Raw genomic sequence first — 72,089 nt, 5'->3', positions numbered from 1 at the left:
TCATAGCCAAGCTGTGGATGTTGAAGTAGAAAAATATTTACAGAATATTTTGATGGCAAGAATGAGGTCTGTTCTTGCTTTGAAGACTTGGTTCATTTTATTCCAATGTAAAACAATCAAAACAAAACTGGAAATGAATAAAATATCAACTTTTAAATTTTAACTTTAGAAAAAACTTAACCAGCCAGGCGGTGGTGGCGCACGCCTTTAATCCCAGCACTCGGGAGGCAGAGGCAGGCAGATCTCTGGGAGTTCTAGGCCAGCCTGGCCTACAAGAGCTAGTTCAGGGACAGGCACCAAAGCTACAGAGAAACCCTGTCTCGAAAAACCAAAAAAAGAAAAAAACTTAAACTTTGACAGAATATCCAGATTTTCTGTTTGGCTCAGTATAAACAACTGACAGAAGATGATTTTTCTCGGCTTGCCACTTAAGCTTCCAAATGTTTTCATCTTCCTTGTAGACTTTTGTTTTGTTTGGTTTTTGTTTTCCTTGCCCTTTATCTTTCAAAATGAGCTAATAATCTTTTTGATCGAATGACTGCTTTTCTGATTTATTGTTAATTTGTTTTCTTTGTGTGTGGCCATGGACATGTGAGTGTGTATGCCAAAGTATGGGTGTGAATATCAGAGGACGACTTATAGAACTAGTTTTCTTCTTTCCTAATATGGGTCCTGGTATAGTATTCCTTCACTATCTCCCCAAACACACACACACACACACACACACACACACACACACACACACACACACACCACACTCTTCCTTGCTTTTTCTTACTTAGTTTTACCCTCATTGGCATTGATACCCAGTTTCTGACGCCTCTTATAGAAAGTCATTACTGTAGATTGAACAGATAAATTCCCTCAATCTCCTAAACTTGAATCTCTCACCCAGAAATTATCAGTTGAATATGGCAATGTATTCTGACCGATCTATTTATTTCCCATTATATCAACCAGGCCACTTTGCAAGCCTTACTAGGTATTTTGCAAGCATGCCTGGAATCACTTCACTTCTCTCATCAAAGTGTTTATTTCTGTGTCACTGGCGAGTTTATACACAATATAGAGTAAGTGAAAATAGTTAATAACATTTAGTAAAGTTTACATTGTATTTGAAAACACCATTTTAAAGATATTTGGGACTCCATGGTAAACACAGGTAGTAACGTGCTCACGAAGACAATAGACGGTAATTACCACACTGAGACTGAATCTAATAAGAAGAATTGACACAGAGCCTTTGCTCATAGGACAGATGCAAATGCTTTCGTGTATGATCCAAATCCCCTAGAGATACAAACTTCTTCCTATCCATCTACATGTTCCCTGTGAATCACCTGAGACTACTTTCCCCTGCCTGAAAATGTGCAGTTGCAGTCTTTCTTTGTTCTTAGGGTTTACCTCTGTCTGGAACACTTTCCCTCCCTTTCCTCCGTTTGAGATCCCACTCATCTTTGAAGGTGGATTCAAAGCCCTTCCTTTATCCACTGAATCAGAATGGATTGCTCCATCTCCTGCACTCCTGCAGCATATCAAGTTTTAATTTGTATAGTGACTTACTTATCAGTCACTTCCACCAGTGGCATCAAATGGGAGGGTAGACACTGAGGTGTCCTGCCAGCACAGCAGGCCACGAAGAGCACAAAATTAAATCCTGTTTCTTGAATAGATGAAAAACATAATTTCAACTTTTTTCTTGACTTGCAGACAAAATAGCAGTTGGGGATGATATTTTATCTTCATTTTCTTAACCCATTGCTCTAGAGGCCAACACATGAGGAAAAGATAGCTTTTTCCCCAGTACAAATTAATGTGAAGAACTGAGGTCTCAAAACCATGTTCTTTCTCAATTATCCATTAATCAAAATTACAAGGGATAACTATTTCTGAGTTTGGAGTAATTATATGGGTAACACTTCTTAATAAATTTAAATTGAATATAAATTTATCTCTTAATAGATCATACTGGCGAATTAACTGCGTTTTGTTTCTCTGTGATATTTTGGTCACCGGGGCTCACAATTTCAGCCTCGTAACTGACGATTCAGTAGTCCATCATTTTTTAGGAATCCCAGGAGCTTTGTCACTCAAACTTCTGTAGTAAAAAAATCAATGGGAAGTAACTGCAATTTGTGAGGAGAAATTATAATAGGTAAAAGTCTTATAATGTTGCAAAATGATGAAATAGCTAAGCCTGCAGCTTAATTTACATTTTATTAAGGGAAATAGTACAATTTGAAACTCCATTACTGTACTGAATTCTTTCCCTCTTATGCCAGCTATGAGCACAGCTGTTTCTATGTAAAATGGTTCCACTCATAGCCTGTCTTCAGAAAACTGCTGAGCATGCTGGCAACCCATGAAGAGGAAGCTGATAAAGACAGAAAACCTAAACTCGATTGGGGAGCAAAATGCTGTAAACGAACAGGAAGAATAGTTAGTTATACGTGTTGAACCATTCGTGGACTTGGAGTATCTGAATGTTAATGTTAAGACAAAGAAAATTCCTGACTAGAGCAAAATCCTCGAGGCACATTAAAGACCAGAAGTCTACTACTGGGAATTCCTGCTATGAGATTGCTAGGGCTGTCTTGACCTATTCATGACCACCCACTCCTAATGTATGAGGACTTTTAAATGTTCTCTAGTGGGAAGAAGCATTGTTTTTAGGTTTAAGGTTCTGAGTTTTATCAGATGCATCAACAACATCACCGCCAAGTTACAGACTATCCCCATCATGCTCGGGCAGTTCCTTATTTAATTACTAGCCTGGTCTCTTTTCCACAGGGATTGTCTATGTTTTCAAAATTTTTAAGCAAATAAGACAAAAAAGTTAAACCAAAATGTATACACACCACAGTCCCTTTTATCTACATTTAATCTACCATATATCACATTTATCTATAATTAACCATTCATCTACAATTTTAGGAACCAAAAGTTTTCACTCTTTGAGTTTTGGCATGATGACACTAGTAAATAGAATGGATCTTTTTGAGTAAAGCTTCAAGGACATTGGTTATAGTAAGTTTAATTATGGGATATATATATATATGCATATTTATTAATTTCTAGTTACCACTTTCAATTTTCTATATAAGTTATACACAAATAAAACCTTTAACACTTCCTTCCTTGGGAAGCAATACTCGTAGAAAATTCTTTAATGGCCTTAAGTAAAATTATAAATTCTTAAAATAAGCTGGAAGCTCTATGACCCTTTGCTGTTTCCTCTTTGCCACTTGTTTCTTGTTGCACTGGCCTCCTTGGTATTCCAAGACTACCCAGTGTATTTTTTAACCTCAGGCCTTTGTAGCATTTGTTATATTTTTTGAAACACATTAAGATGTGCAAGTGGTATCTTCTATTCAGGATTTTTTCAAAAGTATTGTCAATAAGTTATATCCTGATCACTCAGGTTTTTATACAGCAACCTGTCTTCACTTTATTACTAAAGTGAAAGAAAACATAGATCTAGCAATGTTTTCAGTTTTTAACATAATTTTGTCTTTTGTTTTGAACCAGTAGGGACATTTGAGTAATCAGTTACTTTTACAAAGTAGAAATCAAGATAAAGCAATCAAAGTATATATAATTTGGAAAATACTGTTTATTTATCTGTCGTGATGTCTCACAATATAGCACAGTATATCTTTGCATTAGGATAAGCTATCCTTTTGCTTCAAACTCCTCATTGTTGGTATTACTCCTCATTGGTGGGATTCCAGCTCTGAACCACTGTACTAAGTGTATAAAGATATTTAAATCCTTGGCTTCATGAGGCTATTGAGAATTATGCGCATGATAAAAATACATCAAAGGACTGTACAACAATGCTAAATGACTTTCAGAAGCTATAGGGGAAAAATGAAACAACAAAGTTGGATGAGGAATGAGAATGTCATGTCTGTGATAATGAAGAAAAAACAAAGTACCAAAAGAATAAAATATAGGGACTACAGTGATAAGATATGCTGGATATAGCTTAAACATAGTGAGATCATATAAATCTGTTGTTCACATGCTTTTAAAAGCAAAAACAGCCCCCGTATTAGGTGATAGTTTTAAAATAGAACCCTTGAGAAATCATAACCTATATAAGTAAAGTAAAACGAGGATGGGTAATGCACCTAAGATTAGCAAAGTCGAGAATAACCTGACTGTGTGGTTAAATGCACCTAGGATAGTTGAGGAAGTCTAATGGACACTGACTTTGCAGCTATCTGCAGTCTTTAAAAATGACTATTTCAAAATAAAATCTTTGTAAATATAATTAAAGCCCATGATTATGTAGGATTAGTGGGTGACTTAATAAGTTTTTAGAGAAAGTCTTGGCTATGTAGTTAAGACTATCTTTAAACTCACTTTGTAGCTCAAGCAGGACACCATTCCTCAGGCTCCTGTATCCTGAACATGGAGATGTGTACTACCTGGATTGGCGGTAACAGGGCTTTGAGCACAACTGCAATGGCAGTTTATAAAGAGGAAAGAGGACAGAAGAAAGTGTAAAAAAGGGAGATCAGATTTAGAGTTGTGTTGTCGCAAGTCATACAAAGCTCACAGCCATCAAATGCTATGTGACACAAGAAAAGACTTTCCCCTCAGAACTTGAGAGCGAGGATGACCCTTCAGATAAGTTAGTTTCAGATTCCTGAGCTTAAGAATTCTGTTGTTTTAAATTACCCAGTGTTTTGGTAGTTGATAATGGCTTCCGTTGAAAACTAATAGATGGTGGAAAATAATATGAAAAACAGACATAATAAAAAAATAACTAAGGGAAATTTAGAGTGGTCTAAAAGTAAAATATCATTCTAGTTGTCTGACAAATCTGATGAATAAGTTTATTTTTTCTATTTTTTGTTTTTGATCTTGTTTTTCAAGACAGGGTTTCTCTGTAGCTTTGGTGCCTGTCCTAGAACAAGCTCTTGTTGACAAGACTGGCCTCAAACTTACAAAGATCTGCCTGCCTCTGCCTCTTGAGTGTTATTTTTTTTTTATTTTAACATGTCTCATAATAATGTCTCTGTTTTAAAATGTTTCTACAAAGAGACACTACTAGGTAAAATGAAATTAGGAAAAATATTTAGATGAAACAAATTCTATTTTATTTATCTGGGGTAAAGCAAACACCATTCTGCAAATGTTTATTTTAATTTTTGCTGCATTTGTATTCTCAATTGTTGTTCTCAACGTAGATCGACAGTCATGGTTCAGAAACTGGAGAGACTACGGTAAATACCTAACAACCATGAGAACAGTGATGCATACAACCTTTGTAAAGTAATTTTGAAGAAAATTAAATTTACATCTGATTAAATAAATCAAAGTTATATCTGATGGATGATAACCACTTTTTAAAAATATTGTCCTATCATCTATCTATCTATCTATCTATCTATCTATCTATCTATCTATCTATCTACCTACCTACCTATCTATCGAGTCTCATTTTGTAGAATTCTAAGAATAACTACATAGAATTGCATTGCAGATGATTTTGCATTTTTGGAAAGAATGCCAAATAGATAGAGGGTCACCTCTAACAAATATGCCAGTTGCAGTTTGTCCTCAGTGAGGGATTCTTAGATTCCTCCTGCTGTTTTTATAAGCCACACTTTCAACTTCTGAGTAAATTTGTTATAGGGACCTATGATCCATTCCTTCTTTAGGATGTGGTCCTTTGGCTTTGAAAATTATTTTATTCCCTAAGGGCCCCCTAAGCTGCATGTACAGACTGATGAATGCTCAGTCCCTTATTTGTATCAATAAACCCAGATCTATACTAATGCAAATCTCTATATCATATTGCTCTTTAAATATAAACAAACATTTATAAACAATGATTTAAAGAATTTGGGCATAGTACTCTCCAAACTACTTCCAGCAAAATTTCAGTGCATCTGTCTCCAGCTCCTCTTTGATTCAGGCTTCTTCCTCCAAGCATGCAATTTACTTTCTCCACCTAGCTCTGTTCTACCCTATTAGATCAAAACAGTTTTCTTTATTCATTAATGGTAAACACAGCATACAGAGGGGAATCACATATCATTTACTAATTACTTTTTTGATTTATCATACAAATACCTCCATGGCAAGCCTATTCATATGAATCTTCTTCATGTTATGGTCTAAATCTTGGCACTCCAGATCAAGGCAAGCTATAGTTACCTACAATACAGAAAAAAAGAACTCCTGAATAAGTTCTCTATTTCTAGTATGTAATATGATATTGACTTTTAAAAATAAACAGCTGTGACTCAATTACAGAGGTTAACAGAGGAAAAGATGTATCAAATCAATCCACCATCTAATACTTGAAATTTATAAATGTTTAACACTTTTATTTATAAATAGGATTTAAGGATATTTTTTTCATGTTAATTTCAGTACCAAAATGTTGGTTTGGAAAGTAAGCAATGGAATATAAAATATATGTTTAATGTTTCTGTATTATCTATATTTTAATACGTTAGTTAGTAGTATTTATATAAATTAGTTTAATTATAATTTAGCAATTAATTATTTGATAGTTAAATTATTAAAATAGAAAACTACAGTTCAGATGTTGATATGACTTGGACTCTAAGTAAGCGTACATTTATATCAGTTCTATGAAGTATATGAATTAACAAATAGAATCAGATATAGTTTTATTTTCTTCAGATTTATTTATTTCTATTTTATTTAATTGAGTGTTAACCTATATGTATTTGTTTGCACTAGATGCATGTCTCACTTGCACAAAGACTAGAAGAAGGTATCAGATCCTCTGAAATTGTAAATGCCAATGATTGTGAGCCAATGATGGTACCTTGGAATAAAACCTGGGTCCTCTGCAAGAGCAACAAGTGCTCTTAACCACAGAGATACCTCTCTAGTCTGTCAATTAAATACAGCTTTGTTTTATTATCTTGCTTCTTTTTTTGCCATAATCCTCTTTTTAAATTAAAAATAGCCTTTTTATTACAATATATTCTGATTATGGCTCCTCTCTACCAACTCATCTGAGAGTCTCCTCACTACCTGACTGACCCAAATATACATCATTTCTTGTTCTCTCTCATTAGAAAACAAACAGCATCTAAAAGAAAAAAAATTAAAAAGAATAAAGAAAACTAAATTAAAATGAAAACAAACCTGAATAGGACAAAACAAACAAACATGGGGGCAAGAGCTGAAAGAAAAACATGAGAAACATACATGAATGCATAAACACACATATTTGAACACACAGAAATCCCATAAACATACAAAATAAAAACCATGGTATATATGCAAAAGACCTTTTAACTCATGCAGCATGAATGTGGTGAGAAGGGAGGGCTGTAATGATTATAAAGTATTCTTTGTCTTAAAATTTCACATTAATACTACATTTGGGTAGTGAATACAATTTACTTGGTCTGCAATGTTTCTAACTTTCAGACAATAAATTTAAGCTCAAACTATGAATGGCTTATAGTTTTCATTCAATGGAGCTTTAACAATATCTATTACTTCTGCCTTACTCTAACATGCTAATTTAGTAGGAAAAATAGCGCAATGGTGTGCTACTGGTTAATCTAATACTCTGGAAAGGAACTCAAATTACTATTAGCTGTGATGCTTTTTCATTGTATTATAAATTAATGCATTGTGCAAGAAGAGTGACTTTTTAAGATATCTCCATACAGTTCTAGTAAGATGAGCATCCAAACTGCCTAGGCTCCTACAAAGCCAGTACGTGCAGTAGGATCAGAATCCCATTGCCATTGTTATTGAGTTCTCAGTAGTCCTCATTGTCCGCTATGTTCAGCGAGTCCAGTTTTGTCCCAGGCTTTTTCAGACCCAGGCCAGCTGGCCTTGGTGAGTTCCCAATAGAACATCCCCATTGTCTCAATGTGTGGGTGCACCCCTTGCAGTCCTGAGTTCCTTGCTCGTGCTCTCTCTCCTTCTGCTCCTGATTTGGACCTTGAGATTTCAGTCCGGTGCTCTAATGTGGGTCTCTGTCTCTGTCTCCTTTCATTGCCTGATGAAGGTTAATATTCAGGAGGATGCCTATACGTTTTTCTTTGGGTTCTTCTTATTTAGCTTCTCTAGGATCACTAACTATAGGCTCAATGTCCTTTGTTTATGGCTAGAAACCAAATATGAGTGAGTACATCCCATGTTGCTCTTTTTGGGTCTGGCTTACCTCACTCAGGATAGTGTTTTCTATTTCCATCCATTTGCATGCAAAATTCAAGAAGTCCTTGTTTTTTACTGCTGAGTAGAACTCTAATATGTATATATTCCATATTCTTCATCCATTCTTCTATTGAAGGGCATCTAGGTTGTTTCCAGGTTCTGGCTATTACAAACAATGCTGCTATGAACATAGTAGAGCATATATTTTTGTTGTATGATAAGGCCTCTCTTGGGTATATTCCCAAGAGTGGTATTGCTGGGTCCAGGGGTAGGTTGATCCTGAATTTCCTGAGAAACCACCACACTGCTTTCCAAAGTGTTCTTATGTACAATACTCATCACCTATGACTAGAGGATGGGTATGAACTCGACTCTAGCATACTGTAACAGCATTTGAAAAAAATCTCATGGGGTGTCCACCTTTTTCCTAGCATGAAAGAAAGTTGGAATGATGCAAACAGAAGTGCATTGTGATGGGGAAAACTGGGTTCTTTGGTAGCAATACTGCAGTAATCTGTAGAAAATTGTTCTTTTGTTCCTTTGTAGAGTTTTTATGTGGGAGACTCACAAGTCTCTCATTATGACTGGCTGAAGACAGAATGCCAGAACTAAATCGGGTTTTAAAATCTCATTTCATCAGGCCTCTTTCCTTTATGTCATAAAGATTCAGAGATCATAGCCTGTATACTTTATAAGCTAAAAATCAAGTGAATGGGGAAAAATCATTTTTGTCATGCCAGCATAAAATGTGTTGCCATGAGAGTGAAGATAATTTGAAAAGAAGAAAAACATTTTGTGTAATGGGAACTTGACTTTGATAGGTATATTATGAAATGATCCAGCACTTCTTCAATAAAACAAATGCTAAGACCTGAAGAAAAATGTGCTGCAATGATTCATTATCATCCATTTTTGACCCCTAACTGAAACCAAGGGCAACAGACAGTTAATGAGAATATCAGAGTTGAAACCTATAAGCCTGTCATTTCCATATTGTATAATAATCAAGTTGTATGGTGTGTGTGAACACTTTTGCATATCAGAATTGTAATAAAGTTGAAATTGATCCTATAGTTGGTGCCAGCTTCTTGACAGGAAAAGTCAAAAGACTGTCTTGGCTCACAAAATAGAAAGGATGAACAGATTAGCATAGCAACTACCTTGATAAATATTAGCAGCATTTGATGTATGTGTTGTGTATGGGAGAATGAGTGTATGTGTACTTGAGTATACAGGTCAGTCCTAGGCATTGTTTCTTAGTAGCCATTTACCTTGCTCATTGAGACTGGGTGTCTCAATGGATTCTGGTGCTTACCAATTAGTTCAGACTGACTGGTAAAAGAATCCCAGGGTGACTCCTGTCTCTGGTTCCCCAGAACTGCAATTCCAAACATTCATATTGAGACAAGTCAGTCCCACAGTGCTATGGGACAATAGTTTTACCCTGTAAAGATTTGTTTCTTGTACTTGTTTAATAAAAAGCTGATTGGCCAGTAGTGAGGCAGGAAGTACAGGTTGGGCGACCAGGTAGGAAGAAGAGGCAGGGCAAGGAGAACATAATTCTGGGAAAAGAAAAGAGTCAGTCAGCATCCATCACTCAGAAACAGAGGAAGAAAGATGAGAATGCCTCACTGATGAAAGGTACCCACCCATGTGGCTAACACAGACAAGAATTATGGATTAAGATGGAAGATATGAGTTAATAAGAAGCCTGAGCTAATAGGTCAACCAGTTTATAATTAATGTAGTAGACCTCTGTGTATTTCTTTGGGATGAACGGCTGAGGGACTGGGCAGGACAGAAACCTCAGTCAACAAAAGGGCACCCACATGGACAACTACATCCACATAAAGCTTGACAGAGCTTGGGTAGTAATTCTAGACAGAAAAGAATAGTGTTAAGCATGGCTTATTGATACCAGCACTTTCTCGGGTAGGCTCTCTTTATTAGACACAAAAGAATCTCATTTAAGAGAGGCTTCCTGACCCAGTTTTAGCTGCAGAACCTTGCAGCTCTTCTAAAAGGCTCTGCCACCAAACACTTAAATGGTTTTTAGGAATAGCCAACAATATTCTTCTTGATGGTGGCAGGGACCTTAAAACACCATAGAGTTATGGCAACAAATATGACTTCAGCCAGGACCTCTGCAATGAGGCTAGACTCTCAGAAAGCTAAGGAATGGGCTGGATCCAGCCATCAAAGCCACGGCTTTAATTCTAGCCATATTATTTAGCAAATTAAAGACTCAGGTGGTCAGAAAAAGAGAGATATACAATAAAGATAGATTCATATGAAGAAAACCTCTAAACTATTTACAGTATGTTTAAAAATATTTGTAGAGGGGCTGGAGAGATGGCTCAGAGGTTAAGAGCATTGCCTGCTCTTCCAAAGGTCCTGAGTTCAATTCCCAGCAACCACATGGTGGCTCACAACCATCTGTAATGAGGGCTGGTGCCCTCTTCTGGCCTGCAGACATATACACAGACAGAATATTGTATACACAATAAATATAAATAAATATTTAAAAAAATATTTGTAGACCTGCAAGAGAAAATAAAAAGAATAAAGTCCTTTAAATAAAAAAAGAAAGAGAGTAGTTGGGTATGGTGGCACACACTTTTAATCCCAACACTTTAGAGGCAGAAGCATGCACATCTCTGTGAATTCAAAGTGTGGTGGCATACACCTTTAATCCCAACACCTGGGAAGCAGACATAGGCAGATTTCTGTGAACTCAAGAACTACCTGGTCCATAGAGTGAATGCAGGGACAGCCAAAGATACACAGAGAAACCTAGTCTCAAAAAAAAAATTTAAAAATAAAAAAATAGAGTTTAAAATGTAGCTACACAAAGATGGAAAATACACAGAGTCTAAATACTGTATGTTCTAATGTTGTCTTTGATTTGTTTGATGGCTGAGGAAGGAATAATAGCTGCTAAAAGATATTTGATTATAAATGCTGCTGAATTAACCCAACAGATATATTTTGAAAATGCCTTGACTTCAAAATTGCAGTCAAAATATATGTTGCTTTCGAGAAGAGGTTTTACTTTTGTTTCCACAGGAAATGAGGGACTATGAATTCATTCTGGGTTAAGAAAAATCAGTTTTCATCAAGAAAGACCCCCTGAACAATCTACAATGGGAACAGATGGCCCAGATGATTCAACATTTCAGAGGACCACTGTTGGAGTTTATTCTGACACATCCAGAACAGCCTCAAGACTGCTGGCTGAGATGATCAAAACTTATAAAATATTCCAGTCAGGAATTGACCATAATTCAAAATTTTCTTTAGGTCCCCATAAAATTATCAGCACCCCTAATCAGCAGAAAGTAGGCTAGAAACTATACCCACATTCCTTCAAAACGGATTATGAATATTTATCTTTGTTTATAGTGTTGGTTATAAGTTGTTATGGATAATGGTCAGGAAAAAAGCTAAACAAAGAAGATTAGATTGTTTTGAAAAAGAAAGGGAGAGAAGTGCTGTGGGACTTGTTTTGTATTAATAAAATGCTGATTGGCCAGTAGCTGGGCAGGAAGTAGAGGCAAGGCAACCAGAACAGGAGAATTCTGGAAAGAGGTAATGGTGTGTAGAAGTAGCTGTCATTCAGACACAGAGGAAGTAAGATGAGAATGCCTAGCTGAAAAAGGTACCAAGCCACATGGCTAACAAGAATTATGGGCTAATAGAGTTAATAAGAAGCCTGAGATAATAAGCCAACCAGTTTATGATTAATGTAGACCTCTGTGTGTTTCTTTGGGACAAAATGGCTGTCAGACCAGGCAAGACAGAAACCTTGATAAACACTACAGATCCATTCTAAATATCCACCAGCAATGTGTCAACAGACTTCTACCTAATCAGGTAGACAATACTATTTTTTCCAGTCTTACAAATAGAGTAGTGATACATGGGTGAAAATTGTGACAATGAAGTCCAAGTCAGAACATACAAAAACACTTACATACAGTCTTATGAATTAAATGCCTCTTGACTTCACATGAAAAAGCCACAAGAATTAGATTTACCAGAACCTTTATAAATTAAGAAATCTGGCAAATCTTGATTTTAAGAAAGAAAGTAGGAAGCCTATCACAGAAATAAAAATATAGACTTCTTTTCACAATACCTATGCAGTGTGCACTCAGAATTTGTGTTTATAATAGTTAGAGTCACTTAACATACCCAAATTAAGGATGAATTTGTTTTGCACAATGAGATCCTTATTCCTTTCTTCCTAAATTACAATAATAAATACAGAATAAAATTAAAAAATGGAAAAGCAAGATTCTCTCCAGGACCATAGATATGTATTGTGCTTAAGAAAGTACCCTTCCTATTTTGAGAATATTAAATATTCTCCAGTGACTATTGATATCTAAATTATTCTGTAGAACCATTGATTTAATGATCATGTATGCTATTATAATGCAAAATTGGGTAGAAAAGAACATTCAGGAAACCATAAGGTCATTTCTGCCTTTGGTTTTAGATGTTTAAGAAAATATATGTGTCTATGTCCCTCTGTGTGTTCTGTGTGTCCCGTTGCTTCGGGAAACATGAACACATGTCTACTCACTCTGCATAGGCAATCAACAAAGGTAAGGATGCCATCAAAGTCCAACTTAGAGAAGCAATGTGATTTCTTTAGTTTGGTTTTTGTATTGCTTTTATTGAAATTACTTACAGGAATATAGGTAAGGGGTTAGTTACAGAAGCAGAAATAATTTAAGACAGATGCATCAGCGGAAGTCCACCCCACCATTGGTGAGCAGCTCATGAAAGCTGGGGATCTCATTGTTTGCCTTGCAGTCAGGTCAACAGATTACAAACTGTTTTGTTTCACTGTTGGTCTGAGTGTCTTTAAGCAGCTTTGCTCCTTTTTCCCTCTCTTCCAAATCTGTAGTTCTAGACAGCTTCTTTGCTCAGAGAATATCTCTCAGTGGTCCTCCTAGTTTATATAAACTTGATAAGGGAGGAGCCTATTGAATCTGGTCAGTTTCAGGAACTTCCGGAGGCTTCCTGAGTTGTTTTCTTACTAGTTTTAATGAGTTTCCCTAAAAGAATAGAATGTTTCACTTGCCTTTAAAACATCCTTCATTCCACTGAACCCTGCAAACACCGAAAGCTTAATCTCAGAAGAAACTGCTACAAAAGTGTGTGTCACTAAGAAGCACCTTAAGAAGATAGCCCTGGTGAGTTTAAGTGTGACATACACAGCCAGAGATGCTTGAGAAGTGGCAGATCTAAGTAAGGGGTAATTTGACACGTCTGCTAATTTGTGCCAAGATCAAAGTCACTATGGATTTGAGCAGTGCCTTTCTTAACACCAAATCTCAGCTCATTTCCGAATAATCATTGGACATCTGACTGTGCACACTTTTTATGTTGATGCAAAACTAACATCAGCTATGCCTACGACAGATTTTGTTTTCTGTTCCTTATAGAACACTAAGATTCACCTAAATTCTACACATGTAAAGAAAGAAACAATGACCTGAAGGACTGGAAAACATGAAGGGCACAGAAAAGCTGAAGGCCAACACCCCAGTCCCTAGGATAAGCTGAAGGCTGCAGGACCCCTCTTTAGAGGAAGCATTAGTTAATGGAGAAACTTAAGTTACTCAAAGTTGCTGACTGCAGCCCATTCCCCCACCCATAGTCATAAAGAGAATGTTTACCACCCAACTTTCCCTATCAGTTGGGTAATATTTCAAACAGCCTCTGCAGTTAGCAAAGGGTCAGCATATGTCTGGAGGATGTAACCAGAGAAGCTGTTGCTATACCCCTTAGATAATAATAGCCTATCAGAAACTAACAGCTGATATTTGCCTAACCTTTAGCCAATTATGATATAGGATAAGCCATTTTGTACTTTGAAACTAAAATCTTGTGACTGCGTTGTGGTTTTTGTCTTTATAAACCCCTTAAGATGGTAGACAGGGTCCTTCTCCCTCTGTCTGCTGTGTCAGACTATGAGGCAGAGAACCCCGTGCTAGCCCATACTTAATAAATGAAACCTTGCTTTAGCATTCAGAAATGGGACTGCGTGTTAGTCTTCTTGGGAGGTCCCAAGATTCAGGCACAAAACACCCAGATGCAATTTAGGTATGTTCAATGTTAGAAAATCAACAACTATCTGCATGATAGAAGACATTCTTTTTAATTTCAAGGAGATATTGCTTTTGAACAGGGTTGTTTGTAAGTAAACATATAAATTGAAAAGAAAACTTCTTGGCCTGCAGCCGCAAAGTTCTTTCTGGTGAAATGTCTTGACTGGAAGGCAGAGTCCCTGGATGTGTCTAAACTACCTAATTCCACAGAGTTTCTTTAATTTCTCTGTGAGATTTAATTTGTAGTAACTTAATAAAAGAAATAGAATCTGCAGGAAGAAGCCCTGCTTAATGCTCAAAGACAGAAGCACTTCATCCCAGGAAAGTGGTTAAGCATGGAGCAGCAATGTTCTGGAGCTTTGTGACAGCATGTCCAAGTGCTTTAGTACAGGTGAGGGAGTCCAACAGATGCTCCCCACAGCACCGGCTGTCTGTATGTTGACTATTATTTTGTTTCTGTTGCTTATTTCTATCCCATTGTATTTGTAAAATCCTGTTAGGGTCATGCATGACGTTTTTTTCTGAGACAGCATTGTTTGGCTATGTGACAGGTGGTCAGAACTCTGATGTTTCCACAATGACAAAAACAAAACACTTAAAAGAGCAAATGGACTGTAAATCATACAAGACATGAAATGCTTGAAAAATGACTTATTTCTGTCTGTCAATTCCCAAAGGGAGAAAATAAATAACTATATAAGAAACATGAACAACTCGGGGTTTAATTTTTTGGGTAAATGTTTGAATTTTTCACGTTGTTGCAAACCTGTTGTCTTTATCCATTTCATAGAAAAGCCCATTCACTATATTTTGATTTGATCAATCTAAGAAATGTAGTTTATCCTTACAATCTATAGAAATTAACATTGAAGAATAAAGTTTCATTTATATTATGTTATTTATGTGTGTGTGTGTCTGTCTGTACGTGTATACATGTCAGGACATATGTGTAGAGATAGGAGGAACATTCAGGGCCTGGTTCTCTCATTCTGCCATGTGACTCCTGGGGATCCTTCATGGGGTCATTAATGGTATCAATCACCTCTACAGTGTGAGCCATTTTACTGGCCCAAGCACAGTGCTTCGTTCTACAGATGTCCACCTAAAATCCTATGGCAATTGGGAAACACCAGGAAATGAGGGATCAAGGCTGTCAACCCCTTTTGTTGTTGTTGTTGTTTCCTTTGGGGGAAATAGTGATTCAGGAAAATCCCAAACCACTTAACCATAATGTCACAAATGATTTTTTAAATTAGATAGCTTTGTCAAATGAGTTTAAAACTGAAATTTGAGCATTTTAATAAAAAGTAAACATTCAACCATTATAGAATATTAGAATTAAGAGAGATACTGAACTTTATAGTGTCTCCCCAACAGGAGTCCTGGGTTTTCACTGATCTACAACTTGTTAACCAAAATATTTAAGTACAGAAATTAAATGAACAAATAGCAACAGCTATCTGTGTGACTATGCTTTGACATCCAAATGTGTCATCATTCACCTTAAAATTAATTTCACTTTATAATTTATGGAGCTATATATTACTGGAATTATTTTTATCAATCAAAATAAAAATGAAAGAAGACTGGCAAGTGCAAATGAAAATGCAGAACAAGGTCTATCTTAGAGTTTCTATTTCTGTGAAGAGACACCAGGACCAAGCCAACGTTTTTTTATTGATTATTTTATTGAGCTCTACATTTTCTCTACTCTCCTCCCTGCCTCTATCCCCTCCCCCTTCAGCCCTCCCCACAAGGTCCCCATGCTCCCAATTTACTCAGGAGATCTTGTCTTTTTCTATTTCCCATATAGATTAGATCTATGTAAGTCTCTCTTAGTGTACTCATTGTTGTTTAAGTTCTCTGAGATTGTGGTTTGTGAGCTGGTTTTCTTAAGTATATTTCATGCATTTTAGATTCCTCTGTTGACAGTTCTCTGTTTAGGTCTGTATTCCATTTTATTTTTATTGGATTTTGTGTTCTTTTGTTGACCAATTTCTTGGGTTTTTTTGTGTATTTTGGAGATCAGACATTTGTTTGATGTGGGGTTAGTGAAGATCTTTTCCCATTCTGTAGGCTGTTGCAGCTCTTCTAAAGAAAAACATTTAAATGGTGCTGGCTTACAGTTTTACAGGTTTAATCTATTATCATCATGGTGGGGAGGATGGTTGTGTGGTGCTAGGGAAGGTGCTGAGAGAACTACATCTGACTAGGCAAAAAGGAAGAAGAGAAAATGTCACACTGGGCCTGGCTTGAGCTTCTGAAACCTCAAAGTCTGTCCCCAGTGGCACACTTCCTTCAACAACACCACATCTAATAGTGCCACTCCCTATCAGCCAATGGAGACTGTTTGCTTTCAAACCTCCACAGGGTCCAAACCGAGTGATAAGATGGTAGCAAGGACTTTCCTTTAGAAGAACACAGAGGAATGGCTGTGAGACAGCGCAATGAATCCATCCTGTTTCCTAACTGGAAATCTTTATTGGAATGTGTAAACATGGGCACATTTCAGACTCTTTCAGCCACCTCTCCAAATCCTTAATGAATTTCATGCTGGGGAATCCATGAAGCTCCATCCCGGGCTATAACAACTAAGATTTGTGTCTTCCGAGTTTCAAACAATTATTTTTATTTCATGTTTTTGTTTGTTTGTTTCTCTGGGTTTTTGTTTTATTTTGGTTTGGTTTGCTTTTACAGAAAGGCTCTCTTTGTATCCCTGGCTGTCCTGGTACTCATTTTAGACCAAGCTGGCCTCAAACCCACAAAGATCTTCTTTCCTGTGCATCTCTAGTGCTAGGATTAAAGGCACGATCACCACACCCAAACTTGCTTTTTTCTTTTCAATCAAGGATCTCATGAGGCACTCAAGGGAATGCAGAAGAATGACACAGAGCAATGACCGACCACTCAGACTTCTGCTGTCATTTGTCCCCCACACTTACAAAAGCTTTAGTACTATTTTCTATATTTCTAGAGCGTTCCCCTGTTTCTATGAGCAGCATATGTTTCAGTAAATACCACCAGAAACCAATGCTTTGCTTTATCCGCAAGGCTACTACACATCGACCATAATGAGCAAGATGTCTGTCTTCCTTCTCCAATTAAGGGGGACTGTGACTTCTACGTGTAAGTCCCTACAATTCTATGAAGAAAAATCACGTACTGTCTTCAGTCAAATTGTTTTGCAATAGTGTAAACAAAAAGATTTTAGGATTATAGGTTTGAGTTTGAGCACAGAAGAAAGCTATATATGAGTCTCTTAGTGTTTCCATGCTATTTTTTAAAGAAAGAATTGGAATTGACCAAAAATTGTCCTATGATGATCCATTTTACTTTATAAGAGGCAGTTTGTTCAAAAGACAGAGCTGGAAACCTGAAGCAGGATCTGATCTTCAATCTCAAATTTATAGTCAAATTATACCACTTATCAAACTACTGTTTTTTGATTTTTCATTAAAAATCCAGAAACACAGGGGTTTTTGTTTCATTTTGTTCTATGTTTCATAAAATTGGGCTCTAAGTAGTTATTTCTCAAGTTTGTAATGAGGCTCACCTGAGAGGACATCAATAATAATTTATTTTTTGTTTATTTAATTTTAGTCACAATCAAAAGTCAAAACTTGGGTTAATTTTTTACTTTTGCAATTGCAAACATTTGTTGGCTAAAACATAGCTTATTGAGTAATACATTTACAGCATATATGTGTGTCATGTGTGTATACAATATAGTATACCTTTGCTTTCTTAGTTCACAGACAAATATTCCTTCAGCAGCGGGTAGGGATAGGTGAGTTAAAAGAAACAGCTGTTTGTTATTGGAAATATGTTTGTCCACTGATGACACAAAGAGATTTCTACATGATACATAGGAATGATAAATACAACAAGTAAATAGAAGACTTTTCCAGTAGGACATATAACCAACAGCATAAACTTCATGATTTCTAGGTGACTGGCTGAAAGCCTTCACAAGAGACAACCACGGGAGTCCTCAGGAACTCCCCACTTCAGTAAATGAATAGGTCATAAGGATCTTTCAGCAGAATTCATCTAGTAATGCTCAAATTTCAAGTTTATGAACCTTGCAGGAAAGCCTGTGTGTTTAGAGGAGATGAGCAGGGCAGGAATCTGAGCTTTTGAACCTTGGTCATGCATAGTGCAAGTCTCTCTGGTGGAACAAAGCAGTATTTATAGGGATATCCCTTTTTAGGGTTCTCTAGTCTAAAATAACTGGCTAAGAAGTATTAAATTCTGTTTAGAAAAAGACCAGTGCATCTACCCAAACCTCAGTAAGCAAGTATATATCAGTGCCAATTGCTTCTTAGTTAAAAATGACTACTTGATATAAAAATAACAGAATGAGCCTTTTCCATTCCCAGCTATAACTTTTTAGTAAAATTCATAATGTACTTTAGAAAAGGTTTATTTTTTTGTCTTAAGCCACTGTGATAAGCTCTTTTCCCCATGATAAACAAAACCACTAATCAATGATTAGTTGCCTACATAAAGAAATAGTAACCTTCAAAATTACTTCTGTGTATATGAACATGCAGACCCTGAGGCGAGCAAGTATTACATTGCCTCTATCGTTGAAAGATGCTCATAAAAAAATACACAGAAAGGTGAGGTACATCTCTACTTTATTGTTTCGAGTTATTTAATATCTGTCTACTCATTTCTAAGTCCATGAGTCTGAATTATTTTAGCGTGCATAAAGTATACATTTGGAGATAGAAAATCTATTTTAGTTTCCTTTAAATAACCGCCGTCGGTGATGACACTTTTCATTTCGGTGTTATGATAACTCAGATGAAAACAGTTTCCATGTGGTTGATCAGATCTCAGCTCCTTTAGAGGATATTTTCTCAATTCAAGTCCAACTATAAAACTTAAAGACAAGAATGAACTTAGACACTAACTTTGTTAGTGACGGCCACAAGCAACTGCTGTTTTGTACACTTTGTCCCTCAACTTCCTATTTTTCATTTGGGCACAAAATGTTAAAGTTTTTTTTTCTTTTTTTACATTAGTTTTGTCTTGAGTAAGGGTCTCAAAAGAGAAAGAGAAATGAAAAGAGGCTTACTATAGCTGAGAATAGGCTGTCATCATACTAGTTAGTATCCTTGAATTTTATAATCTTCCTAACTCTACATTCCAAGTACAAAGATTGCAGAAATGCACCTTGTTTGATGCATTGCTAATGATCCACCGTGAAGTTCAGTGCACAGTAGGCAGGCTGGGCTTAACCTACAGGTCCTTTAAACATGCTTAAATAAATACAAGTCATCTCAATAATTTTAAGCACTTTTATGTCAATAAGCTAAATGTAAAAATACAAAAATTGTGGATTAGAATTCAGACTAAAATTTAATTACTATTTCATATCATATTTTCTTTGCTTATTTGATTGATTAAAACATGTGGGGATTTTGTCTGCCTATATGCCCGTATATTATGTGCATGCCTTGTGCTCATGAGGGTCATTAAAGGGCATGTTATTCCTGGGGCTGGAGTTGCAGATAAGATTGTGAGCCACTATGTAGATGCTGGAAGGTAAACTGGGGGTCCTCTGCCAAAACAAATGCTATTAATCACTGAGTCAACATTCCAGGCCACATGTCACAATTTTAAAAGCTATTTGCTCTCAATATTTCAGCTCATAGATCTTTTTAACATGTAGGAAAATTATAAGGATCATAAAATGAAAATTTTAGTAAGATTACTTATCATTGTATTTTTATCACATCTGTCTTCTACATACAAATACATGGGTGCACACAGAGACATGGTGTGGGAGAATTGTCTGTCAATCATGTTATAAATAAACGCTGATTGGCCCAGCAGGAAAGATAGGCGGGAAAACCTGACAGGAAGTAGAAATGATATAATGAGAACAGGAGAATTCTGGGAAGGAGGAAGTTGATTCCTCTGACTCTTGCCCAGACCACCGAAGCAGCAGGATGTGATCTGCTCCACTGAAAAAGGTACTGAGCCACATGGCTAACATAGATCAGAAAAATGTGTTAATCAAGATGTGAGAGTTAGCCAGTAAGAGACTAGAGCTAATGGGCCAATCAGCTTATAATTTATGGAGACCTATGTTGTGATTTTCTTTGGGGCTAAACAGTTGTGTGGTACCGGGCAGGACAAAAACCCCAACAAACAAGTTAGCCCTCATGTTACAGAGACAAATGTTTATTCCCTTATGTACCAGTAAGTTTTGCTTTTACTAGATTATTTGGAACAAATAAGTTTTAGCATGGAATGTCACTTTGGAATAATTTGGCATTCATGTTCTAAAAATAAAGAAATTCTTCTGAAATACCACAATATCTTAATCCCCAAAGAAATGAATTCAAGTATTTTATAATTTACATTAATAGTTAAATATCCTGATTTGAATCCAACATGCCTCGTAAGATTTTCTTTAATTGTTTGTAGTGGTCTATAATAAGGGTTTAATCAAGGCTATTGATTAACAACAAAGTTTCTCTTTTTCCTTTGTACAATTTAACTATCTCCAAATCCTAACTACCACATGCATTCAAACAGAACATAGCCCCATTCAATATCTTTCTGTCTGTCTATATATCTCTATATAACATTTAATTAGATTTAACCTACCAAAAAAAGAAAGGAAGGAAGAAAGAAAGAAAGAAAGAAATGTTCCAAAGCCATAGGTCACCAAGTAAAAACCTCAGCACCAGATGTGAGGTATCTTCTCTAGCCTTGTTGGTCAGTCACATCCTGGAGACCTCAAAAGAATAGAGATGACTCCCATTGCTCTCTTAGTTACTGCTATAACTTGATGGTAAGACCATTTTGCTGAAGGCATCCTACACTTTGGCCACAGGATATGAAGAAATCAAGTTAGTTGTGACCAGGAATCTTCCTTTGTGCTGGCTAGCTGTCATAGTTCCAGAAGATGAGATGTAGACTGAGGGAGAGAAAACATCTTCAGTAGGCGTACCTAGCTGTAAACACTATGAATTACAATAATGACCTGAATATCAGGGTAGGCCCATGTGTACAATAAGGACACAAACGGTAGATGATTAACCAGTCCTTTCAGATTGGGTTTGAATTCTGAAGCACAAGAGAAAACATATGCCTAGTAGTGTAAATCTGGCCAAGAGCCGATGGTTAGGGAACTTACAGCCCAAGAGGGTAAATCTACTATAATTATTCTGACATTACACTCATGGATTTTGCTTGTCCTAAGAGGGCTGTTAAATTCTATGTCTGCATAAAGGAGCATGAAGGTGATAAGAGCATGCTCCCAGGTTGTCCACGGAAATCTTGCTTATGGCGGGTAGTATGGTCAAGAAAGTGGGAAATATTTAGGAAGCTGTTTAAAAAGAAATTGTATCCGTGAATGGACAAGCTGTGAAAATAGTTTATTTAATAGATCAAAATCCAAGAATTAAGGCTGGGGCAAAAAGAAAGGATTCCATAAAGAAGAGAGCATCTGTGGCTATGCCTTCTTGACTTCAGTTAGACTGAAGTCACTCACTTGCTTTTCAATTGCTTTACACATTGGCAGCTTCATTTCCAGTTAACTTGAATTGTTTTGGGGTTATGTTACTACTCATTATTACATGTGCAATTGTGTCAAGTGGCATAACGGCATAGAATTAATTTCCTGTATATACCACAGCATCTGCTCCCACAAGACAGTTAAGAGAGCAAAGATCCAGTAGATAATCAGTGCTCAACCTGTGGGTCATGACCTCTTTAGGCTTAAGACTACCAGATAGTGTGTATATCACACCATGATTCATATCAGTAGCAAAATTACAGTTATGAAGTATCAATGAAAAATAATTTTAGGTTGGGGGGGTCACCACAACATGAAGAACTGTATTAAAGGGTCTCAGCGTTAGGCAGGTTGAGAATCACAATAGATGGTATCTCTAATGTAATGAGCAGTGTGCTTGGCAGGGGTTATTCCAGGAGTCCTACATATATCCTGATATTTTCTTTAACTTTTAGCACTCTTATATTTAAAGAAACAGTCAATTCCTTTTATACAATTTCTATGTAGTATGTGTGTATGTGTGTAAGTGAGAGAGAGACAGAGACAGAGGGAAGGAAGGAGGCTGGCAGGCACACAAAAACTCAGAGACAAAGAGTGTATTCAGGCCTATGCCTGCAATAATGCACAAGTAGCCATTAAAGGAACTTGAGATTTTCACCCTTGTTATCTACCATTTTGAGACAGGGTCTCCCCTTGTTGTTACCTGATGAGAACGCCAGTCTGTTTGGCCCATGAGCTTCCAGAAATTTGCTTGTTCCAACCTCTTGTAGCTCCATCTGAATTCTGAGTTTGTAGACACACTCTCCTGTGTCTCATTTTATGTGAGTTTCAGGGATTATAGTTAAGGTCATCCTCTCACTTACACGGCAAACACGTCACCCACTGAACCATCTTGTCAGTGTGTAAGTTATATTTTAATCATTTTGAAGACCTGCAATATTTTGCTGATATTATAAAATACTCTCCTTATTATTTCTCTTAAAGGTGTCTTTCAAACAGCAAAAGAGAGACAATTCTATATCTTAAAGATAGGAAAATTTCCAAGTTTGTAAGTCAAAACATAAACTTATGTAGTATATTTTCTAACATTTTAGGTAGATGATAATTTTATTTTCAAAATAGCAATATAAATTTATTTTTATAATCATCAACGTTACTTTTAGAATAATCTTTGACTCTATTACTAGAAAGGAAAGTTTTGTTTGTTTTTTTTTTAATTTAAACTAACTCCTGACTGTGATAAGGAGAAATTACATGAATAAAAATTTTTAGATCCAAGAGAAAAGTAGTGGTAAAATATCATACCTGACAAGGATGAGAGTAAGGGAAGAAGGTTCAATTTTCACTTGCAGTTTAAGGGGAAGGTGTCTATCTTGAATAGGAAAGAGTGACAAATGCAGGGACTTCATAGTCTCAGTGCCACTGGGATGCCTGGTCTCTTAATTTTACAGAATAGGAAGCAAAAATGAAAAAAGGAAGTGGATCTTGGCGGGAAAACCTTAGTTCTTCCCACAGTGACCCATTACTTCTGGGGAGACTCTATCTCTTCAAGTATCGTAATCTTTCATGACAATACCATCAAATGGAGAGCAAATGTCCAAAGACAAAGGCCCTATGAGAGAAATTTCACATTTACATCACAAAAATGGGACTTATTCAGCCCTATATTCCTATTTTGATAAAACAACAAAACTATTGGAATATGTAACTGCTTCCAGTTTTGACTGGATGTTCTCATTTCATGCTATTGTTGTGATAAAGTATCTTACCCAAAAACACAGGGGAGGGAAGGATTTAGTTGCTTTACAGTTTCCATCCACCACTGCAGGGAAGACAAAAGAAGGTGTTGAAACTGCTGGTCACACCATGTGCACAGTCAAGAGCAAAGAGAAAATAAACACTTTTTTATTTCCTTATCATCTACTCATCCTCTCTCCCTCTAGACAGTCTGGGACCCAAATCTAGGAAATCACACTTTCCAAAATAGGTTGGGTCTTCCTAAATCAATTGACAATCAATATAATCTCCCACAGATGTACTTATATCTGATTGATAAAAATACTCAGTTGAGAGTCTTGTTAAAACTAGCCAGCACAGATATATAAACTTCAGTACCTACCATGTGATAAAATATTTACACACAATATATTTATCCTCAATCTAGTTGGGTTTATTATATTACCTGCTTCGCTCTGCCTGTATTTGAAATTGGTCTTTGAAATGAAGATTTGTATATTTCTTTCCATTATTAATGCAGTTATTATGACTAGAAATTATTATTAAGTCAGGTTAAAGAACTACTATACTTTGTTTATTCTGAAGATTATGGATATGAGGTTTTGAGAAACATCTTTCATGCACATTGGGTATATCACTTTGTTGACAGAAACTAGTATCTAACATGTAGCATCATATCCTTATAAACATCAGTATCTTCTATCTTTGTTGTGGAGGAAGCCCATTTGAGAGGTAACTAACTTGGCTGGCATGGGAACACCAGGTAGTATGAGTCCAGCTTGCAACAGAATACAGAAAGTGAGTTTATCATTGCTATTATGATTTGCATATGAACTGTCCTTCACAGGCTCAGGTTCTTAGGTGCTTGTCAACATAGCAACTATTTTGGGGAGGTTATAGAATCATTGGCAGAGAAAAGGAAGCTAGAGGAAGCAGTTACAAGAAAGCACTCCTTGAGACTTATAGGCCAGGTGTACTTCTCACTCTCTTTCTTCTTCATTGTATAAGGAAATATGAAAAATGTACTGCAGCCTTCTCCCACTATAGAAAGCCCCTGCCACCACACTGTATTTACTGTGAACTGTGCCACCTCAGATCATGAGTCACAGTAACTCTTTCTTCCCCTGTCTAGCTTCTTATCAAGCATCTCATCATAGTTTCAGAAAGGTAACTAATATAGTTGTTGTATGCTTTATGTGTAGGACACATAAAGCTTTGGAAAGCTTGGTTATTTTCTCTATGAATTCATTTGCTCACTTTTAGATGTGGTGGGTATCATCTAACTAAAGGTTGCTTATGATGATTTTAAAAATTACAAAAAGTAAAATTGCAGGCAATAGTCTAAATTGGGACTTTGACAAATATCTATACCTATGTCTGAGTGAGGAAGTATGTACATACCTGATTAACTTTAATATAGCACTGTTCTGAATCACAAAGAAACAATAATGAAAAATGCTTTGACTTCTGCTACCATTAGAGCAAAGAATTATTGCTAGACACTAGAAAACTAGAATCAGGAGGACCACCTAGAATAAAATGGATAAACATATTCACTATTCAAGTGTCCATCTTGAAACAAGCAGTTATTTTAAATAAACACCAGGTGGACAAACAGTATGTTTAAATCTGCCACTAATCTGCAGACTTTATCAAAACAAAGCTAGAAAGAGAAAAAAGGGAAAACACAGCCGGATTCAGCTAGCAGATGATAAGACATAAATTTCATGGCATCAGCCAGAGAAAACAAACAACACTGTGAATATTATGAAGGAAATGAATGTTGCATTGCACTGCCTTGCTTCCTGTGTTCTATCCATGCAAATACTTAAAGTGATAAGTCATTAGAAATTCTACTACAAAGAAACATGTAGAAAGATGTCTGCTGGTTAAGAAGGCTCCATGAATGTAAGATACAGGTGCTAATAGGAATATTCCCTTATGAAATATTAGGTACATAACTTTAAAAGTTCTTATCTTACTATATATAATGTAGGTTATAAGTAAATGTGCTATATTGTTCTCTAAAGATAAAGAATATAATGCTTTTAATTTAATAATAATAAATGCTATTAATTAGACAGAGATGATATACCTTATAACTTAAGTAATCTAGCTGATAAACTATGGGCAGAATCATAAGATTTCCTGTTGCCTAGTTTTGTAAATGCTGTGGGAAATCCTACAGCCAGCAGCCTTTAAGTTACCCACCCACTTGGGAGTGACTCCTTTACTATAAATGCATATGTAAAGTGTGCATTCCCTCTCTCTTCCGGTTGCTAGATTTGGTTCCTGGTCCCTGTTTTCATGAAGAGGACTGTGATCTGTGAGTCTACCCCTAAATAAATAACCCTTTATTATACTCAATTCTGAGCTAGTGTGGGATTTCTTTTTAGTGTCCATCTTCAGTAAATGTGTACAAAAGACATACTCATTTATTGGCATTTTCTATAGTTTCTTTCTGAATAACCAGCAAAGGAAAATATGGAGATTCAAAGGCAAAGATGGAAGGAAGGGTTTCCATGACCATTGTCCAGTCTTTTTTTTTAGATTTGTACAACTTTCAAAGTTGTTTGCAGAAAACCCATTTCTTGCAGTCAGGGAGGAGATTTGAGTTTTTGAAAGGAATATTAATTTTGTTGATATTTCAGCTATAAACACAGTTGTAATTGTTTGATCTATCCAAAAAGCAGAAACTGGGAGCTAGAGAGAGAGCTGAGTGTTAAAGAGCACCTTGTTGCTCTTGCAGAGAACCCAGGTTCTCTTCTGGCACTCACATGATAGCTCACAACCATCTCTAACTCTAGTTCCAGGGAATCTTATACCTTCTTCTGATATCATGCAGATGATACACATATGCATGCAGGCAAAACACTCAAAAATCAAACAAAATAAAAAGCAGAAACTGAGGCTGAAGATTAATGTCTTCAATGCTGGCACAGATTATTCAGTTTTAAGGTAAAGGTTACTCCAAGCTTCAGCATCAGACATGCATAGCTCTGCCTGAACATCCTGTATGAATCCAACAACAACAATTTCTTTTTTATACAAACAAATTTAAAGATATCTCAAACATATTTACCTAAATATAATAAGATAGTATACCTTTCAGTATTCTCAAAGGAAGAAACAAATGGCTGATAAGCACTTAAGGAAATTTTAAGCATACTTATTCATCAGGGAAATGCAAATCAAAATTACTTTGAGATTTTATCTTACTCCGATCAGAATGGTCAAGATACATAAGTTAAATGACAGTTCAAGCTGGCTAGGATATGGTGTAAGGGGAACACCAAGCCATTGGTTATCAGATTGCAAACGTGTTCAGCCACTATGGAAATCAGTGTGGTGGTTCAAAAGATGGGACTACATCTTCCTCAACATTGAGCTTTATTATTCCTGGGAAAATACTCAAAGTGTGGTGCCTGTACCATTTGGAACCACAGTTGGGCAAGGGTCTGGGGATTAAAGAACACACAGAGATATGGGTCACTCTGGAAGCAAGAATGCCAATTTTATTGTGTTCTCAGACAGCTTATATAGCACTCTTCTTGACTAGTGGCCGAGCTCTAGCTTTAGAAATTTTTCACTTCATGCTGACCAGCTATCAGATGACTGAATCACTTCCTTGTTTTCAGGAACTCATAAGGGTAAAAACATTCCATGCTCAGAATAGCTGCAAACATAGAAAACAAGATGTTTTCCACCAGCAGGTCATATAAAGTTTAGGGTCTGAGGGTCTGCAGCTCCCAGCACCAAAGGAGCTTCATCCTATTATATAGACATTTGATTAACTTGTTCATTGCTGCTCAATTCATAATATCAAGAAATTGAAAACAACCTAGATGTTCATCAACAGATGAATAGATAAAGCATTGTATTTACACAATGAAATATTACTCAGCCATTACAAAAATAATTTAATTTACAGGTAAATCAATAGAATTAGAAAAAAAACATTTTAAGTAAGATTATTCAAACACAGAAGACAAATATGGTATATATTCACTTATATGTGGATGCTAACACTAAGTCATTTATAACCAAGCTATAATCTGTATAACCAGTTGGATAAGGAACTAAGCAGGAAGGATGAGTCTTCACAGAAAGGGGAAATAGAACAGATAGTTATGATTAGACAGTATTGGTGGGAGGCATCAAACAGGGAAAAAGAGAAAAAGGGGAGGTGAAGGAGAGCATATGGCTGAGGAACAGTTAAATCTAAGGGCAGTTTGAGCAGTTAGATGGGAACTTGGTGCCAGGAATGGATTACATATAATCAAAGGTGCCCCATGGAATTCTCTAAACAACTCAGGCTATTGCCTAAGCTATCAATGACTCTCCACAAACTGACTGCAAAGCACTATTGCTTTATAAACACCTATATAACTGATTGAACACAGACAAATCAAGTTGGTGCTTGCCTAGAGCCGTCAATCCTATAGACTAGTATTTATGGTACAGGAAAGTACTCTTTATGCTACCAAAGGATGAAAGTAAATATCAACCCAGAAACAGATTATTCCATCTATAAGAATGATCAGCTTTCAAGATATTCTTCTGCAATAGTGGCACAAAGCTTAGGGGAATAACGAATATTTGACAGGAGTTAGGGCCCACTCCATGAGATGAAACTCATTCCTGACATTTTTCCAGAGTCCACGAACCTGAAACTAGACAGTGCATGGAACTAGAAGAAAATCAGATACTACTATTTTGCTGAAGGAATGTAACAATAAAATGATCCCTAATGTTATTTCGATATACTCACAAATTGGTGCCTTGTTCAGTCATCATCTGAGACTATTTCTCAGCAGCAGATATGAACAGATTCAAGAGGCAGACAACATGCAGGGAGTGAAAGACCTTGGAACATTCAGCACTAAAAGAGAAGTATCCATCAATCTCTCTCCTCTTAGCTCAGGGAATATTTCAAAGGAATGAAAGGTAGAAAGAATTTTGAAAATAGAGGTTTCTCTGTTCTACCCCATCTCACAGCTGTTTCTAAATAATCACTCAGAGGCTTAATACGTATTATAAAATGTTTGACTTATAGTTTAGGCTTGTCAGTTAAGCCTTTTCTATTAATATATGTATTGCCATGTGGATGTGGCATTTCTGGTCTGGTGGTATCTTGCTTCTTGAGTGGCTGGCTCTCATCTCTCTCAACTCTATCCTTTTTTCTCCCTGCATTCAGTTTGGTTTTCCCACCTAGCTATATTCTGCCTGGCTGTAGGCCAAAGAAGCTTTTATTATTAACGAATGAGAATAACATATATTCACAGCATACAAGAGGGTTATCCAACAGCATTTTCCTTTTTCTGTCTAGTCAGAAAGGAAGGTATTGACTTTAACATAGCAAAATTACATACAATAAAACAATTATCAAGTAAGAATTGCAGTTGTAATACCTAGTCTATTTGTATTTGATAAAAAAGAAAATAATTATTTATTAAATCTTGGTGAGTTTAAAGGTTTATATATAATTTACCTTTGTATCGTAAGTAAGAAAAACTATAATATTCAGTATCTAGTTTTCAATTTCATTAAAGACCTGAGAAAGAAATATTACCTGAATAAGCAGGAAGTGCAAATAAGCAAAATCTAAAAGATGTGAGAAATGACAAAAATAGCTGACCGCAGAATAGTCATCCAAGGTTCCTCTGTAGTATTGGGGCATCCATCTTTGACCTATATAGGGTTAGCATATCTGACAGACTTCCTGTGAAACAGAGAATTTTGAAGGACTGTCTCACCTTGTCTTGTCAAAGCTCAGCAGTTGCCTTTCTTATGTCCTGCTGGTCCAGTTTATACAGCAACTGTTAGCAATTGAAGCATAGGCAGTGTCTTTGCCCACATGGTTAGCTTTTGCAATGAAGAAAAATGCTCCATGCAGAGATTCTTTGATGCTCATCATTTTCTCTAGAGTACATTAGTACTACCAAGTGCAGACATGTCTCACTGTCATAAAAATGTAAGTAATTAAAAGATTTTAAATGTCATATTCTGTAGGTTTTTTAGAATGTTTTAAAATACTTATCTATCTGAAATATATCTCTGTGTATTTAGAAAACCTAACTAACATCACCTTAAGTTTGACTATTATAGATAACTCCCTGTTTTTTGTAAATCTGTATTTCTTAATTATAGATTACATTTTTAATTGAGTGGCATAAACACAATATCTTAAAGTAGAAATATAAATACAGTATAACAAAATTAATCTTAAATTTATATCAATAAATTAAAATCCGAATCAATGTAAAATATTTTGATATTACCAGTTGTTTTGGGGGTTGAAGTAGATTCAATAATCTACCCTTTTCCCATCATGTTTATATAAGAGTCGTTTCCATATATATTAAGCTTCTGTTTTATTTTTATGGGATTCTTCTAAATACAAATGTATGTTTTATTGCATCTATATGCATTTCTTGTACTTCTTCTTTGGCTCTTTCTTTTTCTTTTTTTGGCATCTTCTGATTAATTTGAACTTTATCTTATTATATTTTATTATTATTCCTTAGATGTTTGTTTTCTTATTCCTAGTAATAAACCGAAAGGCTATAGATCTGGGTGGAAGCAGAAATGAAGCAGAGGTGAAAATACAGATAGAGAAAACCATAAAAGAAAATATTTTATGAAAAGAATGTATTTTCAATAAAAATAAAAAAAAACTAGTAAAAAGTTCTAGTGACAGTGAGCTACAAAAACTTAAAAGCATGTTTTTTATCTTTCCCTTTATTCTCAAATATAGTGTGGAGAATGTGGAAAGCATTTGATAAGTACTAACCTCAATATCCATGTGGTTCAGGTATCAAGTCATACAATAGAAAAGACAGACTTCTAAAAAGTAACTTTCCATAGCTTCTACAGCTTCTACAGATTATATTTAAATAACATTTGGTTAAAAACAAATGGATAAGTTTCACAATATCAATGGGTGAGAAGGACGTAAAGAAACAGAGGGAAACATGTATGTTGACCCACTACTTTATTCCTAGAACTATGTGGAGAAGAATATACTAAATGGTTTGGCGTTATAAGAGAGTAATGAAGTGGATACAGAAACTGGAAAGACCCATCTGGAAAGAGGACGGGCAAGCAGATATGGAGGTAGGTTTGCTGTGTACAGGGATCAGTGTATTGACAGGGAATTGCCAGACCTGACTGGACTGAGAACATTCTAAGCAATCCCAAATATCAGGGTGGCAAAACAAGTAGCAGTAGCTCTGTAGCTGCATTTGAATTTCTGGAGACAAGAGATTCTCAAATCATCTAGAAAATTGATGCTCAGCATCTGCATATTATAAAGATAGGTAAGAGATGCCATTCTGGGCAGACAGAAGATCTCTGAGCTAAGAAATAAGTCAGAGAACATAGTACTAGAATATCCGGGGGTATACAAACTAGACAATCAGAAAATAGAGTATGTGGATATTAGAAAATGAGGTGAGACAATTCAACTGTAAATGACATTTTTGCCAAAGAATGTAAATTAGTTAAAATTCTAGTCCAAATAAAAACAATATTGATGGCATTAAGACACTGTAGTCAACTAAAACATATGGGTCATTCAGGTAGATTCCCATGGTAAGGAATAATGAATAATGACCCCCAATGCACACACACACACACACACACACACACACACACACGAACACACGCATGCACAAAAGTGCAGAAAGGCTTTGGAAGACTACTTAAAGATATTAAATTGATATTAATGGAGTGTAATTAGCATAAAAAGTAAGCATCTGTATGCATAGACATTATTATACATTATCTTTCAAGTTAAGGAGACAGTTTGCAGCACAGAGTGAGTAATTGACTCTGACTCCCAGGTTCAGCACAGGTAGTGTTTAAATGCACTTAGCTCATAAGCAGCGTTGCCTGCAGAACCTGTCATCAAAGGGTCTACAGCAAACATTACAGAGTCTTGATTCAGAAGAATGGCAAAATCCCAAGGAGATTCCGAAACTTAAAATTCCAGGAAAATAACGCGATAATCTTGGCAAGCATCAAATTACAGCAAAACTCTGCTTCAGATCTCAAAAGTGAGTATGTCCAATGCAGGGCACTGTGATTGGGTTGATCATTTAGATAACCTGATATATTCACCTTTTTCCTATTTAAAACAAAACTTACGGTGTAATCTTTTATTTTTACTTATTTAATTTCCATAATTTAATTCATGAGTAGTGTGTTTACATTATTTCCAGTCCTCCCTCTCTCCCTATGACTACCCCACCCCCTATGCCCTTTCAAAATATTTAGCTCCTTTGAAAAAAGAATAGACATGTACTATAGAAGGGCTCAAATAATGAAAAATAGTATAAGATTTCAATAACACTGGTAAAGAATTACTAATACTTTCATTAGGTGCTTTTGCATTCTCAAGAATAATAATATATATACTCCAAGTTTAAACATAAATGGAAATAGATATTCAAAATGATGTTGTAGAAATTGGCCTTTGGCCTTTTCTTACTTCAAACACACTTCTTAAGCATCTTCAGCAAGACCAATAACATACATACTAAAATATCTCAAAAATTTATAAGGTATAGAGTTAGAAGAAAAAGCTGACGGGATAAAAGAAAAGTAATAAACTAAAAATGTAATATGGGATTGATGGGCTGTAATCCAGTTTATCAAAGAGAAAGATGCTTGGATGTAGCTTATGGGGAAATATTTGCCTCCTTTAAGTGACCATAAGTTTAATACAAGCTGACAATCTGAGGTGGGAGCTCAAAAAACTCAATGCAATTCTTGCCTGTAATAAGACTATGAGATCTTCATACTGGAAATAATAAAGCTCACTGGACTTCTAGGTCAAGGCAAGAGTTAAAATGCAGACTTTACTAATAGTCTGATGAAATAGGTGTAAATGAAATCATTTAAAAGCATTTATATGGAATATAAATTGCTTATGTACTTCATGATCCAAAACTGAAACGCCTAGTAGTAAGTTGGATATAAAATAATGTATGTAGTATTAGATTAATAGGGAAAATCTGAAAGTCTTCACAAAAAATCATTAAAACAGTTTTGCTCCCTGAAGAAATAAAGGATATTATATCTTCACTTTTATCCTTATTGCAGTACTATTCATAATAGCAAAGTCATCCAATCAAATTGGACCTTTCAAGGGATGAGTGGTTAGGTCATGGGTGCTATTGATGGAAAGCTTGCCTTATATGTACAAGCCTTGGAGTCTGGTCCTCTGAACTGTGATTTAAAAAGAAAGAAAGAAAGAAAGAAAGAAAGAAAGAAAGAAAGAAAGAAAGAAAGAAAGAAAGAAGAATAAGCAATGTACAAAAGCTAGATTACTACATAAATTTATCATATATAAACAATGGAGTGGTTTCAGTAATAAAAATTAGGCTGTCTCATCACTTATAACAGCACAGATGATACACTAATGTGATATGATTATATTGACTGATATAAGTCAAGAATAGAAAGACAAATACCACCCTGTCTCTCTTGTATTTAGAATCTGAAAATGTTGATCTTGTAAAAGTAGTGTGCTTGCTGCCAGACTATGGAAGTTAGGTATTGAAGAGGGCTGTCAGTGAGTTTGTCCAGTGGATACATCATGAGAGAAAGACTGGAGGAATAAGTTTTAAAAATCTCCTATACAATGTGGTCACTTTGGGTGAGGGTATATTAGACTCCTCAGTAAAGTTCAGGGAATCTTAATTATTTATGGCACAAAGTGTTCACTATGGAAATTAATGCACTTGTTACTTTCTATAATGCCACATGCTTATAAATATTATGATTGGAAATTTATCCACACACCTTTATTTGTAAATTCACGAGTAAACACATTTAAATAAGAGACTAGAATTTGGACCTTGATATTGTCCAACATATTTGCTGAATGATTTTTTCTAGTATTTTTTTCTAATTTTTGAAAGTATCACATACAGATTTTGAATTTATATCATTTCATCTTTCCTTCTTCCATTCCCCTGTGCAACTTTTCCCAAAACCCCAACATTTCCTTGTGTGTGAATATTCTTTTGTATATATATTTATCAGTAGACTATATATTTATCATTAAGATATATATGTATTTATACATTCACACACACACATATATATACATATATATATACGTATATATATATATATATATATATATATATATATATATATATAGAGAGAGAGAGAGAGAGAGAGAGAGAGAGAGAGATTTATCTAGGCACATAGAGAGTCTAGTGTCATTCATAAATTAATATGTTTAGGGATTAACAGTTGGATTTGAATAACTTATCAGAATGTTTCTTCCTGGAAAAAAAACTGCCCCCCCGCTTCAGCAGCAGGAGAGTAGGGGTGGAAAAATTGTGAAATTTCCCCCATTTTTGTTACCATGTCAGTTGGTATAGTGATTATGCTAGTCTTGTTTAGGCAACCATAATGCTAAGATTTTGTGCATGTGTAGCAACCCTGTCATGCCTAGAAGACATTGTTATACAGACAGTATGTCTCTCTCTCTCTCTCTCTCTCTCTCTCTCTCTCTCTCTCTCTCTCTCTTATATATATATATATATATATATGTATATATATATTGTTCCTTGAGTATTAAATTGCATTGCAGATGTACCAATTATTGCTGGAATCCCATCTGCTAAATTCTTAAAATTAACTTCTATCTGAAAGGAAAAAGTAAGATAAAGTATGGAGAAGGCATTCCCTTGGCTTTGTTCTCTGTTTAATTTCTAAATATAACAACTAAATCAAAAGTCATTAAATGACAATTGAAGGTCCTAATATAACATAAAAAACTATAAAGTTTCTGGGAAAGACAAACTATAACTCTTATATATAACTCTTATATAGCTTCAGAGACAGAAAATAAATCACCAAAATTTGAGAATTTAATAAAAATATAAATCAGATCTTGTTGTTTTGAGGTTATGAAAATTGATCAGGAAGTGTGAATGTTCTATATTTCTACTATTTAAATACATCAAATGTTTTGAAATAGTGATGAATTAACTGGAAGATTTTTCTAAGATGCAAATATTTCCCTTTTGCTCAACATCTTAAACCAAATTTGAACACACACCCCAGACATCAATCCTCATCCTGCTCACAAGGTTATTATAGAAATTCTTCTCTACTCAGCATGTACAAAAAGAAGGTCCACTGATGAAAACTATACATTAATCTGGGCAATATTTGTAGAAGACACAACGTCCAAGAAAAGACAAGAAAATTTCACAGTTATTTGCTTTCTATGACCAGTCTCACTGACAATGGTGAAATCAAGCATTTACACTCAAAATAAAGGTGGTGGTGATGATGATCCTTACTTAATTGGTATTAGTGAGAATCACAAAATTTTTTTATGACTTATATTAAAAATTGGTGAATTTATGTATTTATTTCTTTTACTTATAATTGAAAGTTGTTTGCAAACACAACATAGAATGCCTTATTTATCTTATTATTATAAAATGCTGTAATATTTAGCCATTGTTTGTTGAATACTTGTAATAGTATACTAGGGCAAGTTGGATTGGCTTAGTAGGAGAGCTTATTTTTAATTTTTCCAGAATTTATCAGGGCAGCATTTGGCATAATTCCACTCTTATAAATAAATTTCCAAGTAAATCTGACACTAAAATTGGTTCATTTGATTTCAATTTGTATGAAGATAAAATAAAATTTAACAGGATATATTGTGTCAGATTTAATGAGAATTCATAGGTATGGGAAAGACTAAATGAGGATGTGAATCCACTGACCACTGTTGAATTGTATCTTGAGATTGGCTTTAGATATAGACACTATTCATCTTTTCGTTATTTTCAGCCACTAAGTGAGGAAGACTCTTGTAAGGACAGACCTCTGTGTGAGTACACCTCCAACATATTCTTCCACTTATTTTCAACTAAACTTTATGGTGTAAACCAAGCAAGCCCAGAGTCCTTCCTGTTCAACATATTAATCTTCATGTCTTTAAACCAAGCATGCTTAGAAATTCACCAACACCCATATAAATATGCACAAGTTTCCTGAATAAAATCTTCAAGCCTCTTTTGCTATAAAGGGGCATCACTATAAAGATCTATTATGCTTATTACATGGAATAATTTTTTTCTATGGTTTTACATGTTGCCTATGCTTATTTTGGCTTTGTGCTCACAAAGATGCAAACTCATTGCCTTAATTAGAATTTAAGTAGTTCTCCCATGGAGTTATAGATTATGACAATAGGATGTGGAAAACTAATAGGGACAGGAATTGTGTGCTGAGCATCATTCACACACTGACCTTCAGCCCTGACAACCACGTAACATTAGAATGTGATTTACAAGGAGAACTGCCCAGCCACTGATCCTAGCCTCTAGCACTATAGAAAAGCACAGACTCTGTACCTCCCAGCTAACACAGCCCATCACACAGAAACTACATCAAATGCCTGAAGACAAGAGGACTCACACATGCCCCCCCCCCCCCCCCCCCCCGCCGCCAAGTCTCTTGACTAAACACCCAATCCCCAAGTCCTATTATCCCTAATCCTGGGTTGACAGGAACTTACATAGCATAGAACAACTAGACCTGGAAAACCATACCAGAAGCCAGCAGAGGCGAAGGCCAAAAATTGCTGTGCTGACTGTTAAATGGTATCTTTTTAGGCAGACAATACTCTCAAAAGGGTGGAAACAGAACCTAGAACTCTCAATACAAATCCCATTAAAAACAACACGTCATCTTGTTTTCTTATAACTTAATTCTTTCCTGAACATTGTACATGCTTACCCTGAAAAGAGTAAAAACAAGCACCTGACTGATAAATAAGGAAGTCAATCACACATATAACAATTGAATTCAATGAGAGAGAATTCCTGAAGAAAAGCAATCAAAAATGATGCTGAAATGAAAAGAAACAAACAAAATACTCAGTGAAAAGCTCCCCAGAAGATTGCACCATATGAGAAACAGAGAATAAGAGCTGGAAGACAAAATAAAAAAAATAATATTATTCGGTAAAGGTCAGTAATAAATTATATGTGATCAGATCATGGTAGAATTTTGATACGTCACAAAAAGACCAAAATTCCAAACTATAAGCACAGAAGAGCACAGTGATAAAGTCATAGAGAATATTGGCAATGAAGTTAGAAAAGAAAATTTCTTAAACCTAGAAAATGAGATGCCCATCCAAGTAAATGATGCCGACAGAATTCCATAAAACCGAGAAAAGAAACTTTCCCATTACATTATGATTTAAAACACAAAGTGAGAATATTACAACAGAGAAAAGACAACACAGTTATAAAGACGGATTTGTCTAAATAACTCCTGATTGTTCAACTGAAACAGTTAAATCAGAAGGGAATAAAGAGATGTATTCCAAGATCTGAAATACCACAACTATCAACTCAATATTACACCCAACAAAATTGAAGAATAAAAGAAAAATAGAAAAAAAGGGAAAAAACTAAAGTTTATGACCACTAAGTCAGCTTGACAGAGGATACTAAAAAAATTCTACAGTCTGAAGAGAAGGATAAACACACCCAAGAGTGTACAGGGAATAAATAAGCAATAAAGGACAGTTAATTTTTTTAAAAAATCTAAGAATACACCACCAAATCAATAAAAATATCAGGAATCAGTGCAAAATTTTTAATAATAACCTTTAATATTGATAAACTCAATTCCTCAATGAAAAGCACAGAGTAACAGATTTTATTAGCAAACAGATTCCAGCTATTTTCTGCCCCCCCATATACCTCACCAGCAATAATATTTATTACCTTTCAATAGAAGTTAGACAATAAGTGTTTTAAGCAAACAGCACTAAGAAATAAGCAGTAGTAACTCTTCTAAACTCTGATGAAATAGACTCCATAACCAAAACTAGTTAGAGCTATAAGGAGGGCCACTTTATTCTCATTGAAGAAAAATAAAAGAAGAGAATTATTATAATTTTAAACATGTAGGCATCAAAAACAAATAAATGAAATACTATTATAACTAAAATTATAAACTAACCCCAACACAGCACAGTATTTCTCTTAGTACATTTTTATGAGGTCTTTCCAATTGCAGGGAACCCATGTCTGGTATGCTAAACCTAGCTAACTAGCCTTTGGTTAAAGGGGAGTCACATGCCCCAAAGGAGAATCTACTACTGTTATAGATGTGTGTGTGTGTGTGTGTGTGTGTGTGTGTGTGTGTGTGTGTGGTGCATGTGTGTTCTAAATATGTACTCTTAGATCCACAGATAACTGTAGCTCTTACCCATCTATCAAAAAAATTTCTTAGTGTAGCAGGAAGAAGGTACAATAGAAGTTTCCAATTAATCACAATATATAAAGTATAAAGAGAGTTCTGTGGTGCTTGGTACAAATTATAATATCTATAACATGACCCCTATGCCCAAAGCTCAGAGAATACACAAAAGAGGGAGTGGAAACATTGCAAGAGTCGGAGAACTGAATGCCTTATGTGAAAGAGTGCCTTCTATGAAATCTCAATAGTGTTGTTGCCTAAATAAGATTTGAATAATGACCACATCAGACCAGTCAACATACCAATGTGAATGGGGGAAATTTTGCAAGGGCCCCATCCCTAGATGAAGTGCTCAAAATGTTGGTGGTGCTTTGGTAAGAAGAATTGGTTTTCTCCATCAAAAAATCCCCTGATAGATTATCCAACCCAATATACAACAATAACAATTATAGAGAAGAGAACCATGAATTTGAGAATTACCATCTGTGGGGAACATGGAAAAAGCTGGAAGGGGGAGAAAATGGGATGGAGGTTATGTAAATATAATTCTCAGGTATGAAATTGTCAAAAAATAAATGGTCAGAAAATTCTATTTAAAATCAGTTATCAAAACTTTTTAATAGCATTCCACAAACCTGCTCAAGATATTCAAACAAAATGGCAAGTGAAAGCTGCCTATGTTCGGATGTGGTTTCTCATAAAAATCTAATCTTAGACTGCAAAATTCAAAAGAGAAAGGTTTTAATATTACTATATAAGTAGGTGTACGCTAAAATCTAACATGCCTGAAGAATTTAAACTTTATTTTCTACCTTGTTTTTTTTTCTAAATTAATGGCATAGTGTGTGTGCATGTAATCGTAGCTTTTAGGCAGTAATAGGGTCATGACAGGCAGCATTCCTTCTATTACTGTCTCATCACACACTCCAACCACATCATTTCCTTCCCTAGCTCTTCTGTTTGGTGCTAAATCACTGAACCAAGGGCATCAGTGTCTCAGGTGTGCAGATGGAGCTCATTTATCTACTCTGCTGCTGCATTTGAATACATAAGAGTGTCCCTTTCTGTTCTCTTCTTGTCCCTCTTCAAGGAAAACCCCCAAAACTCTAAAGTTTAGGAATAACAGTTCTTTTATTTAATATTCTTGAGATTCTACTGGGAAGATATTCACAAAGCACAGATCTGGGAATAGGAGACTAAGATTCAAAACTCAATTTTACTCTGATTTTATGTGATAAAATTTCTCTGAAACATTTAAAGAAACACAGTGTCTATCAGATAGGTGTACTGTGCTATGCACATGAACCATGAAAGCTATATGTGCCGATGTAAGAGCTGATACAGTGCATACTGATGACTTAATAATTAGAAGCACGCATACTGGGGAAAGTAAGGAGGCAGTCTGCCTTTGCCTACAAAACATCCATTTCTTTCATTATGTAACAATCCATAATTTAATTATAGTTTTCATCTTATGACAGAAACTTCCTTCTTATCAATTATCAGCTTAGGGTAAGCTTTGCTGTTGTGAATAAGACACGGCAAGCATCCCTAGGGTGTTCATTCTAAAATAAACAGCTACTTAATATGAAAAATGTTATGAAGCAGTATGTTCATATTACTGTAGGGCAGTTTGTAATCAATTAGCGATAATTATTCAGCCCATCTTGCCTACTGTTGAATAACTTTCCTGAGGAAGAAAAGAACAGACGTCTGTTCTCCCCAGATAGAATGTCAACAACAGTCTAAAGAAATTATTCCACTAGTTTAGAAAAACCACTGAGTTTATTGAATTTCCTCATAGGAACATAGAAGGGGAGTTACTTGCAGGAACATAGGTGGTCCAAAGGCTGCTGCTACATCACCCAGAAGTACCCCTCCAGATCTGGTGACAGACTCATGAATCTCTCGAGATGTCTGTGTATCTTGTAAGCAGCTTGGTCACTTGGAAAGTCTCCCTAATATTTTTAAAGGGGTTTTATAGCCTGGTGGAGCAAGATCTTTGAGTGTTGTAAATTTCAATAGCTTTCTAAGCTTTGTAAGTCTGGCTAACTTTCTAAACCTTACAAATTTCACTTCTCTCTTCTGCAGGGAATGTCTCAATTGCTAGGAAATAGCTGTAGTGTTCAGGAGGCACATCTAAACCACAGCAGAAAATACTCTGCTAAAAGAAAGTCTGACTCAACAGCAAGCCTCTTCTTAGGTTTAATGTCAAACTGCAGAATATAATATTGTTTTTATCAAGAGGAAAGAGAAGATAAAACAATCATTCAATGCAGATGGTAGGGACAAGTTGTTTAGAAAATTTCATACTTGAACGAGAAAACTAACCATGCTCATGTATGAACACAGAAGATAAAAAGCATAGGTCTCTGGAATTCAAGTTTAGATGCCCAAGACTCATTGAGAAAGCATCTATCAACAACCTTCCTTCTACTGAGTTACACGCATGGTGGTTATTGTACCCGGTGTTTGTTTATGTTTTGAATCATTTCGTACTGAAGAATATAACAATTGGCCAGGTGGTAGTGGCATATACCTTTAATGCCAACATTGAAGAGGCAGAAACAGGCAGATCTCTGAATTCCACACCAGCTTTGATGAAAAATCATGTTCCAGGACAATTAAGGCCACACTGAGAAACACTGTCTCAAAAACAAAATCCAAACAAAAAGCAAACAAAAAATTAATAATAATTCAATTCACAATTCACAAGCATCAGCTTAAGTATAGTCTACCTAACCTTAAAGAGTTCTTTAAAGTCATTTTATAATTGAGGTCTTTTGAATAAACTTGATTTTGAGATCTTTGAAAGATAACACTGGAGCCTTGTACAGAAGTCAGACTGACAATCATATAACCATAAAAGTGCTTAATTTTATCTATGGATCAGAATCATATTCTGGCACTCAACGATGCCGTCACTGCTTCCATTCACAGTATCAGTTGTACTGAACAGAAACAGTAAGTGATCTCTTCCAATGACTGACAATTTCTTTGCTTGTTTGTGTGACATAGAACAGTGCAGATTTTCATCATCAATCCAAAGAAATGTATAAAGACTATTGTTTTGATACAGATAAAACAGCCCTGTGCCACTGTAGGAAATAGCCCATATTCTCCTACATGTTTGTCTTTCAAAACAGTTTTTTTTTATTTTACCTATGTTTTCAGAAAACAAAGACCTTGAAGCTGTCAGTTAGCTCTAGATACACTACAATGTAATTATTATAGGTTATCTTGTGTCTGTTATAACTGTATATTTAAAATAACTTGACTAACTCAAAACAAGAACAGATCAGTGCTGATAGGAGGATATTTAAGTATGTTATCAAAGCAATTAAAGAGCTATAACAAATGACTTAATTAAAGTCTTGGACAACAATGTTCTGAGAGTCTACCAATCAAAACACATCTGTGCTTGTTCAGCGCTCAAAGAGAAATTAGCTAAGAATAAATTAAATGTTAATGTATGCATGTAGATGCTTGAGAAAGACTAAGTGTTTATCACATTTGGAAAAACCTACAATAATAATATTGATACAAAATGTGTAAGTTTAAAATTTTTTTGTAAAAGTTGCTAAAATAGTCTATATTTAAGGAAATGAGTTTTCTGTCAGTATAGATTTTTTTATTGATTTTCTCCGTTCCCTTCCCTTCCTTTCACCTCCCCTTCTACCCACAGTCCCCATGCTCCCAATTCACTCCAGAGATCTTGTCTTTTTCTACTTCCTGTGTAGATTAGAGTCATGTATGTCTCTCTTAGGGTCCTCATTTTTGTCTAGGTTCTCTGGATTGTGAACTGTGGGCTGGTTTTCTTAGATTCTTATTTAAAATTATTTTATCCAATTATTTTTAATTAGGTGGTTTTATATTTGTATACAGTGAATTATTCTTTCCTCCTGCAGCTTTCTTTTGCCCCCCTCTTACTTCTGGTCTCCTCTCTGTCCAGCTAGTATTCATCCTACTTCCATGTTTAATTTTTGCCTATTAAGTGCAGGTGGTCACAGTTGCTGTGTATTCATGACTGCCACAGACAGGTCACACCTAGCAGAGGGCATTTTACATTACTCTTCCAAATATCTTGCTCCCATAGTCTTTCTCCTTCTCTTTCTGAATGTGTCCTGAGCCTTATAGCAAGTATGAAAAGTGTGCTATGTAATTGAACAGAGATTCTCAAAAGAAGGAACATACAAAGATTATAAATATTTAATAGCCTGCTCAGCATCCTCAGTCCTCGGGAAAATTGGAAAATGTCTTTGAGACTATGCCTAACCCCAGTGTCATCAGCCATTGTCAAGAAAACAAATGGTAGCAAATACCGGAAGGATGTGGGGAAAGGGAATCCTTGTTCACTCTGCTGCTTGTAGTATAAACTGGTCCAGTCATTATGAAAATTGGTGTGGAGCTTTCGTCAACAGCTAAAACCAAGTCTACCATATTGACTCAGGTGTACTCCTCTTGGCTATACCCTCAAAGGACCCTCTCTAAAGCATGACAGAGATGAATGAGCATACATGTTTTTTTGCTGCCCTATACAATAGCTAGAAAGTGAAATCAGTCTAGATTTCTATTACTTGATGAATAGATGATAAAAAAACGTGGTACTTTTATGCAAGAGAATTCTACTTAGCACTAAACAAAATGAGATTATAAAATCTGAAGGAAAATGGACAGAACTGGAAAAAACTATACTGAACAAGGTAAGCCAGACCCCAAAAGACAAATACTACATATTCTCTGTCTTGTAAAGATTTTAGATGAATGGTTTTAGATTTCTATGTTAATGTTTGAGGCAGCATCTTCAAGGGGCAAGAAACAGGAAAAGATGCCTCAGGGAAAATGGTGGGAGAACTTGGGGGAGGGGATAATGAACACATGTTATATGAAAACAGACATGGGCTGGGATGCTCGAGGTAGAAAGATCAAATGGGGATAGGGTAGAACATTCAGGAAAAGAGAAAGTGAAAACAAGGCCAACCAAAACTAAGAACATATGAAAAACCATATAGGGACCTATTAGCTGATAGGCAAATTAAAACTTGAGTTTCTTTGTTTGGTTCATTTAAAAAGCAGGGTGTACAGGGCTTCCTTACATGGGAGGATAGATAACGCTGTCCCTAAAAATTGCAAAATAATAGATCAAAAATTTAGTACAGCATGTAGGACATCTCCCTATGAATTCTTTGCCAGGATATCTGTAGAGGGTTCCAAAACAATATGGATATTATAAGTGTCCTTGGCCACCCTGTAGAACTAGATATTAAGACTTGTAAGATTCAAATGCTAAAAATAGTACATGCTTTGGATGCAGACTCAGACAAATTAAGCTGGAACTGAAGTAAGATTTCTTTCTTGGTGACTATCATTCATAGCATTAGAAGGTATTATGCAAAATGTTGGGAGAGAAAAATCATCAAATATCTATCCCTGTGTACTATAAGATTGACCTGCACAAAAAGATGTACCCACTAATGAAATGAATAGTGGGAAGCTTAATCCTGAGATGATCAGCTCTCAATTGGGCCTGAACCCCATACCCTGGGAAGGAATATGAGTTGGCTACTTTAAAGTTTGACAAAAGCCAATGGAGTTGACGTAGAGGAAGCTGCTCCTGATGGTTTGCTAAATGGGCGTGAATTTAAACTGCCTTCTAAGCACTTACATTTATGCTGAAAGACTTGAGTCTTTCACCCTGAGGCAGAGAAGCCACCTTTTAGAAGCAAAAAAAAAAAAAAGAAAGAAAAAAGAAAAGAAATATGGTCAAATCAGAGGCTCATACTCATCTAAGTGCTGAGAATAAAGACTGTTGAGTGTTTAGTCATGAACAGAAAATAAGTTCTAGGACCTAATGGTATTTCTGTGGCATTATTTCCTTATTCTAGAGTTCACATATAGAAGATGGATGTGAGACGAACCTCAGGGAAGTGTACTTTCCTTGTATGTATGAAGCCCTGGACTCCATACCCAGAATGACATGAATACAAAGAGAGTATGTACAAGGTCCCCCCAAAAGGAATTTAAATGGGGGAATTTAAGACAAAGATGCTAAATGTAGTGAATGTTGTTCAAAACTTGTAATTCTTGAAAATGGGGCAATATTTATAACCAAATGTCTACCTTATAGTATTAATTCATAGATTATTGATTCAAAGAAATAAAGTAAATCAACTTAACTCATAATTATACTAGCTGTAGGATGCTTGTAGTAATTGGAGCGGCGGGGCTGTGTCCCCAGCACCCCGGCCACCTGGCTAGCTTATACCCCGAAATAACAACACACAAACTGTATTCATTTAAACACTGCTTGGCCCATTAACTCTAGCCCTTACAGGCTAATTCTCATATCCCAATCAACCCATCTCTAATAATCTGTGTAGCATCAGTCTTACCGGGAAAGATTCTAGCCTACGTCCATCCTGGGTCAGAGCTTCATTGCGTCTGCCTCAGAGCGCAGAGCTATTGCGTCTGCCCAGGAGAGGGGAGCATGGCGTCTCTGAGCTCACTTCCTCTTCCTCCCAGCATTCTGTTCTGTTTACTCCTCCCACCTATGTTTTAACCTATGAGGCCAAGCAGTTTCTTTATTACTTAACAAATGACCTTCCTCCATCAGATGCTGGGAAGTTGCTTTGGGTATCTGCATCTCACGCTCCTCACTTCCACAATAGATATCATGGTCTTACTTATACCAGTTAGCAAAAATAAATGAATCAATAAATGTAGAAGATATAAGGAAGTATATCAAATACAGAGAAATATGTGTGTATGTGCTTGTGTGTATTTGTTAAATAAAGGCCTAAAGCTAGAGAGATTGGGAAGTAAAAATCGAATGGGGCTAAATTCCATGTCTTTAGAGACCGTGATACCACAGAACATCCCTGAGGATGAAATGCACTTATGGAATTTCTCGATATTAATACTGAGATAATCTCCCCAATTACTCCCAGCTAATTAAGCCAATGAGAGAAATCAGGAAAGGGAAGCGCCTGAACAAAGTGAAAGATAAAGAATAAATTGTCCAAGACTGATGCTTGCAATTTGGAAATCCTGGCAACAAGTTGGCCTCCTGCAGAGCCAAACATTATAGGGAATAAAAGCTGCTGTATCAAAGTCAGACAAAGCCAAGAGTTCAGGCAGTTGTTCTTGGTAAGACACGAAGACTGGGTAAGGGCTCGAAGCTACAGGAGGAAGCACCACTGTCTGTCATAGACATTTGCTAGTAGTAGAGAATGAATGGTGAAACAACTGAAGGCTGGAGAATCCTGCTCTAACCCCCACTGTAGCCATATTGCTCAGGAACAAGGTACTGATTGTACTGAATGGGGATGAATGGGGTTTTCCTATTCAAGGGAGCCATATGCTCCACAACTCCAGAGTTAACATCTGACTTTAAAAGATGCTTTGTCCTGACAAATTCATATGTGTTACAGTAGAGTGCAAGAGAGAGAGTCCATCTGCAGCTCCTGTGCCTCAAAGTTTTTGCCTGCTTGTTTGCAGTCTTGTGATTTGTCTTTGTTTGCTTGGCACACCTTTAAGGAAACCAAAGACCTTTATGTCTTCCTTCACTTATGAAAATATTAAAATATATGAGACGTAGACTTTTCCCATTCTATTAGGGTAGTCATCTTTTAAGCCATCAGACCATCTCCACATTATAGTAAATTCTCAGAAAGCTTCAGTCATGCCAGTTTGCTTTCGGTTCCTGTGATGAAACAGCCAGCCTTTAGTGAAGTACTTCTCCCAACAAGGCTGAACCTTTTCCCAACCTCCTAAACCTCTCTAATCAGTGTCACAAACTGGGGACAAAATGTCCAAACATATGAGCCTATGGGAGATCTTCTCATTCAAATATCACAGATCCTAAGTCCAAAGGAAGCTTACTAAGGTGTTAGACTTAAACAGAGACTGTAACATATTTCACAGGAGTTTTAATGCAGACAAGAAATAAATGGGGGGAAAAAGATGGAAGAAGTAATAAAAGGAAAGAAAGATGGAAGAAGACAAAGGCAATCTGCATGAGGGAAGATCCTATCTGTAGAAAGGACTCTGTATTGAAGAAGACGTGATGAAACTGCACGTCTGGCTGTTCCTTGCCTTGGATTTTTGATTTAACTATATATAGAAAATGTCAGTCCAAAGGACAGGAATAATTCCTTGAGAATGAAGCTCTGGCCTGTGTGCACTGTGTGAGTTTTTCAGCCACCTACCTTTTAATGCAGCAAATAACTCCTGAACTCTGATGTTCATCAAGGTGTCCTTTTAGTTCAGGAAAACAAAACATTAAAGACAATTTTTATTAACGCTTTATTTTAAAGAGATGCAAATAATGATCTACTGTTGGTGATTTCATGCACATGCACACATGTGCACATATCCATTATGATTATAAATGGAGAGAAAAGGAAATCTGATTAAAAGAATAACTAGTGTTGTGAGAATTCATTCAGCCAATAGCGTTTTAGATATCAGTCCATTAGGGCATGGTCTGAGGTACTATACGCACAAACAGGAAGGGTACTTGAGTGTACTTAACCTTTTTTTTTCCTCCATTTCTGCTGGGTTGGTTGTGGGAGTTCACTTCACAGCTCCCAGCTGCCACCGAGCAGAGGAATGCTGTGACTTTCTTATTGTGAGTGTTCTCCAATAAACTTTTGTTATCCTTTATTACGGGCTTTCATGGACCTCCTTTAATTAAGCTACAAGGTATAGTATTTTAAATTCAGATGATGCTATATGAAGAGTTCTCATTTGGATATGTAAATTTGTGCCAAAGTTCTTCAAGAAAAGATGGAACTCATTATGTTCTAAGTAAAAGAAGCAGGTATAAAGTAAATGGGGATAAAGAAAAGAATGTTCTCTGAATAGAAAGTTAGAAATCAGAGCTGGGGCTGGGATTAGAGGGGGAGGTAGGGAAGTGAAGCAGCGTCTGTAGGACCCTGGGTACCATACTGTGGGCTCCTCTTTCCATCAGGTGACAAGAAATATCATGAGAAGATTTTGTGGTGGAGACACGGTACCTGGCATCTTATGAATTTCAGGGAAAAACGAAGTCAAGTTTTTTAAATGTTACACGCATGATTTAAAGACTGTGGAAGTTGTACTGAAGGAGGTGTCTGTCCTCACCTGCAAGGATGAGCTCTGGAGGTGATGAGCAATCCATGATTCTGGTAATGATTTTATATGCAGCTATAATAACATCATGTTATAATGTTTGTAAATACTGAGAGATCAGAATGCAATTGTTTTATGTTTTCATAAACGTGAGTGGCATATTTAATCTTAGATGTGAAAATGCAAATTGCTGCTTATTATTTGTTTAATATAATATTTCACATTAGATTAGTTGTCTGTTAAAAGAGCACTCAATCCAATTTTGGGGGTTTCTGAAAATGTTAAAAAGGTGAAATGACAAAAATATTTAACTTGGGGCTGGGGAAATGCCTCTGTTCATAAAGGACTTGCCCACAAGCATGAAGACCTGAGTTCCAACCCCACCACTTAGGTAAAAAACTGGGTGGGGTGGTGCATTTCCTTAATCCCGATAGCATTAAGATGGAAGATCTCTGAATCCAAGGACAGTTTAGTCTACATAGAAAGCTCTGTGGAATCCAAGCTACATAGGGAGATCCTGTACATATATATGGAGAGAGAGAAAGAGAAAAAGAGAAAAAGAGAGAGAGAGAGAGAGAGAGAGAGAGAGAGAGAGAGAGAGAGAGAGAGAGAGAGAGAGAGTTTGCATCAGAGTACTCCTGGTCTTCACAATTCTTCCATCCCCTTTTCTACAATGTTTCCTGAGCCTTCAGTGTAGGTTGTTGGGTTGTAGATGTGGCAGTTGGGTTTGGGCACCCCTCTTCAGTCGGTTGTTCTCTGCAATTTGAGTGGCTGTGGATTTCTCTAAAGTTCTCTGTCTGCTGCTAAGAGAAGCTTATTTGATGTGGAGTTACATTTATCTATAAGGAGAGACAGGCCCCAGAGGATTGATGAGTTAAAAAAAAGGGTAGAAATTATGCAAACACAGTAATAAAAGTAATAATACTTGATATTTTCAAACAAAAGTTAAAATTTTAATTATTCTTTAAATAGTTTATTATATAGGAGAAAAAATCCACCTAGTCATCATAGTGAAGCTGAATCAGTGAGTTCCATATTGAATGAGAGAACCCATGTTAAAAATGAAGGTGGACAGAAATAGAGGAAAACACCCGGAGTCAACCATGGCCTCCATTCATGTACATGAACATTGTACTTACCTACCTACACACACACACACACACACACACTAAATAAAACATGTTTCAAAACTACATACCTTCAAATGAGAAAGGAAATGTAATGCATGCTATCTTCTAGAAATGAAGTAAAAGATAATATACTTAATATAAGAGAGAAATGAACTTCTACTCATTTGGTGGTTTTGATGACATTGAGTCAGCTCTTCTGAAGATATATGGGCCATTGCCCTTTTAATTGTGAAAGCCTTAAAAGCACTTCTGAATTGGAGAGGTTTTTTTTTTTTTTTGCTTTTGTTTTATCCAATATTGTTTTTACAATCTGACCACATTTCCCCTCCCTCCTTTCATCCTTATCTTACCTCCCACATCTCTCCCCCCCACTCCAATCCACTCCTCCTGTTTCTGTTCAGAAAGGAGCAGACTTGTTTCCCAGGGATATCACCAAAGCATAGCATATCAAGTTGTAGTAAGACTAAGCAAGGCAGTCCAGTATGAGGAGTAGGTACCCAAGAGTCAGTCAAAGCATTAATGATAGCCCCTGCTCCCAGTGTTAGCAGTCCAACACAGGAGCATTGACCACCCTGATTCTCATCAGAGAGACTTCATCCAGTAACTGATGGAAACAGCTGCAGAACCCACACTCAACCATTAGGTGAAGCTCAGGGAATCCTGCTGAAGAGATGGAGAAAGTATTGTAGGAGCTAGAGGGGTCAAGGACATCACATGAAAACCTACAAAAACAACTGAGCTGGACATAGGAACACACAGAGTCTGAATTAGATGTTTTTATAGGTACTCCACACCTAGAAACCTGGAGAAACAAGGCCTCCTACCCTGACATTACAGACTCTTCACTCTTATAGGTTTTTTTTTTTTTAATTTATCATTCTTCAGAAAATGTCTGACAGGTAGATAAAAGTGAAGAGGTGCAAGGACCCCCTGTCCTTTGTTGGAAAAGCGAACCTAATGTGGCCAGGTCTAAACATTTTTGAACAGGGAACACTATAATTACCCAGGCAGGATATGCTCAGGAAAACGACTCAGTATTAAACTGCTAATTGTCACCCACAAATAATAATTCCTGCATGACTCATCTAGAAATAGTGCATTTTAGAAGGAAACTGTTCTCTTATTCAGGGAAGTCATGTTCTTTTTTGATATGTATATTAGGTAATGCACACTTAGAGATGACTAAGGCAAGATATTATATGAGAAAGTAAGTAATTCATTTTAATACAACATGAGAAATTATAGGTTCCTGACACACATCTTAGAAAGCTGGGTTGAAATACTATTAAAGAAAATGGGCACCCAAGTCTTCATTTCTTCATTTACTTTTTTCCTCATCGCTATAATTAATCATTTTCCATTTATCATTACATTAACTATAATTCACTATGTAACGCTGAACAGTATATAAGACTTACCAATTTATAGATTACATATTGGTGTCATAATTAATATATAATTCATCTTTTTGATATTTTATTTTGAAAATTTTCTATTTTATGTAAACCCAACAATACATTAATCTAAAAGCCTACAATGAGGCTGGAGAGATGGTTGAGTGGTTAAAAGCACTTGACCATCTTGAGAAAAACGTGGTTTAGTTCCAAGCACCCATATAGTGCCTGACAAATGTATATTATTCCAGTTCCAGAAGATCTGATGCCCTTTTCAGTCCTTTGTGGACACCAGGTACCATGTGGTACACATATATTCATGGAGGTAAAATACACTTACATATAAAAAATAAAAATAAATATTAAGCATTAAATAAGTAAACCAAAATGCTGTGCTTAAATGCAATGTTAATAGTTGTTCAATGGAATACTCTCTGACCTCACACCAGAAGGGGATTCCATCACTTGCAACAGCGTGGATAAACTATATTCTGTGCTGTCACGTAAAGTAAACCAGACTCAGAGAGACAACTGCCACATGGTTTCATATGTGAGGAAAAGTGAAACTCAAAGGAACGAAATGTAAACTGTTGGTTACTAAGAGACAGCTATGGTCAGGGAGAGATTAGATTGACATCAATCAAAGTCTGTAAAATTTCTGTTGGGAGGAACTGCATGATTTATTGCACAACTTGGCAGCTTCACTTACCCACAGCAACAGATATGCTTGAAAACGTTCAGAGAATGAGTTCTCATCGCAAATACCTTGACTACAGAAAGACATGCTAATATTAGCTGTGTTGGCAGTGCACATACTTCCTTTCAAAGATTGGGTTCTATCTAATTAAATCTGTAAGTTGTCAGAGATAAAAATCAAATGATACATAGTACTCCGTTCCCGAAACAACACACTTTTCTTTTTCTCTTTATTGCTTTGGCAAAGAGGTCTTTTGGATGTTTATTGTGGTTTGCTTTAACCAAAGTTGCAGCCTTGTACATTTCTAAATCTCTACTTGTGAGTTTAACAATCGGTTATCTAGGGAGATGGCTGACTGTTGAATTACTGGGCCTAAGGATATTGAATCTGCTGATTATTAACTACAGTCTCCTAAATGAAGAGGTGTCTAAATGTATCCCTGTAGTGGACGGAAACTCTTAAAGGACATTAAAGCAGGGCACCAGCGTGATCAAATTATGTCTCAGAAATCTCTGACAGCATCTGAAGACTAATTTAGAACTAAGTGAAATAACATGTGAAGACCGGAACCAGGCAGGGCTCAAAGGAGATGGGAAAGGAAGGAGAGAGAATTGCCAGGCGTGGGAACCACAGAGGTGGTGAATTTGGCCTAAGTGCTCATGAGACAGTTTCCCGCCACCTTCGCCGAGTCTCCTCACGGACTTACTTAAGTTGATTATTATTTTTCTCATTCTTCACATACTAACCAGCTATTCAGAAAGCATTTTTTATTGGACAATGTTCAAGAATCACTTTCTTGTAGACCAGGCTGGCCTCGAACTCACAGAGATCCGCCTTCCTCCGCCTCCCTAGTGCTGGGATTAAAAGCGTGCGCCACCAGCTAGTTCCAGGACAGGAACCAAAAAGCTATGGAGAAACCCTGTCTCGAAAAAAATCCAAAAAAAAAAAAAAAAAAAAAAAAAGAAGAAGAATCCCTTTCTTGGAGTCAGTGGGCTAAACTGGAAACTCTTTAGGATATGCAATTTCTCCTGCTTCTGCTTCTCATTTATGTGATTTACAGGTGATATTAATTCCCACCTTAGTGGGTCACCATTAATGTTTATAGAGAATATAAAAAAGAGCTTACTGGGCAGGAGGAGAGCATATAGATACCACCGGCAAGTGTTGCCACTGCTAGGCTAATCACTAAATCAACTAAGAAAGTTGGCGGTAGCAAATGACCCATTCCGTCCAAATACATAGAAATAAAGAAAATTTAAGTAAGTGCTCATTCATCCCTAGATATCAGTAGATTTGGTGTTTGAAACTGCTCTTTTCAGTGCCCCATGCTACCTGCTTGGTTTGTCCTTAGCTTTCAGATTAGCTTTTCCTTTCAATACGAATAAAATATGTTGTGTAGAGAAGAGAAATTCTCTTTATTTCAAATAATTATTCTCTCTATATCACATTTTGTCCTAATTTAATCAGTTTTTTTTCTTTGCTCAGGAATAATTTATATATGATTTATATTTAAAGAGTATATTTGTCTTTTGTAGGATGCTTTTGGATGGATGATTATGCAGTTTTTTAAAAAGGCCAAAGCATAGAGGAAATATAATATGTTGCTCCCTTTCTCTAGCCAGATGAAGGGGAAGAGTTAGCGTCCAGAGGTGGATTGTGCTGCAAGCGTCAGAGATGATAGGGGTTGCACAGTCATGTGAATTTTAAAGTTTAAGAAAATCCATTTGAATGAGGGAATAAAAAACACATGTAGATGTCTCAACGTTATGAAGTAAGACATTTGGGTGTTGAGTAATATGAGAAACCTAAATGTTCCCAATACTTTAGATGAACTAAAAAGATGTATAAATATAAATGGAAGCATGTTTCCATTATGTGGAAATAAATAATAATTAGGTATATTTTTCGTGAGTAAAATAAACAAATAACCTAAGAAATATGATCATATATTTATTTTTAAATTTCTTTTCTTTTTTTTTTTTTTAGTTTTTCGAGACAGGGTTTCTCTGTGGCTTTGGAGCCTGTCCTGGAACTAGCTCTGTAGACCAGGCTGGTCTCGAACTCACAGAGATCCGCCTGCCTCTGCCTCCCGAGTGCTGGGATTAAAGGCGTGCGCCACCACCACCCGGTTCATGATCATATATTTATAATTTTGCCCTAGGTGATATCAGTCAACTTATTTGTACTTACTTTACTTTATTTATAGTTGTCACTTCAAAAATTTGATAATTAGGGGTGAAACACATGATTTATCTCATTGGTCCAAGTCTTGAGTGAAAGGATATTTTAATTTTGACCAGATTTGGTGGATATACTAGATTTTCCCAATTGCAAGTGAGTTCTACTGCCATTGTAGAGTGGAGGATAAACCTCTGAGATACATAGGACACAACCTATAGAAAATCTTTACCCTTGTCAAAATATTGATAACACAGCTTTTAAAAAATATTTGCTATGGAATTTTATGAAATCATTGGACTTTGAGTGCCTTTTGCCTGAGGAGTTCTGGAATTACAAATATGCATTACAACATCCAGATTCTAAATGTGTTCCAGGGATTGAATTTAAGTCAGCAGGCTAGCAAAGTTGGGGTCTTTACCCACTAGACCATCTTCCCTACCGTCACTTTTCCAGTTTTAATTCAATTAGTTTACTTCTTTCTCTATATATCATATAAGATAACAGGTGTTCTTATTTTGTCATATCTACACAAATTTCCCCATTTGAATGTTTTGAGCATGGCTTTCTTATGAGTTTATTTCCCAGGACTTCAACTTCAGTATCATCTCTTTCCCTTCTACTGGATGGGCCGCTCTTATTCTCCCTTGTCTTCTAGGTCCTTAGTCACTGAGGGGCTTATAATCTGTCTGTTTCCCTAGTTTCAATGGTTATGCTTTTCTGTTTGGTGATGACAATGCATAATTCTACAGCTTATTCTACTCTTGCCCATTATTAATTCTCATCAAAGAATCTATGTTTGTGTAAAAATGAATACTATCATATATGTCTTTGTGACATTGATGTGATTATTAGGAGGAGGAAGGAAGAAGACAGAAGAACTCAAGTAACAAAGATGACACACTTTCACGGTTGATACTCTAGAATTGGAATTGTGTCCAGTTCAAAAAATCACAGTTTCAGATAGCAAAACAGACCATCCACATTTAGCTCTTTTTTCTGCATACATTGGACAATAACATGGAGGCATTAGCATATTTTATTTCAAATGTCATCATCTAACTGTAGGGGTTACTATAAATTATTTCTAATGGGAGGTAGTTATTACTATTCTATTAGTGTTTCAGAAAGCATTAACATTAAGTGGGTGTTGAAAGAACATATGCATTTTAGCCATTTAATATACTAGCAATACCAACTGAAAGCAACATACAGTTATCTATCTATACTGAATAAACCTTTTAGCAATCTACATCATAATTGTTAAGTGGCAAACTTGAAATATGCATAAAGTATGGCACTTAGTAGTCTCATACTATTCCTTTCTCAAATCTAGAATCCATTAATATTGGGATACTCCAGTATATACTTATGAGCTTTATTTATTAAGGCATTCTAAGTTTAACTAAGGAACAATTAAATTCCTTAATTACAGTTGCTTATTTGTTTGTTTTTTGTTTTGAGGTAGAAGAGGCCACAGGCAGTATTCTAGTTACTGACTAGCACGCTGAAATTTTAATTTTTTATAGTTACTTATTCATTTATTTACTTATGTGTAGGCAAATATTACATATTTACTTATGTGTTGGCAATGCTATAGTGCACCTATGGTGGTCAGAGAACAAATTGCAGAAGTTAGTTTATTTTCCTTCCACTATGTGAATCCTAGGAGTTTTATTTAGGCCCCTGCTTTTGTGGCAAGTGGCTCTACCTACTGAGATATATCATGGGACCTCGGTGTCCCCTGCCTTGGTACCAAGTGCCTCTACCTACTGAAAGATCACATGGGACTTCGGCAAATATTTTAAGGTAAAAAGCCTCATATGAAACACATGATAGAACCTTTTGGGTGTGATCCCCAGAACTGCAATTTAAAAAGTAAATGGAAACTCAGTGTGTAAGATATATTGTTTCTCGCTTCAGTATCCCCACATACCTCAATATCAATGGTTGATAGAACTCCCCTACTACTCTAGGTCAAAAAAGAAATGTTTTGATATTTTTGAACTCTTTTCACAGAATATGCTTGGGAAGTACAGTTAATAAGACGTAAGTTTAGCATTCTACTCCCCAAAATTTAGGCAAGAGTATCATCTCAGCAAATTGCAAAACTTCTTACACTTTCATTTCCTTTAGCTAGAAAATAAAATTGGAACACAACTGCAACCACCTGTGGGATTCCTCCAAGTCTTAAAAAAAACTGTGTAGTCGATGTCCCTATTATGGTCACTCAATACATAGATCATAGTTATTATTATATTATTTTACTTTGGCTCGGTGTAATCTAAAACATTTCCTTAAAAAAAGCAGAATTTCCAGATTGAACACCCTTTTAAGACTGATAATTTTTCATGACCTAATAAAATAAATCTGGTATTTTTATTTCTATTCAAGATAGACTGTTTGATTAAGAAATACGGATTAGCAGCTATACTCCAGGGCTGCCCGTCACCGTGCAGAAGTGGTAACTTAGCACATTGTAATGCGCAACTGTTACAAACTGGGATGTGCCAGGAGAACCAAATATAGCCTGATTTTTAACGGTTTGTGTAAAAGCTTAAGTTTTACATTGCCTACATGAGAAATGATTTTAGATATTTTGAGTAACATAATATATATCATCAAAATTGCTTTCAACTACTTCATTTTTTTTCCCCCGCTGTGCTTTCTAGAAACACCAAACTACATGAATGGCTTGCATGGCATTTCATTCAGGCTGCTTCTGAGTATTCTGATGTAATAATAAACAGGAAAGTATAAAGCCATCATAACTTTTTGGCAGGGACCTAAAAGCTCCAACAGTTCATTTACTTGCCAGGATTTAATTTCACAAGATAGGAAACTGGAAGCGGATTATGGCTAAAGCGTCAGGGAACCCTGAATACAACGCAATGGCTTCTGGGAAAGAGTCCTGAAGAAAACATAGTCCAGTCTAGTAAGGTAACGACGTGGTTCTGAGGGGTGGAGTTGTGATGCCAAAGCCAGTTACCCAAAGGTAAAACATCCTGAGGCCAGGTGAGACACCTGGAAAAGGAGGAATTTCAAAAGGAAGTTTCAAAATGAACTAGAAAGCTGATTTTAACCCTGGAAAACTTTTCATCACATGGGTGAAGTCAACGCTTTTAACTGCCAGTGTGGCCCCATTCCATATCATATCTTAATATGAAGGGTTTGCGACTGTCCAACAATTTACTCACAAGTAGAGCATCGATATGTTTAGTGCTAATAAATATTAATGGTAAAATAGTAATGTTTAATGTGAGTTAAAACTAACACCCACAAACTACTTACCATGAATCTGGCACTTTTCTTAAGTGCTTCATAATTTATGTGGGATAAATGTGCCGGTATTTCTGCCCCTTCTTACCTTGCTGATGTAGATAGTATCCAGGATTTTATACAGCTGAGCCATCTGAGGCTCCTCAAGGCTAATGAATCATTTAAGAACATTCAGGTAACAATGGCTGTTTGGTTACAGAGAAGGGCCTGAATAGATACTACAAGACTTAAATTCCATCTTATTCCAAAGCCCCAGTTCTTTAGCATCCCTGGATGCTAAATTGAAGATGCACAGGGCAGATGAACCTGATATTCAATACCTCTTAGAATGTCACTCCATTTCCCCCTGCTTTTTTGGTAAAATAATTATAAACATCAAAGACTAAAATAAATCAGATTATATACTCTGAATATCTGTCTCCCTCCAAAATAACAGTGCTAAAATTTGAAACTAAACAATGAAGAGGTAAGGCATTTTATAATGATCATCTCTGGAAAGTAGAGTCCTCATAAATGGAATCTGTGTTCTCTAAAAGAGAAACATGTGAGTAACTTTGCCCCTCCACACTTAGAATACAGCCAGAGACAGTAAGCATGAACCCAGGAAAAGACTCTCACCAGACACAGATTTTGATAACTCAATGAAATTAAACTCCTTAGCCTCATGCACTGTAAGAAAGAAAGAAAAAATGTAAAAATGAAACAAAACAAAAAAAAACAAACTAGAAAAACAGCATTCTGTTATTTAGAAACTACTCAGTTTATGACATTTTGCCACAGTGGACAAAATGGACCAAAACACTCCAGGGAACTGATAGGGGTAAGCAATCCATTTATTATAACTATCCTGTGACCCCTCCACCCCTGTGTTTACTTATGCATTTTATCCAGGGACAAGTGGAGAACTAATGAACAGTAAGAACAAAAGACCCTTATGGAACTGAAATTGCTCTAGGACAAAAGAATATAATAGCTCATCACTTGCCAAAACCTGTAAAATATGCACCAAGAATGAATCCTAATGTGAATATGGACTTGGGGTGGAAATCATATGTCAATCAATGTACGTTTATCAATGGTAGCTGATATACCACTCTGGAGGGAGGTGTTGGGAGTCAAGGTGTATGGGATGGTATATGGGAAATTAAACCCCTTGTTCAATTTGCTATGAATCCAAAATTAGTCTTTAAAAATATTTTACTATTAAAAATAGGAATTTTTCAACCTTGGAGTGTCAATGCTACACAAATTTGAAATCTAAAGCTGTTAAGGGCTCTCAGACTTAGGGCCCTGTGATTCCAAAGTCTGCTTTTTTTTTTGGTTACTTATACTACTATTAAAAATTTTCCATCTGTAGTTCTTGAGACTTCCTACAGGATTTGTCAACGATTTTCTTAACGATACAGATAGTAAATGATTGATGTTTATGGACCTCTGAACTACCACATAGAAGCTCAATACTGTCACCACACCACTTAGCAGCTACAAACAGTAAAAAGTAAATGGTATGTGTGTGTTTTATAAACACATACCATAAACAGGTGCACAGTAATGTGCTGTGTGGATTCCCATTATAGATCTTACACTCTCAAAATCTATGGGTTTCGAAGGTTATCCTCAAAAGAAATCTGCACTCACTTTCAAACCATTTTAATCACCAGCAACCTAATTTTAAAGAAAGTTGTGATCAAAGTCTTGCCCCTAATTGCATATGGCTTGTCTGTCATTCACATTTAATATATTTTCTGCTCTTCAGAACTTTATACTGTTGAGCTCCTGGATTTTTTTAAAAAAATTTTTCTTTTCCGATTACCATCTCTTATTATAAAATCCAACACCACCCATGATTTGAGATTCCTCTGTATGCTGCGAATATGTTCTGTTACCATTGGTTAATAAAGAGGTTGCTCTGGTCTATGGCAGGGCAGAATATAGTAAGGCAGGGAATCGAAGCAGAGATAGAGGAAAAAGGTGGAGTCAGGGAGACACCATGTAGCTGCCAAAGGAGAAAGACACCAGAACCTTACCGTTAAGCCACAGCCTTGTGACAATATACAGATTAATAAAAATGTGTTAATTTAAGATACAAACACTAGCTAGGAACACACCTGAGCCACTGGCCACACAGTGTTGTAATTAATGTATTTTTCTGTGTGTGCTTGTTTGGGTTGGGTGGCTGGGGAAAGAAGGTGCAGTCCATGTTTACATCCCCATGCTTGTCTAGGGCTTTCTCCTTGTTTGAAGTGTTTAACCTTCAGCTTGTGTTACCTGCTCTTTTGAATTCATCTTTGAAAAATCCCACTTTGCCTGTGGCTTCCTCCTATTGAAGTATCATGTGTTAATTGTCAGCATCATTTTCTAGTTCCTTTTATTTTCTATACTATCAATACAGTGTTTCTGTTAGTGAGTCAGTCATCTCCAAGGTGGGTATTTTGGCAAAGTTACCCATTGCCTGATAGTCTGGAGGTAAAATTATTTTTATCTGTTTATTTAAAGTACCATTCATAATTTCATGCTGATGTTTTTTAATCCCATTTTCCTTTGAAGCATTCATTGAAGAGGCTCATTCAAAATTCTCTATTTCTGGATCCCTACCACAGTGAGTTGATTCTTACAAAAAGATACAACTTTTAAAATTCATCTGATGGATCTCTGAGTCTGAGGCCAACCTGGTCTACGGAACAAGTTCCAGGACAGCCAGGGCTGCACAAAGATATCCTATCTCGAAAAACAAAACAAAAATAAAAATAAAGCTCACCTGAAAGAATTATTTTATCTATAGTTAATTAACCCTTGCCTCACCAAAGTCCCCTTAATATTATCTATCTATATCTCCATATATTACAATAGTTATGAGAATCTGCAGCTTCTGTCACAGCAATGCTGACATGGAACATTGGTATGTGTTTTTGTGTTTGTTTTGCTCAAATTTTAGAATTTTGAATCTTTACTCCAATGGAACATAGGTTTCTGATGGTCTGACTTACAAACATTTTAATCAACAAACCTGGAGAAATAACATGAGTCAGTGAAGAGACACCAGAAAATAGAACGTTGGAGGTCTCTTGAGAAGCAACTCAATTTCTTGGCTAGTGAGACAACTATTATTATTGCAGAATCATTTGACAAATGAGTAAAAAGGCAGATATTCTCTTAAACATCATAGACTCTAATCGGAGGTCCTTCTGTCTTTGTGTTGCTTTCATTAGATAATAAAAAATTGCTTTGGGCCTGTTGATAGGGAAGAACTTAGGCAGGGAAGACTGAACTATAACTGGGAGAAAAAAGGGCAGAGTTAGAAGATGCCATGGACCTGCCGCCAGAGATAGATATGCTGGAACTTGGCTGGTAGGCCATGACCTCGTGGTGATACACAGATTAATGGAGATGGGTTAAATTACGATGTAAGAGTTAGCCAATAAGAAGTTAGAGCTAATGGGCCAAGCAGTGATTTCATTAATACAATTTCTATGTGATTATTTCAGGGCTAAGCTAGTTGGATGGCTGGGACAAGCAAGCAAGCCCTCCTCCTTGCAACAGAGGATCAGCCAAATGAGCACAAAGGAGCTTGTTCAAAACTCAGTAGACATTTCCTAATGCCTTGGGGCTTACTTATACTTCCTGACAGAAGATAATAAAAACAGAAGAATGAGACTGTAACACTCTGGAAGTCTAGGAATGCATTCTCAGTGATAGGAAATGTCTTTATTTTGACACTCAGTTTTTTGTGTTTTGGTTTTTTGCTGTTGTTAAATGCTCTCACTGTGAAGCCCAGGCTGACCTCAAACTTGTCATCTTCCTGCCTCAGGAACTTGTGAACTGGAATTATAAAAGTATACCACCATTGCTGGATTCCTTTGAGGATATTTGATTAAGTGTATCGAAGAAATAATTGGGAGAAACAAAGAAAGGCGGGAGAGTCATAAAATGATAAAAATATTTTTATCAAAACATAACAATATCAAAAAGGAATTTTGGATGCTTCCCAAAGGGATGACAAAATACTAGGTCGGTGACTGATGTAATTTCCATAGCTGCTAAAGAAACTTATGATTTCTAGGGTCTTAGTCATTTAAAAACATGTATAATAGATATTATTCTGCAAGTCAAATGGGAGCTCTCTTCCTAGTTTCCAGTAAACAGGCTGCCTCTATATATGAATCATGAACAAATCATATTAGATCTATTGCTAAATTTGCTATAAATTTATCTCTGACAAGGAGGGAAAATTGTTTGAGGTATTAAATTGCTTCAACCTGTTTAAAAAGTCAATTCAAATCTATTAGTAGACATGATATGGGAATAGGGTAGCTGTTTTTTCAGTCATTGAGTGTATGTTTTCTGTGGTAGCTTAACAAGAAATCATGTAACTGATTAAATAATAAGTAGTAATGCTAAGTCATCAGTCACAGGTGAAAGAGTTTCCTGTCATGTTGATCAGATGGAAATGGTGGTCTTAAAGACACAGAGGAGGATCAAATTCCACCCAACTTTGCGTTGCCCTGGGCACATCAGTACCTTCTAATACCCATGCCATCTAGATGCTTCTTCCTCCTCAAAGTAATCTCCACTGAGCTTGTTTGCAGTACATTTGGTGAAACTAAAATCCACATTTAAAACTATTTCATGGATTTTAGGAAAAGTAAAGTTGATTGCCTTATGAAGAGGTCTTTTAAAAGCAAAATCTTAGTTGCATCTTCAATTCTTTTCTGTGACTTCTGTCATTATCATCTTAATAATACTCGCTTTGACTAAGGCTATATGTAAGGAATCTCATTCAAATGATTAAATGTTACCTGAGGTTAAACAAAGCTTAAATTCTAAGGGTGTCTTTTAAGCTTTAGGATGAATTTTTCCAAGATAAACTCCTAAGCCTAGAAAGGGTACATAAGAAGTCTAGATCATCAGTGACTTTGCTTTTAGGTTATTTAAATTTGGCTATGCTGGACTTTTTCAAGAAAGATTAAAGTGTGAGATAGGTGGATACATCTGTCTGGGAGTAAGGGGATAAACTGTCTAACAGAAACCCTCGTGCCTATAAAACTACTTCTCAAAAAGATGTATAGACTTATGAGTTGGGATGATGGAAAGTTTTACAAAATATTAGATGCTATAATAGCCTCTAGTTTTCTTATTAATGGGCTTATTCACAACCTAGTTCTAAAAATAATTCAGTATAAAATAATTACCCACATTATCTAGAAAGTGCTGAGAATCTGAAGAAAAAAAGCATTCAAGACTATAGGAACTGACCTTTATAGAGAACTTACTGGCCAAAGCATGGTCAAAGAGAGCAACATCATAGTAGATCCCATAAACTGAGGCACAGGGAGTAGCTCTGTATACTGGTAAGGACCAAGTTGTCTTTTGTATAAACTGTACTGTACCTGGTTTGTAGCATTTATATCAAAGACAAAACATACATTCCAGTAGTCATGTGTAAAGACAGTTTCTGTATTTCATTTTTATTTTAATAAATAAAGCTTGCCTGAAGATCAGAGAGTAAAACAGCCACACCGACTGCTTACAGACCAGGCAGTAGTGATCCATACCTTTAATCCCATAGCCACACTAGTTTGCCATAGAAACCAAGCAGTAGTGGTGCATGCCTTTAATCCTGGCATTAGAGAAGAATATAAGATGACAGGAGACAGGTCTCAGTCAGTCTCATTCTGAAGATTCCTGGAGGCAGGATCACCATTTTGGATTAAGGTAGATGTAAGAGCCAGTGGCTTGCCTCTTTTCCTTTTTCTGGCCTTTAGGTTGAACCCCAAAGTTTGACTCTGAGTTTTTATAATCATGCTACAGTTTCTAATCCTAAATATTCATGTATCCTCCAGTGGTTGTGATTCTCCGTAGTGTTCTGACAAAATGTGGAGAAGAAAGAAATCAGGCTTCATGGGGGCCAATTACCACTCTTATGATGCAAGATTACTGCAGTCAGATCAAGCTAGGTTTCTGCTATAACCTTCTCTCTCTTTCCCCATCTGTAGAACTTTTGAGTTTTACTTCAGAGTCAGTTAAGAAAGCAGGAGCCAGGGGATGTCAGTTCTCACTTCAGAACCAGTTTTTGAGGAAATAGAATCACCAGATCCATAGACTGGCAGATAAATGATTAGAGTCCCTACTGCCTGAAGCAAGAGTGAAACAGACCTAATAGGGCTAAGTAAGCACTGGAGAACTGATGTGTGGTTCCCACAGGCATACAATCAGGCTCTAAAGGCATTTTTTTTTTTAAAGAGCTAAGTTTTATTCTTTTTTTTTCTTTTTTTTTTAATTTATTTATTTATTAAAGATTTCTGTCTCTTCCCCGCCACCGCCTCCCATTTCCCTCCCCCTCCCCCTATTAAGTCTCCCCCCAGCCCGAAAAGCAATCAGGGTTCCCTGTCCTGTGGGAAGTCCAAGGAACCCCCACCTCCATCCAGGTCTAGTAAGTTGAGAATCCAACCTGCCTAGGCTCCCACAAAGCCAGTGCGTGCAGTAGGATCAGAAACCCATTGCCATTGTTCTTGAGTTCTCAGTAGTCCTCATTGTCCGCTATGTTCAGAGAGTCCGGTTTTATCCCAGGCTTTTTCAGACCCAGGCCAGCTGGCCTTGGTGAGTTCCCAATAGAACATCCCCATTGTCTCAGTGTGTGGGTGCACCCCTCGCGGTCCTGAGTTCCATGCTCGTGCTCTCTCTCCTTCTCCTGATTTGGACCTTAAAGGATTGTCTGGAGGCATTACCATCCCTGACTTCAAACTCTACTACAGAGCTACAGTATTGAAAACAACTTGGTATTGGCATAAAAACAGAGAAGTCGACCAATGGAATCGAATAGAAGACCCTGACATTAACCCACAAACCTATGAACACCTGATTTTCGATAAAGGAGCTAAAAGTATACATTGGAAAAAAGAGAGCATCTTCAACAAATTGTGCTGGCAAAACTGGATGTCAACCTGTAGAAGAATGAAAATAGATCCATATCTATCACCATGCACAAAACTCAAGTCCAAATGGATTAAAGACCTCAATATCAGTTTGAACACAGTGAACCTGATAGAAGAGAAAATGGGAAGTACTCTACAACACATGGGCACAGGAGACCACTTCTTACGTATAACCCCAGAAGCACAGACATTAAGGACCTCATTGAATAAATGGGACCTCCTGAGACTGAGAAGCTTCTGTAAAGCAAAGGACACTGTCACTAAGACACAAAGGCAACCCACCAACTGGGAGAAGATCTTCACCAACCCCGCAACTGACAAAGGTCTGATCTCCAAAATATATAAAGAACTCAAGAAACTAGACCGTAAAAGGCTAATCAACCCAATTATAAAATGGGGCAATGAGCTGAACAGAGAATTCTCAACAGAAGAACTTCAAATGGCCAAAAGACACTTAAGGTCATGCTCAACTTCCTTAGCGATCAGGGAAATGCAAATCAAGACAACTTTAAGATACCATCTTACACCTGTCAGAATGGCTAAAATCAAAAATACCAATGATAGCCTTTGTTGGAGAGGTTGTGGAGAAAGGAGTACACTCATCCATTGCTAGTGGGAATGCAAACTTGTGCAACCACTTTGGAAGGCAGTATGGCGGTTTCTCAGGAAATTCGGGATCAACTTACCCTTGGACCCAGCAATACCACTCTTGGGAATATACCCAAGAGAGGCCTTATCATACAACAAAAGTATATGCTCTACAATGTTCATAGCAGCATTGTTTGTGATAGCCAGAACCTGGAAACAACCTAGATGCCCTTCAATGGAAGAATGGATGAAGAAAGTATGGAATTTATACATATTAGAGTACTACGCAGCAATAAAAAACAAGGACTTCATGAATTTTGCATACAAATGGATGGAAATAGAAAACACTATCCTGAGTGAGGTAAGCCAGACCCAAAAAGAGGAACATGGGATGTACTCACTCATATTTGGTTTCTAGCCATAAACCAAGGACATTGAGCTTATAATTAGTGATCCTAGAGAAGCTAAATAAGGAGAACCCAAAGAAAAACATATAGGCATCCTCCTGAATATTAACCTTCAGCAAGCGATGAAAGGAGACAGAGACCCAAATTGGAGCACAGGACTGAAATCTAAAGGCATTTTTAAATCTTGTTTCTAAAACGTCTGTCTGAAAGCATCAAAATACATTGTGTTCTACTATTCTATCCCATTTGCAATGAATAAGCTGTTGGGGAAGCATCACGCTATGGAGGAGAAAGCAGCTAAAGTTAGTTGCTCTTATGATCAGCTGAGGAGGAGAAAAATGGAAGAGGTACGGCTCCACATTCTGATGAGTTTTACCTTTCACAATCTGGATTAATTACGAATCCTTGGACAGTTTTAAGATTCAGTTCACCTGGATTCTGATAAATTACAGATAATGCATCAAATGTTATATACTATTTAGACTTAAAAGGTAGTTAAAATGCATCTTTGTTGGTGAAATGTGTTTCACAGGTTAGTAAGGCAGTTTATATTGAAAATGTGGAAGAAGTCCAATATTTTTCTGTGTCCTCTTGAAGATTCAGAAATTCTTTATTAGTCCTTGCACAGAAATCCCTGAGGAAATATTGTCCTAAGACAACAGGAAAAATAAATTAATTTTAAATCTTTCTCCACGGTTATAAAGACAGAACAGTCAGAATTGCTATTTAAAAGTACTTTTATTGGGGTTCACTAATGTAATTTCAGTGTTAAGATCTGTTTTTTTAACTCAATAACCTTATTTTTGAAAAAAAAACATATAAATACTAGCAGGACTGGTCATTATATAATTCTCTAAGCATCCTTTGTAAGGTTGATAAAGTTTTGTGATCTTAGCATATTGAAATTTATAAAAATAAAAATTCATCATCCAATACGGATTGTCAGTGGTAGACACTGTACAATTTCACTTTGAATAATAACTGGTCTAATCCAATGTGACTGAAAACTGAAATATTCAACAGACATTCCTTTGCTGTTGCTGTTCCTCATGAACTTAATGCAATTCACTTCAGTGCATTTCCCCTTGTGTCTTTTCCTTTTAGTTGTTTAAGATTGAGTTTTATGTGGTGAACATCAAACGAGTTTTCATCTTGGAGTAGGTGTGCGGTAGAGACACTGAAAAGAGAGCAAACCGATGCAGGGAATCGGGAGTGGATTCTCATGCATGTCTGCGGTATCAGTAAAACATCACCTATAGGGGTCTGTGGATTCTGATCCTCATTGTAGGAATCAAACATGAAGAAATAATTGTATTTATCAGACGTCCTATAGTACTATGAGTAAAGCAGTCAGTGTGTAGTAGGGTGCCCCAATAAATTCTATGCTAGCTATTTTATACATTGAGACTTTTATTTCCACCAAACAAAAGTTCTGCTTGAACTGGCTTAAACATAAAGAATGTATTAAATCTAAACTAGTAAAGAGGATTATGTCTTGAAAGAAACAGAGATAAAGTTCTGGCAGATTTTCTCTGTTGCTTCCGGCTGCTATTTTGCTTACTGCCTTCTTTTTCTGTGATTGGAAACTTTTAGTTCTGTGAGTCCATGGGAAATGAAGACTAAGTCCCCAAATTTTATACATCCTTCAGCTTTCATAACACATGAAAAGGGATATCTATATCCAACACCATAGAACAAGTAAGCCATAAACCTAAAAGAAGGACTCCATGACTTTCATCCTAAGACAATTGCTAGTCTAAAAAGGATTGAGTATTCACATTTAGAACAACTGTAGCAATCAAAGCAAAGTTTGTTTTCATACCTATCAACAATACACACAAACACACACACACAAACACACACAGTGTGAAAGTTGAATCAGCAGAAATCACTATTAAAAATTACACTGTTCCAGTTACCGGAGACTCAAATCATTTTCTTTGTTTCCAATCTCTCTTATAATTCTTGTACATTTCTTTTTTTAAAAAAAAATGTAGTTTTTTTTAGTTAATGTGTAGTTATATTTTGCTTGTATGTTGTACACTGTGTGCATGTAGTGCCTATGAAGGTCAAAATAGGCCATTAGATCTCCTGAGAATGGAGTTATAGATTGTGAGCCATCACATGAGTTCTAAGAACCAAATATGATTTCCCTGTAAGAGTAATAAGTGTTCTGTACTACTAAGCCATCTCTCCAGATCTATTCAATTATAATTCTTACAAGGACCTTTGCAGCATGAATATATATATATATATATATATATATATATATATATTTTACACAGAAGGGACTTCCACTTATTCACATTGCTCATGAATTTCAGATGGAAGGTTCATCTACTCTTATCAACAGTTCTACCTAGATGAAGGCCCAAACCCAAGTTTCAACAGCCAATTATGGGTGATTGTGTACTACTATCATAGAATCTAGTATTCACAGTGACTTCCTAAAGAATTTTTGAACTGCTTTTCTGGAATTGAAAATTTTTCAAGGTTGGCTTCATCATCTTAGAGGTATAGATACCTATCAATAGTTTCCTCATTCTTTTAGCCTCCATATACTCCCTTATACTAGTCTATACTCACCTACGGCTATAATAACTAGTGTCAGCCATCTTTTGTACTCTCGACTGCCCTCCGTCACATTCTTACATCAATATGCAGGTTAATTTCAGTGTCTCAACAGACTCCACACCATTTCTTTTTTGCTACATATTAGGTGCTATTTTGTCACTGTGACCAAGAACCTGACTAGAAAGAAGTTAAAAAGGAGAAAGGGGATTTATTTTGGCTTACATTTTAAGGGGATACAGCCCATCCTGGTAGGAAAGGCATGGCTTTAGATGCAAGAAGCATCGGGTTACATTGTGCTTTCAGTCAGGAAAGCAGGGAGATGACTCCAGGCTACTGCTTGACCCTCCTTAACTCACTTCCTTCAGTCAGACTCCGCTTCAAATTCCACAAATTTCCAAAAGTACACAACCAGCTGGGGAGATATTGTGCCACATGACTTTATGGGGGATGCTTTACATTAAACCAAAACAAAGAACATATGGGCCCATCCCTACCAAATAACTTTCAGACTCTTGCTCCACAGTGCCATCTTTTGATATTCTCTCTTGCATGTCAATGGGTCAATGTAATGATAATAAACTCTTCTGGGACATTTTTTTAATGTATGCTTGTGTGTACCTGAGTTCTGTGTACTACTATTTTTTAGGTGTGTACACCTAACAAATGTGCCTGCTTACATGTGTGTGTATGTGGAGGTTATGTATTTTCCTCTCACTGGATGTAGAGGAAGTTTGATTAGCTGATGAGATCCAGAAATCTTCTCTTCCTGTGATGACTATTCTTGGTGTCAACTTGACTACATATGGAATTAACTAAAAACCAAATTCATGAGTACATCTATAAGGGAGTTTTTAAACTAAAAACCAAATTCATGAGTACATCTATAAGGGAGTTTTTAAAATTAAATCATGTAGACAGAAGCTTCTGTCCCACTTGTTTCCACAGCCATTCTGTTCCAAATAATCGCACAGAGGCTTATATTAATTATAAATGATTTAGCCTATTAGCTCAGGCTTATTATTAACTAGCTCTTACAACCTAAATTGATCCATAATTCTCATCTATGCTTCCTCTGCTTCTGGATGATGACTTCGTCTCTGCTTTTCCTCTTCCCAGAATTCTCCTAATCTGGTTGTCCCAACTATACTTCCTGCCTGGCTATTGGACAATCATCTTATTAAACCAATATGAGTGATAAATCAATATAGTGTACAAGAGCCTTATGCCACAGCAAAATCACTTGAAATGGGGAAACCGACTTTTAATTTGAATCTTTTAACGTGGGAAGATAATACCTTTAATCTGGGCTACACATTGTGCTAGTAGTCTGTGTAAAGCTTGCTTTCTTTGCCTGCTTGGTCTTGCTCTCACTGGCAAGGACATTCTTTCACTGGCATTAGAGCTTTCTTCTTTGGGATTCTGGCTTATTCTACAAATCAACTGAGACATCCAACCTTATGAACTGAACAATTGCATTCTTGGAACCTCCATTGGTAGGCAATCATTGTTCGACTAGCTGAACCACAGCCTGTAAGCCATTCTAATAAATCTAATACCATATATATATATATATATATTATAATATTGGATTTATTAGAATATATATGTATATATATATATTCATTCCACAAGTCCTGTTCCTCTAGAGAACCCTGAATAATATACTCCTCCACTCCTAGTCCCGTATGAATTACTTTGCTGTTGTGATGAACATCATAACCAAAGTAGTTTAAGGAAGAAAAAGTTTCTTTTAGCTAATGGCTGAAGAGAGAAAAAGTCCATAAAAGTGAGAAAGGCATGGTATGGATTGACAGCAGAAACAGAATATTGGAGGATTATACTTTATCTACAGAGCAGAAAGAGGAAAGAAAATGAATGAACGCTAATCCCTGAAAGCCCACCTCTAATAATACGTTTCCTCCATCAAGGCTCTACCTCCTAAAATGTTTCAAGTCATATACAAACAGAACAACCAACTGAAGTCTCTTTTGAGACCCAAGACAATCACTTAACTGTAAGTTCCTAATAATAATAATAAATGAGTGAGTTAGAGAAATGGGTCAGCAGTTAAGAGCACTTATGTTTCTTGCAGAAGTTCACTCTCCCTGTTTTATGCTTGCAGTTGAGGATGCGAGTGCTTGATTAGCTCCCTGTTTCATCTGCCATGCTTGCCAGTGGTTGCTATGCTACCCTCTCCCGTTATAGATTCTTATCTCTTGTCTGATAATGGTATTTTATCACAGCAACAAAAAGCTAATAGACTAATATAGACCGTGAATTATATAATAATACAGACCATTAGATGCATGGGGCCACAGTATATTGGCACCTACAGTTTTAGGGACACATAGTTTTCCATAGTCAAAAGTTCAAATAATATGTGTTTCATTTTGAGTATGTTCAGAGTTAATTAATGTCTCTTTCACAATGCTTATATCTCATGGAATGACAGCTTTTTGTTTTTTAGGTTTCAGATTGTTTTTTTTTTTTATTGAGACTTCTTGCAAAGGAATTCTACATGGCTTCTATTTCCTTTTATATTCACAAAGTATTAATAACTGAAATAAGAGCTGCTTCAAATATCTTTCAAATTAATTTTACTCAAAGAATTTTCACTACTTTGTGATAGGATTAGCAAACACATTTGTTTAATGAATTCAGAGAATAATCTAGTCACAGAATCAAGCAGAGCTGAGTATGCTGTTGCATGCATGTAATTCTAGCTCAGTCTTAGAAAGATCAAGAGTTTTAGTTCAATCTGTGCTCCATGGTGAATTTGATGCCAGTGTGTACTACATAGGGATTCCTATTTCAAATAACAAAACTATATATACAAACAAAGGAGTAACCTAGCCTGGAGAGTTGACTCAACCATTAAAAGCATAAGTTGTTCTTTAAGAGGGCCTGAGTTCAATTTTCAGCATCCATATGGCAGCTCAAAACAATCTGTAAGTCCACTTCAAGGGGATCCAATTCCCTCTTCTGAAATTCCTGGGTATTATGCATACATGTGTTGTACATACATACACAGTCAAAATATTTATACACATTAAATAATAAATAAATCTAAAAAACAGTAACCAGTGTGCAATGGACAATTGTTTAAAATCAGAATGATGGCATTTTTAGATTATGAGGAAAATCAGTAACAACAAAGAAATGTTACTCAGCCATTCATGGGCCAGCTTTGCCTTTTATTTATAGAGAAAAATCTTTGTAGTCAATGCTTTAGTATAATATTTTGAGTTTCAAACAAGATCTACATAAATCTGTGTCACATAAAACAAACCCTATTGGTTTATATCATTAATTCACTTCTCAAACACATCTTTTCTTAGAAAAATTAATGACTGGAAAGTTTGATATCATTGCTCAAATGATTGATACTTTCCTATAAGGAAAAAAATATTGTTCTGATTCATTGCTAATTTAGAGAACTCCTGAGCTTTAGGTATGTTTTTCTCTAAATGAAACATGTAAACATAAAATGTCACATTTAAAGAGGCAAGTCCCCTTGAAACTGAAGCAAATCGACTGCTTTTATGGCTACAGATGAACTTTACAGAAAGACAAGAGTCACCAGTGATGAAGTGAGAAACAAATATATTTGATCTTGGATTTGTATGGGAAATAGGAAGTCTAACTTCAAACACCCAATAATGTGGTAAGGGTGGGTGTTTCTGGGAGCCCAGGATAGATGAGCACTCAGACACAGTTTATAGCCAAGTGAAAAATCTTTATTCCAGTTGTCTGAAACTACAGTCAAGTATTTAGGATCCAAGGGTAGTACTAAGAATTTAGAGAAAAGGGTTTTTTAATAGCAAAAAAAATAAAATAAAATACATCCTGGTATCTTGCTTGGGAGCTGCAGGGGGGAAGTTTTTATATAGGTGAACCATTTAACAGAAGCCAAGATAAGTTAGCTGGGCATCTTGACTTCAGATTCTTTAGTAGGGTTGAGAAATTTCCCAGGGCTTCCCATCAAAAAATGATCAAATCCTAGTTGAACCTAAAATGACCTCAGTAAGAACACAAAATGTAGAGCCCTTACCCTGTCCATGCCTGTCACATTTGGATATGAACTTAGACATTTTTATATTCATTATGTGCAATATTGGGGGTGTTAATTTATTTGAATATCCTAAATTTTTTGTTTCATTTCCTAGAAATTCATGCCATTGTGGCAGATTAAGTCACCACAGAATATTGACTCCTTTTCCTGTCACTTAATCTCTGGCTCACTTTTTGTCAGCACTAAGGTGGAACTTTTCAGACCTCCTGACCTCTTCATTCTGTTCTTGAGTATCTTTCACTGTTTTCTTGCTTGTCTGTTTTTTTGTTATTTTTTCTTCTTATGAAATTAATATCTTGTAAGTCTATGGATTCTATTTTCTTTGTATAATCCAAAGAATCATAAGTCATGCATAAGCCAGATGTCTTGTTATCACTAAAATGGGCCCTGAGTCCAAATTCAGTACAGTTATATACCTTTGAGCTAAGCTTTTCTCAATTTCTGCCTTGGTACTATTGCCTTCCCAGAGTAATGGCCTTCATCAACCACTTGTTCCCTCTGAAGTGTATGGTTAATCATGAATTTCTTGGTCTAGATTGTTATTGTGTCATTCACCATGATGGCTATCCTTCAGCAGCCAAGGAGTAAGAGGTATTTTATTTTATTTTTGTGGTGGGTGACTGTTTAATTGTAAATTTATGCAATATAGACAAAGTTGTTCTCCATTCTGTGTCAAGAATATTGTCCCCAAACCAACCTAAAGTCCATTGTAACCCAGCTGAGGTCCCCTAGACCCCGCCAGTAATAGTCCTTCTAGACCTTTGCAAGCTGACTATATGTTTAGTTTGCCTCTAAATGAGCCACCTGGGAATCTATGTAGAGATCTTCAAAACTATGAAACAAAAATACTGTAAACTAGAGAGCATGGAACACCTTTATCATCAAATTGCCAGAAGATGTTGATTTGCTGTAGCACCAATGCCTTTTTATCAGTCATTCTCATATGAATAGAAGATAAGAGGTTCTATTCCATACCATTTAGATGTTCACTATGTGCTAGTAATTGTGCTAAGAGTGTTGAGTGGTACTTTTATAGCAGCACTGACAAGCAAATGTATTGATGTATTACTATTCTTACTTCTGCTTGATGTTCCTATAGATAGAATAAGAAATAAAGACACAATATGTAAGGTAACTTTCTCATATAGGTAACCACTCAGATAGCTAGGAGAAGACTAAGATTTAAGTGCAAGATCACCTAGTTACTCAGCCTGGACTAAAGGTCATAGGAGACTACCTGGAAGGCTGAAGATTTTAACCTGCTAACACATGGGAATGAACTCCAGGGCATAGAAATCTACTCATTCTCTAGATTAATCTGTAGATCATGATGGCTCTGAATAAATACATATGTGCTTGCATGCGTGTGTGTGTGTGTGTGTGTGTGTGTGTGTGTAATTTGTTACAGATAAATTGCAAGTATATGTGTGACTGAATATCTTTGACATGCCAAGAAATGACAGATACTGCTTTATCCCAAGTATGAAGGTATTGCTTGGGCAATACCTTGGCTTTGATTAACAATTGCCAAAAGGAGGTGATTTGTCCCCTTCTTCCTACCTGTTTAATAAAGTAGGGTGGAGACTATAATTACATCTGAGGCATAGAAGAGTTGGCAGGATGGAAGGACAATATTTGTAGAATGAATGGAATGGTATCTGAAAACAAAGCCTGTGGCAATTAAGGAGAATAAGCCATAGAAACAGATTAACCTGGTTCATGCTGACATAACTGTAGTGATTGTTGGATGACCCTGGGAAATAGATTGTTTCTCTGTGCCTTTCGTTTTTCACTTATCAACGGAAAACAATTGAATGTTTTTACACTTTACCTAAATGTTCTCTGTTTTATAAGTTTTTTGTAAAAGTTAATTTATTTTCTCCCCTAGACCAAAACTACATAA

The sequence above is a fragment of the Microtus pennsylvanicus genome, chromosome 11 (assembly GCF_037038515.1).
Source record: "Microtus pennsylvanicus isolate mMicPen1 chromosome 11, mMicPen1.hap1, whole genome shotgun sequence".
NCBI classification, from domain to species: Eukaryota; Metazoa; Chordata; class Mammalia; order Rodentia; family Cricetidae; genus Microtus; species Microtus pennsylvanicus.
The sequence above is the reverse complement of the archived record's forward strand: the minus strand, read 5'-3'. Positions refer to the sequence as shown.